The 59,506-nt window shown below is 35.0% G+C and overlaps 4 protein-coding genes and 1 pseudogene across 5 annotated transcripts; 2 read left to right on the top strand and 3 right to left on the bottom strand.

Annotated features, from left to right (window-relative positions):
- Positions 1 to 6,412: 6,412 nt before the first annotated feature.
- LOC120197135 (probable calcium-binding protein CML25) lies at positions 6,413 to 7,413 on the bottom strand. The gene is made up of 2 exons (XM_039198747.1): positions 7,366 to 7,413; positions 6,413 to 7,221 (listed from the first exon to the last, which is right to left on the bottom strand). Exon 2 carries the CDS (start codon positions 7,160 to 7,162, stop codon positions 6,548 to 6,550), a length of 615 nt encoding a protein of 204 aa, XP_039054678.1. The 5' UTR covers positions 7,163 to 7,221; positions 7,366 to 7,413; the 3' UTR covers positions 6,413 to 6,547.
- Positions 7,414 to 8,468: 1,055 nt separating this feature from the next.
- On the bottom strand, positions 8,469 to 15,367 carry LOC120197183 (annotated as a pseudogene).
- A 4,112-nt stretch (positions 15,368 to 19,479) lies between these two features.
- Positions 19,480 to 21,746, bottom strand: LOC120197199 (pentatricopeptide repeat-containing protein At2g01740-like). The gene is made up of 2 exons (XM_039198802.1): positions 19,693 to 21,746; positions 19,480 to 19,606 (listed from the first exon to the last, which is right to left on the bottom strand). The coding sequence occupies exon 1, from the start codon at positions 21,704 to 21,706 to the stop codon at positions 19,949 to 19,951; it is 1,758 nt and encodes a 585-aa protein (XP_039054733.1). The 5' UTR covers positions 21,707 to 21,746; the 3' UTR covers positions 19,480 to 19,606; positions 19,693 to 19,948.
- Positions 21,747 to 36,790: 15,044 nt separating this feature from the next.
- Positions 36,791 to 42,310, top strand: LOC120197180 (microtubule-associated protein 70-2-like). Of its 2 annotated transcripts, XM_039198782.1 has the most exons (12): positions 36,791 to 37,311; positions 37,454 to 37,539; positions 38,727 to 38,792; positions 38,870 to 39,040; positions 39,154 to 39,324; positions 39,459 to 39,614; positions 39,716 to 39,862; positions 39,942 to 40,013; positions 40,104 to 40,619; positions 40,701 to 40,888; positions 41,804 to 41,889; positions 42,110 to 42,310. In XM_039198782.1, exons 1-11 carry the CDS (start codon positions 37,053 to 37,055, stop codon positions 41,841 to 41,843), a joined length of 1,872 nt encoding a protein of 623 aa, XP_039054713.1. In that variant the 5' UTR covers positions 36,791 to 37,052; the 3' UTR covers positions 41,844 to 41,889; positions 42,110 to 42,310. The 2 variants fall into 2 exon arrangements, with proteins under 2 accessions (XP_039054713.1, XP_039054712.1); XM_039198781.1 differs by having other exon boundaries at positions 36,792 to 37,311; positions 41,804 to 42,310.
- A 6,625-nt stretch (positions 42,311 to 48,935) lies between these two features.
- Positions 48,936 to 58,657, top strand: LOC120197226 (dynamin-related protein 1C). Its single transcript, XM_039198827.1, has 16 exons — positions 48,936 to 49,218; positions 49,313 to 49,376; positions 49,760 to 49,864; positions 50,910 to 51,011; positions 51,310 to 51,360; positions 51,473 to 51,534; positions 55,166 to 55,256; positions 55,375 to 55,439; positions 55,623 to 55,817; positions 55,912 to 56,031; positions 56,133 to 56,203; positions 56,540 to 56,765; positions 57,111 to 57,161; positions 57,433 to 57,673; positions 57,800 to 57,939; positions 58,370 to 58,657. Exons 1-16 carry the CDS (start codon positions 49,087 to 49,089, stop codon positions 58,493 to 58,495), a joined length of 1,842 nt encoding a protein of 613 aa, XP_039054758.1. The 5' UTR covers positions 48,936 to 49,086; the 3' UTR covers positions 58,496 to 58,657.
- Positions 58,658 to 59,506: the final 849 nt, after the last annotated feature.

Below are 59,506 nucleotides of genomic sequence, written 5' to 3'. Positions count from 1 at the left end.
GATTTATGTAAGTGACTAACCCAAACTCGTTTTTGAACACTAATAAATCTTGTTATTCGAATAACTTGAAATTTTTTATCCGATTGGTCAATATGAGCCACATGGCTATTCATTATATGGATGTTCCATTTGCTTGCAATCAACCCAACATTTCTGATTTATAAGATGAATGCAATACAACAACAAAACCCTATTTTCATATACAATAGGGTAAGGGGAGGTAGGGTAGTAGGCTTCCCCAACGCAAGGTTGAAAGCAGCTTCTGTGGAAGACCTCCGACAGTCATAAAATTAAAAATAAAAATAGAATGCAATGCATGTATAGTTAAATAAATAAATACATAGTTGAACAGTGTTAATAATGCAGTCTTCAATATGCGCGTCTGTAAATGAGAAGTAATCCCTGCATAAAAATCTCTATAATAAACAGAAATGTAAGACCCGACAAAATTTAAAAAATGAAACATGAAGAGAATGATACACAGAAGTCAACGATAGCAAGCTACGAGAATGAATAAATAAAATGGGTTAAAACCTAAACAAAGGCAACACTACTCCGTTACCCTAGTTCTAAGCCTCCATAATTTCCATTGACAGAAACGTATAAAAAGTAGAAGTCATATAAATTACTACAAAGACATTAAAAGAAGACATAGATGATACACTCTACGGATTTGACCTGCACTACTCGGCTACCATGGTCTTAAGTCTCCATAATTTCCTATCAGAGGTCATGTCCTCGGTAAGGGCTAAGTCCTTCAAATCAGATCTCAAGCAGTCTTCCCACTTCCGCCTTGGTCGTCCTCTCCTTCTGGCACCGTAGACTGTAATCGACTCTACCCTCCTTCTATAAGATGAATGCAATATAAGACAATAATCCGCACAAGATTTATCTTTCAATGTCAATAAGTTATTTGTTGATATCTATTTTTACATTTTTATTAGATTTTTAATCATTTTCTTGTATAATTCTATTTTATTCTCTAGGGGTTAATTTGTGAGTTTTTAGAGTTTCGAGGATTATATCTGTACAATTCCTTAATTTGAGTATTCTCTTGGAGTTTCTGAAGTCTCTAGAGACTCGTGTCTTTTGGATAACTATAGTCCGATGGTGAGACTGATGACCTGCTCATATGATCTTCAACCTTCTAGCTGTCGGCAGAGCCAACCATTATCGGAGCAGGGTGAGCGATTGCCCAGGGCCCCTATTTGTATTGGGTGCTTAATTTTTTAATTATACTTTTTTATTAATTAGAACTTTTATTTTTTTATTTTTTATAATTAAGGATCTTAATTATTGTAATCTCATTTTTACTTTTATAATTTAGACTCGTAATTTTGTTCAAGGGTAAATCATACCGTTCCTCATTGAATTTTACTTTCTCTCCTATTTTACTTATCATACTTTTAATTTTTTTAATTTGCTCACTGAACTTTATAGATTGAATCATTTTACTCACTCCTCTATTATCTCTCTAACGTTGTGATGGTGTGTATTTTTTATTATTATTTAATATAAAATAATTGAAAATATAAAGGGTAAATTACATCGTCCATCACACAACTTTACCCTCTCTCCTATTTTGCTCACCTAACTATAAAATAAAAAACAGAAGGTGATCAGATATCACTGCCGGCCACCGTCGACCACCGTAGATGGTGGTCGTTCGGTCCCAAATTTCATGGGTCGCTTCGCCTCGACACTTTGAGTCTGAATCCGACCTCCATTTTATTGGAACTTGCTCCGAAATCCATGAATTGAAGATTAAAAATGAAAAAGCCGAAACGTTTCAATCGAAATTCACAGATTTTTGGACATTTTGTGGTGAAACAACCACCATATTCAGACTCAAGAGATCGATACGAACCGACTCATGAATTTTGAGATCGAACAACCAACATTAATGACGATAGACAATGACCAAAATGAAAAATAACGTGATGGTGAGCGGCGGCAACCAATCACCTTATTTGCAAAGTAGAGAGAAAATGGGGAGAAGGAAGAGGATTCAAAACGACATCGTTTTGGTGTATATTTGAGTTTTTTAAAACGACGTCGTTTTTGGTATTCGTGTCATGTCAAAACATCGTTAAAAAGTTAAATGTGAAGTGAGTAAAATGATCCAATATATAAAGTTTAGGTAATAAATTTAAACGATATTAAATTAATTGCTATTTGAAGAAAAAAAGTATGTAACAAAGATAAATGCCAAAACTCCATGATGCAGTCATTCTCATCAAATATTGAGTGAAGGCCACCTGGAAGAGTAGTTGGCGTAGGCAACTTCGTAGGACAGGACAGCATTGTCGTGGCTCTGAAGATGGGGAAAATTCGTGTGTTAGTCCAAATTTATTCAATGATTAAGATGGAGACCCAATTACACACCCTTTGCCCAACAAGCTTCCGTTTCCTAAAGGGTGTTCATAACTAGGTCAAAACCGAATTAATCTTCCGAACCAAAATTTTGATCGGTTAATCATTCGGTTACTTTTTTAATTTAATCAATTAGAATTTAATAATTTTTTAAATTTTAATTATCAGTTAATTTGATTTAAAATTGATTAATTAATCGAATTAACCGAGGTAACCAGAATTATTGAATATTCAATATATTATATATATATTATTTAGCTTTAAGGGTGTTTAAACTTCGATTTTAACCATATTAACCGAATAAATAAAAAATAAAAAACATTTAATATATAAATAATATTATTTATAAATTTATGTTAATTCGATTAACCGACTAATTAATTGAACTTAATTTAATTCGGTTAATATTTTAAAAAAATAGTTTTATTAAAACTACGAACGTTTATCCTCGAATAATACCTCAAATCAATAAAATAAAAGTAAAATTAAGAAATTTTACACCGCATGGTGTTTGTGTGTATATATAAACCCTCCAAGCTCTAAAAAGAAGGCGGGTATACAAGGCTTAGGCGTGAAGCCATTTGCGTTCTGCCAAAGTGCGAATTAGGTATGCGAGTTGAGAGAAAATATGGAGCAAAAGAAGAAGAGGATGAGCAGCAGCCATGAAAACACCATCTTCAACAACAAAGCAGCAGCTAAAGCAGACGAAGATGGATGTATTAAAGGCGTCCCGATCCATAGCCAAGTGATGAAGATCAAACGGGAGTTCGAGAAGATCAAGCACCCATCGTTGCAGCAAGCCGATATGCATAGACGGGTTCTTCGAGAGATCACCAGGCACAGGTCTCGTTCGCCTCTGGGGTTAGCCGCCGAGAGACCCATTTCTGTTGGGAATTAATGGAAACAGTCCGCCATGGAAGAAGCTTGTTGAGAAAAAAGAAAGAAAGAGAAGACGGCTTATTTTCATGGCGAGGGACAGGTTTTTTAGGGTTAGAGTCTTTGTTTTGTTGTCTGGAACTTTGGTGTATCTGTTGTAGATATGTTTGTGGAGGAAAACAGTCTTCTTCCTTCTCTGTTTCTCTGTTAATAACTTAAACCAAGTTGTTCTCGCTTGGATTAAACATTGAACCCACCTGATCTCCCTCTGTTTATGGAAATGGAATGCAGTTGAGCCCAGGTTTTTAAATAGCGTTTTCGGTTGCGTCACTTTTATCACAGTTGCAGATATAACGATGTTATTACGATCATTGTAGATATCGCGATGTTGAATTTTTTCGAAAGAGTTGATTTTTTTTAATAAAAAAATAGCGAAATAATAGCAAAATACCTGTATGCTATTGCCGTGATTGGTCATGATCCGCTAAATTATGGTTGCGATCTGCCGCTATTGGTGTGATCTCGCTTCACACCGCTATTTTCAGTGATAGCGGTTTCGAACACCGCCACGACCACGATATAACGGTCAGGACACCGCTATTTGAAACCCTAGTTGAGCCCTCTGTGTATTATATATATTTAAGGGTAAACTATTCTTGTTTGCTTTAATTTATCATTTTTATCACTAAACTTTAAGTGGTTTTAATTTTAAGTATTGAGCCTTCTAGCTGTTATTAATTATCAATTGTCGTTCATCACTATTCATTATTTACTGCTACATCGGTATCAAAAAGTTTGTATTTTATCTATTTTACTTTTTAATTGATTTTTCACGAAATCTATTTAAATTGGCAAAATTATATATGCAAGTTCGGTGCGCTAATATTTCAATCTCTTTGAATTCATCTAATGAGATAAATTTTGGGGTATATCGTTCGTTGATGAAATCAATATGAATCTTAAAATTCAATGATATATAATGCAATTTAAAAAAAATATCCGTAGACGTGAAAAGTTCAAAATTATTTGAAGCACCAACAATCAGTCGATTTAATAGGATGAGGCACTAGATTTTTTGAGCAAAGTTATGAGTTCAAATCCCGAGATTTACGTATGGAGTAAACTGAGTTAGGAGGGTCACCTCTGTTATGGACCTCTATTATGTAAACTTTGTATGGACGTATGGGTGTGTGGGGGGCTGAATTTACGAGATAATGTTGTGAGAAAAAAAATTCACGAGATAACACGTTCCAACAATTAATTGTTGAGATAGGGTGTTTGCTACAGTTCAAATGAAGGTCGCCGGGTGTTCTGGGCGACCAATGAAGGTCGCCAGGTGATCCATTGGAGAAACAATCAAACAATAATTGTTTGGGTTAAATGCAAATTTTGTCCTCACAACTTTACACTCTCATACGTGTGTTTTAATATTTAGGGGATAATAGCATTTTCGGTCCCCTATGCTTTGTAATCTATTTGTTTAATCATTTAGTGACATTTTTAATGTTTTGTTTCAGGCATGTATATTTTAATAATTATATTTTAGTCTCTAGTTGTTTATTCTGTCAAGTTTGTGTATGCTTCATTTTGATCATAATATTTTTAGTTATTTCATTTTAATCACTGATTTCATGTGTTTTATATATTTTCCTTAATTTTCGAAATTGGCCATGAAATTTGTAAACATGTTATTTTAGCCACTGTTTAGTATTTATGTTTAATTATAATTTAGTCATACATGTTTCTTGTTTATCCGACCGAAACCATCCGAAAGCATCCGAGGCCATCCGACCGAGGCCATCCGAACGAGCTATGCGAGGGCATCGATTAAAATGAAGTTTCCATACGACAAGAACTTGGGCTTAAAGCAGTGTTGGTCTCCTTATACAGCACAAACTTCAGCCTCTTCGTAAGAGTGTCTCTGGGCAACAATAATCAGTGCCATGGCCACGGCACCGATTCCATGTCGTTTGATGGTAGAAGACTCTTAAAGCACCCAGTAACCATCCTTCATAATGTTTGAGATAGAATGTTGAATCCGAATACTCCGAATAAAATTAAAAATCAAAGCTAATTAACTTCTACCAAGTTAGGACTTGGTAAGATTACCGAGCCGATTTCAGTTGCGCAGTCCATCTTTGTAATGGTTGCTGCGCAACGTTGTCGGCTTGCTGAGATTAGAGTTGATTACTCTGATCTCTCATTTTGTGGGAGAGTATTATAGTTCCTTGTTTTGTGCACGAGTGGTTGATGTTTTTTACTATAGTGGGGGATCCAATTTAGGGGGAATAAAATTCGATTCAACTTGAAAAATCGATTTTTTTCAATTCAATTCATCAAATTTTTCGACTCGATTTGAATTAACTTCGAAGTTATAATTTCATAAACTCGATTCAAAAAAATATCAAGTTCAAACCGAGTTGTAAAATACAACTCGAATAACTTGAAATTTTTAGTATTTAGTAGTTTGGTTTTCAAATTTGAGTCAAGTCCTTTGTCTATGTATGATATATGTATATCACATATGAAAAAAATATGAATAAATATATATGTATTGTATATGGTTATAAAAATTATTTAAATTGGAATCAAATAATATCATAGTATTATAAATATTTACAATTAATTTTAAATAGAAACTCGAAAATTCGACTCGACTTGACACGAATTTTATAAATTTGAATCGTCTCAAAAAAATTCCAAGTCAATTTCGAGTTGTAGAATATGACTCACCAATTCGAATAACTCAAAATTCTTTGACTCGGTCTGAACTTGGTCGAACGCTCACCCGTTTCACGGTGGACACAATCATTAAAATATGTAATTATCTAAAGAAAAAAAATCGAATTTCGGGATGGACACATGTCCACCGTGAATCCTTAATAGACCCACCATTGTTTGATTATAGGTTTCAAGGTGTTTGTGTTGAGATTAAAATGTACGATAAATAAGGCATATGATTGAAGCTATCATTAATCAATTAGAGGAACAATCATTGGGATATCATTGTGAGTTCCATCCGCAAGCTTTTCACCCATGCAAACCAGGACCGCCATTATTGAACTTACAGTTTAACTTCAAATTCAACTTCATAGTTGAATCGAATCTACAATAAACATACACACAAGAAGAATTTCTGGGCAAAAACGAATTTACCGTATGATGTTCATTAAATTCCATAGAAAGAGTTCAAAATATACACAATCTCTATAAGATTGTAACAAGTAACAAGCAATTAGCCAGTTAATCAGAGAAATCTAGGAAAATTACCAGAGGGAAAAACCAATGATGAATTGATTTAGACAGCAACCTTTCTCTTATCGGATTCAGTGGAACCGACAGTGGCCCCGGCCATCATCATCAACTTAAACTCCTCGAAATCAATCATCCCATTCCCGTCATTGTCCACCCCGCTTATCATCTTCCTACACTCGGCGATAGAGCACTCGTCCCCGAGGCTTTGAAGCACCTCGTGGAGTTCCTCGGCCGAAATCGAACCGTCCCCGTCGATGTCGTAGACCGAGAAAGCGTCCTTCAGGTTCTCCAAAACCTCTTCGTAGTCGATCCCTTTGGTGTTCAACTCGATGAACTCGTGGAAATCGATGAACCCGTCGCCGTCGCCGTCGAATTCCCTGATCATGTCGTCGAGTTCCTCGTCGGAGGGCCGCTGGCCTAGTGATTTCAAGATGGAGCCGAGCTCCGACGCCGAGATCTTGCCGTCGCCGTTGGGGTCGAACTTCTTGAACACCCCTTCGATTTCTTGCAGCTGGGTCTGGGTGAAATTCCCCAAGGGAGATCGCATCGGGGATTGAATGAACAACGATTCCTTCGATGGAACATCCGGTGAAGAAGAAGCAGCAGAATTCGTGGAACCTCGCTTCTTCTTCCGATTGAAAATCGACCCAAATCCCATCAGCTTGAAACCTCCCTGTGATCAAAACACTCAAGAAAATGGAACAAAAAGGGGGAAATTGGATCGTATATGGGATTAGGAGACGAAAGGAAAACTGGGATATTCGTTGTTACTGCAAATAATCATCGGTTGATTGCTATAAACAGTGGAAAGGAATGTTAATGGGTTTGTTAAAGAGAGAGTTCAGGCGGTGATTGCATTACAAAATTTGTGGAGAAAAAAACAACTTGGGAGCATCTTGTTGGGTGGTTGAATAATTGAATTTCCCTTTTGTCACTGATTAATTTTACCTTTTTTAATTCTATTTTTTTTTATAATAAAAGAAATCCACTATTATCTCTACAGAGAATATGTAACAATTTTTTTTGGGAGAATTAGAGAAATCTTAAGTTAATTTTAAGGGTAAACTACATAAATTTGTCACTAATGTTTGAGTAAAATTTTGTTTTTCACACTAAAGTTTTAAAAATAATAAATTGGTCACTAACATTATCGATTTATAACAAAATGATCACTCTACCGTTATTTTCGTTAAATTGATGATGGGGTAATGTTAACAAAAAGGTTAATATTTATGTTACTCCTAAATTATAGCTAAAACATCAAATATGTCCTTGAATAATGTTTTTGTATCTAATTTACCCCAAAAAGTTTTCTAATTTTCAATTTTTTTTCACATCCCATTACCTTCACTATATTCGAATCACGTTTCTTACAAAACAAAATAAACAAAACCGATAATTCTAAATTATCTTCAACTACAATGCAATCTTCGAAACTCAGCATTGCGTTGGAGTAAAATACTTATTAGTGTGTTCTATTCTCTCTTTAGCATTTGATTTTCGATTCCTAGGTTACCAGTTGTTTAAAATATACGATGAAACAGAAAAAAAAAATAACAAAAAAGTTCACTCTTTTTTTTGCAACAAAAAGAAGGCAATTTATTGTGTAAACACATATGTTTTGTTCAAGTGTGGTTGAAACAAATACCAAGAAAACTACCCTAATTCTTTAAATGTGTTTTTCATTTTGTAAAGAATGTGATGGAGTGTTCGGGAAAAAATGAGAATTAGATATAAATTCATTCTTCAAGGACCTAATTGTGTTTTAACAATAATTAAGGAATAAAATGAAATATTAATATTTTTGTTGTCACAAATCGATAACGTTAGTAACCGATTTACATGTATTACCTCGTTTTACGACCACGTTTCCGGGTTTTTCGCAGCGAATTGCAGAGTCGAATAAAAGCAAGGTATCCATATGAGTACTGTAAACGGTAAAAGAAAAGTATTCTCTAAATTCATTTTATCTCCCTCTAATCCACGTGGATTTCAATTAAAAAAAATAACAGAGCCACATGGGCATATCCTGTTTACAAAGGAGAAAAAAAATAGCCTGGAAAGGCCCCTCCAAGCTTATATATCCAAAACCTAATTTGGAATCATTCCCACCTCCATGAATTTAATGGAAACAAACTACCATAATATACAATTTTACATACTATGCTTTGGATCTCACCTCTGGCTCAACTCAACCATCATGAGATCATAGTACAAATGAAACTGAATAGGCACCGGCGAACAAATTAAAACCAGCCCGGGTTTCTTCTAGATGATGTTGGAGGTGGCACGTTTGAGTCTGATGTTGAAGGTCGCTGGGCCGCTTCTGCTTCTGCTTCTGCTTCTGGCCCTTCCTGCATAGAGAAGGGGAAAGATGATAAATTGGTTCTCTTCTAGGAAAACCATAAAAGACGGTGTGAACAGCCGAACAGAAAGATGTACATCATGAAGAAAGACCAGCAAACTGGACTTTCTTTTTCTGCCAATAGCAATATAAAGATAATCATAGAGTTTGAAACCAATTCTTCTTATGGAAAGCCTCGAAGCAAAGTTAATTCCATTACGTAAATTCTCATTATCTTGGCTTATGTCACCATCCTCCGTGACTTGGGATCCACTGTAATGTAAAATCTGGTTGTATGAGTTGCCTGATGATGCTCGTTTGAGTCGGTCACCATTGAAGGCGTACGATGGCACAGTTTTCAAATGAGTCCGCAAAATCTTGAATGCAGCACTTTGCTGTAGTTAAATCAGCTAGTCAATATATTAACAATGAAAATCCAACACGTGTTTTCGTGTACGTGTGTCAGTTTATGGCATGCACTAAGAAACTGTTTGACCTGTTAGACGAGTCAAGTTGTTTGCTGACAGCCATTTTTACGCTTGAGGCAGGGGTGCCAAGAAAAGTAAGAAACTGAGAAATTAGCACAGGCATACCTGTGGAAGCAACATCAAAAGACCATACAATGCTTTCAGCAATGATATATATCTTCCCGGTTCAAGAAGCTGGAAATCAGAAAAAGGATCAGCTACATGATAGACATTCTAAATTTAAAAGATGAAGAAGGAAAATAGGGGGAAAATACGTATAATAAAAATACAGACACAATATCGCAAGTCGTACAACTCAAGCATGTTAAAGATATTGAAAGGACAAGTGGCCCCAGTTAGCATTTATTTAGGCACCTGCAATCTAAGATAAGTAAAGACAGGAGTTTCCAGCAAGCGAATCAATTTATCAAGCTGAACCAAGAACTTGACATTAATATCTTCCTCGACCAAGGACTGAATCACAGAACTTGCATGCTGGTATGTCTATCAAGCAAATAAACTAGATTAACAACAATGAAAGCAGATGGTCCAAACGTGGCTGACCACATGAAAATAGAGGGAGGGATTGGTTGGCCATTAAAGGACTTTATAATTTATTACCTGTGCTAATAAACAAAGACTTATGATTGCCATGGGTGAATGGCACCATGAAGCATACAAAGAAACAAATAAATCTTTTCCAGCAGCATTACCAAGGGACTGTTTTAAAAGTAGCCTTAGCCCGGACAGCTCAGAAGTAAGTAGAATCAAATTCAAAGCCTGAAACACAAAGGAAAAGATTCAAAATCAGACACAAAGGAAATACCATTCTACTAAAGATAAGGATTATAAAAAAGCATATTAACTCTGATTATGTCACGACCATCATATTGTAATGTTATGAAGCAGCTTCATTTTATTATTTCAACAGACAAGCCTTATTGCATTAGTTTAATTCTTAAATACAATACAGAACCTGAACCATAATGCAGGCAAAATCCAGGTCTGCTTCTCCCTCTAGTATGGTGGATAGCTCACGATAGACCCGTTCAGCATCCAAGAGAACACAAAGTCTACGGATTATCAAAGCACCACGCCTGAGAGAATAAGGTGAATGATTTGCAAAAGAAAGCGATGAGACACATGTACAAAATTAGAAGACAAGTTGGCCGCATAACCTGCATGAGGGCTCAACTCAACAAAATAATTCAAAATTTACAACAAATTTCATTAAGAAATAGACAAAGTGCTCGAGGGACCTAGAATTACCTCTCCAGCAGAGAATGATCAACACGGAAATTATGCACCAGAAAAACAACAAGCTGGTGGAAATGTAGGGTGTCTCGTGCTATGCACGCGTGAATATCAAGAACCAGGAGCACAACCTAATGGCAATATCAAAATTGCATTATAAATTAGCATATACGATAACTATCCAAAAGCAAGCTATTTTCGACCTATTAGCTTGTTGGATAAATCCAGACTATTTATAGTTGATTTTGCTCATTTCCTGTGACAGTGTTTCGATTTCATTTTTAAAGTCATCGTTCAAAATATTTTGTTAGATTTTGAATTAAGGTCATATTTGTATATAAAAAAATTTCTAATCCGAGCCTACGTTTAGGAAAAAGAGCATTGTAATGAATCAAACTGAATAGCAAAGACACTCTGGTGCCATGGCATGATTTAAGCAGGAGAACAGTTAATTTTGCGATTTTTAAGCAAGGCAACATTTACATCAGATTAGGGAGTTAGCTGATTTACAGAATTTAGAAATGGATTGTCTCCAAGTTTAGTATTGAGAGGGATAAGGTTAACTAAGATGCATGAGAAACTGGGTTCTAGGAAGGGATTTCGGTGAGGATTTAGGTTCAGTTATCCTAGGAGAGTCAAATTAGGATGTGAGACTATCCATAACCTCTATGGGGAAGCTTAGGATATTGATAAGTCCTAGTTACCTTATAAATGGAGGGTCGTCAATATGTTCCTCCAACGATAAGATTATCCAAGTTGATCAATTATGATGGAAAGTCACTAATCAATCATACTTCCATACTAGTTTCCAAGTTAAGTCTACAATCTGATTTAGTTAATCATTAATTAAGTGTTCAGATAATTGTAGAAACTAGTTTCATTCATGTTTTTGTAATCTACTTTAGTGTGAGATAATAAGGTCAACTAAAAACTTTGGCAGCTGAAGCTTTAATTAATCAATTAGTCTCATTTTCAGGAAGTAAGTTCAAATTGTTGAAAATTGTAAATCTTCCTATGGGTTTGATCTTCAAAATACTATAGTTTACAAAGACAGAATGGAGAGTAGGAGAACCTCTAGCAAAAGCAAGACCTTTTTCAGGTTCTTGAAGAGACTATAAGGATATTGTGACCTGAGTTAGCTAGGGCCTAGGAGGTTTCAGTAGCAGTTCATCAATCTAAGAAACAAAATTATACATAGAGGGCACATCCTGTTGTAATTATAGTTCTACAAATATGCGAAACAATACTAAGAAAAATAATAAAACTCTTAATATAAAAGTTAAATATACACATAAGCAGAAGCAGAAATATACCTCGTCAGAAGAGTCAGATAGAGCTTTCAAAAGGGTGTCAAATATGTCGTTTAGAAAACACAACACCTGATTCAGGTAAAAAAAATTAACCACCACGCATATTTGGGAAACATTAGCATCAGAAACTGCAAATAAATATAACATGCGAATTACAAATTTTACATGAGATAATACACTTTTTATTTCAATTTATGATGAAATTATCATGCCTTTACACAGGCAATGTGGTATGTTTGATGCATGATAAGATTTCAGGTATGCAGCATCACATGTGTGTCTACGGAAAGAGCTAACAATAGTCCAAAGAAAGGACTAAAAACATCTTAAGCACCGATGCATAAAGCGATAGATACTCCTTGTTCAAAGGAAAAATAAAGATATAAAGTAACAACATGAAAAGCAGACACCTTTGATGTGTAATCTTAAGAGATTTGAGATTTATTGCAAAGAGTTTAAATGGTAAAACAGAAATCCAAACTTGGAATCCAAAGAAGCGTTTGGCAAGCAAGATCAATGAAAAGACAAAGTATGAACAAAAAGCACAACCAGATGTAAACAAGACAAAAATGCTTCCTCACCTCAGCACGATGTCTGTCTAAAAGGGTTGATATCCAGTGCAATGCTTCAATTCTAGTGGCTTCCCACTCACTATCCAGTTGCCTGATCAGTCAAAGAAATTATTAATTACCACAAAGAAACTGTACAGTGAAGTTATTTCAAGAGTAAAATATCACAAAGACACCATTAAAAGCACTTTTCAATAGCTCTTCAAAATACAGAAGGGTATATATGTTGACGGAGTGCAGACTACTAGTAAATTTTCAAAACTAGCATTTTTCTCAAGTAATAAAAACCACACCTCCTTGCAATGGAGAGAATAGACCCAACATCAAAACCCTCTGCTGGATCAGCCTTAATTGAACAAAGTTCCTCATTGGTTTCACGAGCAACCTTTGTAAAATATTAAAATAAAACACGTAAAGGAAAGAACTCAAATGAGCTTTTAAAAGACATTGCAAAAAAGTTATTTATGATTCATTACGGATACTATAAAAAAAGTTACCACTCTAATTTTTTCTTCTTTATCAGAAATGCAGGGGAGAATGGCTCCCAGTATGCCAGCAAAGTAAGGAACAAGTTGGTCTCCACCTAGTTTTACAAACTCGTTTATCTGTCCAAAGAGAATACAAATCTATGATGTGATGTGAAGGTAATGGAATAATTGATCTTAGAATAGCAAGGAAAAAGTTATAGTATGAACAAATAAGTTGACAAGGGGAAGAAAGAATCAATTATAAAGATTATTTTCCTCTTTTCTGCTATAACAATATTCCCCCATCTATGGCAAAATAAAGTCAAACACTACAAACCCAAGTGATAGCTGTTAACCGAGTGAATTCATCAGGAGAAGCTGCCCTTTGCACCAGTATCTCAGTCATGCAACCATAATCTACAGACTTCAAGAGTAGCACTGTTCGAGTCAGAAAATTACAAATGAACAAAACATTTCTTTTTAAGAGAAATACTTCGTAGTGGTATATAATAAATCCATAGCCCTTTTCAGTGAAAAAGCATTCAATCATGTTATTCCCATAAAGAATAGTAAAACAGAAAATCTTAGCATAAGAAACTTCAAGACAAGTGGCCATGCCATTAATCCAACAGTCAATGAACATGTTAGTAGAGATCTTACTGGGGAATTTTTAATCTCTTGGAGGAACTCTGAAAGGGCTGAATCAGCTTGTTGCCGTATTTCACGACTAGAATCACTCAACATATTAAACAAACCTGAGAGTAGTCAAGTACTGATTAATTAAAATAACTTCTCATAGGGAAGTAGTAATTGGTTTAAAATACTCGAGATTTTATTACCATCAAGAAAATCAGGGAGGAAGCCCAACATATCAATATCTGGAACACTATCCAGTACAGTTATCCATCCAACCAAAAACTGGCGGACATAGGGATTCAGGACATTCATACGCTCTCTTAGTAACGGTATAAATTCTTCAATACTGATAGCAAAGCAATCATACAAATAATATTATAAAAATAGAACCCAAAAAGTCCAAATGAGCTAAATAAAACAAGATTCTTGAGGTAAAAACTGTAGGGAACATTGCATACCTAAATTGGTCGCTTTCAGTAACAATGTCCTGTTTTACATAGTAAAAAATAGGACAATAAATTCCCATAATTCACATAGTTAGATTCCAATATTTAGATGAGGGAGCAATTATTAACCTTCACAAGCCTATCTAAAAGGTGAGCAGCGCTCTGTACATTGGGATCAGAATCAGCAGATAGCTTGCATAATGCATCAAATATCTGATTAAAGAATATGATAAAATCTCCTCGGACAACCTGTACAGAAGAAGACAGTATATCATGTCCACTATTAGTGAAGAAAACATGAAATTACAAGAAAAACATAGCTAAACCAATCTTCTTTCACCTTTGCAATGTTATATAGAGCTTCAGAGGCATAATAACGCACTCTGCTATCTTGGTCAGATAAAGAATTAAGCACCGGCGGCACAATATGCTGGCAGATTGCATCAAGAGCAAATTAATCACTAAATTTATTAATTCATAATGAAAAAACCCATAGCTTATTATCTCAGGTAATAACTAATAATTGCTTTCTAATTAGCAAACAAACATGTAAGATGTAACCTTCATTAACAACCCTAAAACATTACACTCGTAAAGCAAAAGTCTTTAAACCTTGTGAGATACTTCTTGGCTCGTGAATAACAATAATATGTTTGTAAAAGATTTAAACATGTTAACAGACAGCTACTGAAGGCAAACTAGTGCTTACCTCAAGATGTTGGGCGGATTCGGAACTCAACCCAACAGTGGCAGCAGCTAAACCAATCAATCCTCCCTACATACACACAACACCAGAATTTAACAAGAGTAAGCAAAAATCCAAGTTAGATGGATAGAAATACTCGTAAAAGTTTAAAAAAATTCACAAGATTACCCATCATCCACTAACCTTACGGTGATTGGATTGTGAAGAGTAAGTAAATTCCTTGGCCAACAATTTGATCACCGCCGTATCTTATCATGATCTCCCGCCGACGCCAGCTGTTTCACGATTCCTTCAATCTACACAGTTATCATAACAAAAAAAAAGTTAAGCAAATCAATCATTGCAAGAAAACGAAGACCTGGAAATTAAATCCCACTGAAATGCAAAACGAAAAGGAAAGAAAACCTCAAGAGCGGCATTCTTGCGCTTCTCGTACAGCTTGTCGGACAGATTACGGAGAACTGATGCGGGAATCACGGAGAGTGCGTCGGCCATAGCAGAAAATTAAGAAGAAAAAAAGGAGAAAAAATTCTTTCAACAAAATCAAACTCGGTTCCTTATCTTTTCAAGCTCGAATCTAAACATAGCTTTCTTTTAATTTCCCATTTCACTTCAAATTGGTTCTTTTAGGGTTTTCAGTTTGCTTTTTTGGGATCGGTAAACGGAAACCGAGGGAAAATTCAGATCTGGTGAAATTTTTCAGAAACGACTATAGTCTTTATTCAATAAATTTAATTGATATTTTACAATTTTAAAAAAAAATAATTAATATAATTATTTTTATATAATTAAGTAACTTTAATATATGTTATCTAATAAACTAATTAACTTAATATTTCCTTGGAATTTAGGATTATGTCGTTTTCAGTTTAGATAAACGGATAAAGGGTGTCGGAAAGTGACGTGATTAAAATGAAATGACTAAATTACGCTCCCACTCCTTGGTAATTATATTACGGGTAAACTTCACATTTAATACCTAAACTATTAGTTTTGATCCATTTTAGTACTTAAATGTTTAATATTTTCAAAACTACGCCTAAGGTTTAATTTTTATTTTGTTTTAGTACTCTATCGTTCAAAACTTAACACGATTAGTACTTAAATTATCTATTTTGATCGGTTTTAACACCTAAAATTTCAATTTTTTCAAAACTTTAATGTTAATTTTTGAAGAGGTACTAAAATGAAACAAAAAATAATTTTTTAACGACGGTGTACTAAAATGAAACAAAAACTAAACTTTAGGTATGATTTTTAAAGAATTAAAAGTTTAAATACTAAAACATACTAAAAACTGACAGTTTATATATTAAATGCGTAATTTACCCTTATATTATTAGTGTTTACAAGCCAAGCGTCTCGTAGTTAGATAAGGTGTGGGCAAAAAGGTAAAATTCAAATTTCATAATGATAATACTCATCTTTTAAATTAGCTTAATCCGCTTTGTCTTAATTGATGGACTAATCCACTTCAACATTTTCAATGATGCTTTGTTCAGTCCATTAAATTTTGGGTAAAGTACAAAAAGGTGTTGTTGATTATTAAAAGATATAAAATAGTCATTCGACTATAGAATGATGCTTTGTTAAGTCTCTCGACTATTAAAAATTATAAAATTATCACTTGATTATTCATTATGTTCTAATCTTGTCCTTTTTCGTTAAAATATTAACAGTTGTCTAAGTTGGACGTTAACATGATGACTAAAATATGATAGTCGTTTGAGATTCTAACATCAAATGTTATAATATCATAGTTAGCGGATTAACATTCAACTCAAAATATTGTAATTTTTTTAAACGGAAAAAGACGAGTTTGGAACCTAATAAATAGTCGAATGACCATTTTGTAACTTTTAATAGTCGAGAAACTTAATAAAACAATACCATATGATCTGGGACCATTTGTGTACTTTACCCTTAAACTTTTCATTGCACCAATAATGAAGCAAAATACAAGAGACAACATTTGAAGCAAAATATTTATTTTATATTTTATTTTAATATCATATTATTAAAAACTTAATAGAAGAGATGGTTGAGCATAACTCCGGTGGACGGATGACCAATATATATAATGGATCGAGAAAGAACAACGAATCAACCAACATAGTTCAGTCTCAGGCCCATCGGACGATTGATGTTGGAGATCGAAGAATGAAGAAGTCGAAGAGTCCATTGTTAATTTGGGGAAATTGAGGTATTTTTGGTGAAACGGAGGTCAAAATCACGTTCAGGTGGTCGAAAAGGTGTCGATTGGAAAGTTTGGGCTTCATCGACTAACAGATGTGATTATTGGTGACTGTAGACACAACAGCTAACGAGCTTGTCTGTTAAATTTTTAATGATAGTGTATAAAAATGAAATAAAAATTAAACGTTGGATATAATTTTAGAAAAAAAATAATAAGGTATTAAAATAGACTAAAACTAATAATTTAATTACTAAACACATAGTTTATCATTTTCTACTTTTATCGGCTTCTTTTTATTTTAGTTTTTAATAAAAATCAATCCATATAATAATAAATGTTCAAAAGATTTTTTTTAACTTTTATACTTTAAATATTGAAGGTTTGTTTCGATATTATTTTAACGGTTAACAAATATAAAAGAATTAACTTCATTTCTTTAAAAATTAAAAATTTTAATTTTCTAAACTCTTACGAACTAATGTGACAGAGTTTTTGAAAATTAACTTTTAAAAGTATAATAGATAAAAAAATCTATAAATATTGTTTAGAAGTGTAATTTAAAATTTAATTGTTTGAGATTATAATTTGAGTGTAGTTCATGCATTAATAAGAGTAAAATTATAATTTGCTCTTAAATACAAATTTAAAAATGAAAAATCTATAAATCCTGACTTTTGCAATTAGTTTAAAACCATCGTTCCTACCATAGTTTTTTTTATTTGTTTGGTGTTACTTTAGGGTTCAAAACGAATTTTTTAATTAAAAATATGTTTGATTGAAAAGCCACGTCGAACTAGACCTAAATCTTTAACTTTTCAAAATTCCATAAAATCCTTAAATTTATAAGTTTCCCTAAATTTTTAATTTCTTAATGTTAATGAATAGTCCACTAACTATATGTGAATAGAGATAGAGATAGGAAGGCAACTCAACCCGAATCCGACGGATTCCGACCTGATCGAGTCTGATTTTTTTTAAAAAAATCGGGTTCAGGTCGAGTTTTTTTATGCACTGTTCGGGTCGGGTCGAGGTTAGGGTGGAAAAAATTCGATCCGACTCGACCCGAAAAAAAAAATATTTTTACCCTATATATTTAGAGATAATTACAATAATACCCCTATATATCTATTTTTTTTCAATTAAATCACTATTTTTATTGAATAAAAATATATTTTTTATTATTTCGGGTCGGATCGGGTTTCTAAGTCATATATTCGGATTGGGTCGGGTGAAACCTTAATTTTGTCGGATCGGGTCACGGGTGGAGCACCCTTTCTTCTCGGGTCGAGTGGCCCAAAAACCCGACCCGACCCATTGCCATCCCTAAATAAAAATGGTAACTAGTTGAATCAACCAAACTTTTAACTCGTCCAAATTTAAATTCAATCTGATTTTTTAGGTTAAAATTCACACCCGATTTGACCTAAATATATATACATATAAATTAATTTTAATTATATAAAATATAAATCTAATTAAAATTATTAAAATTATTATTATAATTATAATTATCTATAAATATATAAATAATAATTATAATATTATATCAGATCAAAAAAATTTAGGATTGATTTATTATATAAAAATAAAAATCTAATTAAAAATTATTATTATAATTATCCTTAAATATATAAATTATAATTATAATATTATATCAGATCAAAAAAATTCATCCTTAAATATATAAATAATAACAATAAACGACTAAATCATATCGCAAGTTCGTCCAACATAAACTCTTTGTCTCAATCTCTGCAAGAAAGCAACACTGATTCATAGTCATTCTGGAAGATTATCAAATATATTCTACCAAGGCCATTGTTTTTTCTCCAAATATTCGTAATCGATGGATCAAAGCACGTTTGTCGGGAATGCAGAGAGAATTACCAGGGATGGCATGTCCGAACCACGTGCTGGTTTTCACCCGACATGATGCACAAGCTCATCCTGGTGTGAGCCGTCTTCTTCTCCTCTTCCATTGCTTGCCTGCAGAGCCATTGAAAACAGCCTTCGAGCTGCTCGAACCCATAAAAGATTTTATCCACTGAACTAGAACTAGAAATTTGTAAAGAATGGTCATTGCTCGAACCCAGTCGCCGTGTACAAATATCGGATGCTCGGGGAAGAGGAATTTGGCATCTGTACAAAGACTGAAAGATTGCTCGTGAATCTGCAATTCAGAACCGATGTTTACGGAAACTATAAAGCGGAATCTATTAGATGCAAATGCAATAGGTATTCGAGAAAAGATGTCCACAAGGATTCTAATTTGTAAACATATCCACCGGAATATAGCATAAATGGAATTGTCTGAAGGTGTCAAGACATGAAAATGAGCTGTAAAGAAACCCACCCGACACCCATAATTTTAAAAGAAAAATGAGCACAGTGAATCTTCCGGTGAATACCAAAATAGATACTGTGAGGGACCTATTGTGTAATCATAAAACTTCCAGCAAGCAGGCCCACTAGAAAGTTCAAGGAAGCCACATACATGTGATGTGCTCACCGGATAGAACACATCTCCCAATTTCAAGAAGCAAGATAAATTGGTAACACGATAGATTCGTTACCAATATTTTTTCCTCGTCGCATGCGATGATTCCCAAAGACATGCATCTAAGTTCCTTCTATAGTTGGGTTCAGTATTGAAGTTTGAAACATCAAGACAAGATGGTGGCATGTGTTCTGCAAAGCTAAGATCCACTGCAAAAGGCCAAAACCCCGAATTAGGACATCAGGAGACTACAAAGGCTGTACTACTCGGTGACAAAAATTATCAGATCTGTCACCTACTTTTTGTTCATCAGTGTCACAGAAAACAGCAAGGCAGTCAATGATCTTCCCCTTCTGTTGCAATCCCAAATGAACTATATTCACTTAAAGTCTCCACTTGGCAAAAATCCTGAAATGGGGTATGGATACCTACTATGAAGGCATCTCGTGTTCCATTATCCAGTAAGCAACCCGAATTGGAAGGGGTTCTTTTTCAATTTCAGATAATAGACAAGTTTGACTGAACTAATAAATCGAAGGCATTTAGTGTTGTCAAAATTCATTTTTTCCCCCTACTTTGCATGATGCTGTTGAGAAACCCCTCTTTTCCATTTCCTCAACCAAACCAGCAACAGCAACTTCATTATTCTGCTGTAGATATCCTCTGATCATAATTTCATAAACTGCAGCATCAGGCGTAATTTGCCTTTTCAACATATCCTCGAATATTTGCTTTGCTTCAATCATTAAACCCTTCTTCGCTAAACCAAAAATAAGGGAGCTATAAGTCAAAAGATCAAGCTGAAAACCCTCTTGAACCATTCTATTTTTTACTCTAAAGGCCCCTATCAAATCTCCATGCTCACATAGCCCCGCAATCCAAGAAGTATATACATATTTGTCCGGAGTGAATCCTGCCTCCAACATATCCCTAAAAAGCCTATTCAGTTCTGTAAAATCCCCTTTCTTGGCCAACCCGTCAATAAGCACGGTATAAGATATTTCATTGGCCTTTTCTCTGCAAAAATAACTTTCAGCTTCATTCAGACGGCCATGCTTGCAGAGGCCATCCATTAAGCTCGTAAGAACTATAACATCAGGGACAAAACCACGGGCCAATAGTTCACCATAGACATTCAGTGCTTCTTTTACATCCCCAGCCTTGAAATGGGCATCCATTATTGTGGTTAACAACAACTTATCAGGCTGCAATCCGCTCTTGACCATATTTTCCATAAATATTGATGCTTTATCAAACCTACCATTATTACATAGGCCGGTAATTATTACCCCATTTGCTGCCATATCAAACTCGACTCCATGAATATACATCTTACCTAAATATTTAAAGGCATCAGTTACATTACTCTTTTTGAAATGTCCGTCAATGATTGAAGTATAAACAATGGAATTAGGCTTAACTTTATCTTTCAACATCTTGAAAAACAAGCACTCAGCCCTTTCCAGCATCCCCTTCTTGCAAAGACCATCAATGAGAGCGGTGTAAGTAACCACATTCAATGCAAGCTCGCTCCGTTTCATTTCCTTACACAATTCGAATGCGGCTTCGAATTCACCAACCTTACAACAGCCGTCGATCAAACAGGTAAACAAGATGGAATTCACCACCACCTTATCCTTCTTCATGTCCCTAAACATCTTAAACCCCATATCCAAATCCCCCACCTTACATAACATATCCATCCACGTACTATAAGTAACCACGTTCGGCAAACAGCTTTTCCACATCAAGCCCATATAAACAAAAGCCTCCTTCATCATCCTCATCTTACAGAACCCATTAAACAACACATTGAAGGTAACCAAATCAGGCTTGCAATTACCAACCCTAATTTCATTCGCAACCAAACAAGCCTTAACAACATCACCACATTTAAAATACCCATCAATCAAAGAATTATAAGTTGCAATATCCGGCTCACACCCATGCAAAGGCATCAAATTCACAAGCTCTTGAGCATAGCCGGAATGTCCTAACTTAAATAAAAAGGATATGCTTGAATTGAAAGAAGAAGGGTGAGGGGTGTACCCTTTGGAGAGGAGGAAGGACAGTAGCTTGAGAGAGAGTGCGCCACAGTCGGAAGCTGTCAGCCTGTGGAGAAGCTTGTTGAAGGAATAAGGGTCTGGGTAATTTGAAGTTTTCTTCAAATGAGAGAAGAATTTGAGGGGACAACCGAAGTTGGAATCCGAAAATGTTCTGTAAGAAATGGGGTCTGGGAAAATTTTTGGGGCTTTCTGCTTCTTCTTCTTCTTCAGGTGAGAGAAGAATTTGAAGCTGTTTTTTATCATTCATGGGGACTTGGGGATTGAATAGGTTTCTCTTTTTTTTCTTCTTAATCAGCTCTTAAACCCTTGAAATAAATCTTAAACCCTAAACGAAAGAGGGAGAAGAGGCAAACGATGACGTTTTGAGATACGTTTAGTATTTAAAGTAAACTACCTGTTTAATACTCAATTATCACTTTTATTTCGTTTTGACCACTTAACGTTTTTTTTCTTTCAAAATTATAGTTAACATTACGTATTAGTCGTTTCATCATTAAAAAATTAACGATAAAAATTATGTATCATCATAAAATAATGTCATGTCGATAATTTTATTACTTTAATCCATTACTTTTAATTATACAATAATTCTTGCTTACTTTTATTTGAACTATATATAATTAGGACATACTTACACTATGTAAATTTTTTTAGTTTTACATAGTTTTAAAACCATTGCACGAGTGAAAAAAGATGCCTGAGATTGATTCATTATTTTTTTTACTACTGTTAATCTCAGCCATCTATTTTCACTCATCCAACAGTCCCAAATTTATGTAAAACTAAAAAAAATTTACATTGTGTAACAAGATCATATATTATATATATAAAATATGTATCGAGACTCATTTAGAGATGATCATGAGTTAGATCAACCTACTTTCAGTCCATCTAAGCTTGACTTTAGTACAACACTTCTTGATCCATCGTTCAACTCAGATTTAGAGAATGGAGACTTGCACATGATCTCATCTTTTAGAAAACTTGACCTTATCCGAATTTAATTTTTTTTTAAATATGAAATTGGATCGAATCAAAATCTATTAGACTCATATCAAATCTCATCTATAATCTTGTGTATCTTGTCAATTAAATTTTTTTATCTGTTTATGGTACTTACAAGTGATAGTATTAAGGATGTAAATTTAACATAATTCAATAGGTTCTAACATGATAGAGTCATATTTTTTCTTAAAAAAATTATGGGGCCAGGTCATGTCGAATCAGATTTTTTAAGGGTAAGGTTGAAAAACTCTTACCTGACCCGAGAATAATAATGTAATTTCCTTATATATATATATATATATATATATATATATATATATTAAAATAAATCTTTAATTTATACTAGGTAGAGACATGTAGGATTTATACTCTAAAAAATCGGGACGGGTCTGAATCAAGTGGAGGATAGATATTTTTTGGGTTGGATTGAATAGGATATAATTTTTTTCGGGTCGGGTTGATCAAAAACTCGACCCTAACCCAATTCGTTGTCATCCCTAGATAGTATATGTTCTAAAGAGTCAATCATTTGATAATGAAGGCTCAAATATCGAACAATCTCTGGTGTTCGAATCTAAATCCTTTAAAAATAACAATCATTTTTTTAACTACTGAGATATATTGGTTCGTGATTCATCAATTAATTTTGATAAAAAAAATAATGATTGCTTAAACGAGTTGAGCATGTTTAATATCTCATAATAGGGTTTAATGATTAGCTTAAACCTCACTTTCAATGACTGCCACCATCTTTGCTCGTTCAAACTACAAAAAAAAAGCCCATGCTTTCGGACCAATCGAATACCCTTTTTAGACTAATAAAACAATATTGGTGCCAAGTTAAGCTTTAAAAAAAATTGACCCTATTCCTCATATGTAATGGAGTAAGAGGAGGTAGGATAGTAGGTCGCCCCCAACGACAGGTTGAGAGCAGTTTCCGTGGGAGACCATCGGCAGTCAGAATTTAGAAATTACCTTTTAATTATGTTAGATTCATAAATATTAGGTCATAATAATTGATTTTTTATTAAAAAAACCTCAAATTCAATAGTAAATTAAAAATACTAATTTATAAAAAATTAAAATTTTAAAGTCAAACTTTAAAGGCAAAAAGGGGTAAGAAGTATTTGTACTCTAACCCCCTAGACCCGGCCTATGCGTTTCGACTAAATCTAGTGGATCACATTATGATTCTTTAAGACATTTTTCCGAAACCGTTATTCAATCGATGTAAAATCACATTATAAATGACATGAAATTATAATAAATCATACTATCAAAACCCAACTTGTAAATATAATACCAATAAGTAATAATTTAATTTAAAACATATCTTAAAAATCAAATCACGATAAACCGAATAGTAATAGCAAAAATGTCATCATATTAAAATCTCATACTTTAAAATAAGGTCCATGTTAAAAAAATAAAGTCAACTTGCAAAGTAAAAACATTACATTAAATCGATGCATCAACAATACGGTAACCAAAGAATTCAGTGTACCACATATTAAAACAAATAAATCAGTTCAGTAATAAATAGGAAACACACCTCGATAATAGTTTCAAATAGTAGATCTACTGATTGTTGGTTTCACCACGCTCTGCTATAGTTTTCGAACCTATTTTGTAGTAACACTATATTACTTATGGGTAACATAAATAAATCTCTAAAATCATAAAATTTACGGGTCTTATAGGTGAATATTGGCATACGTGGTTTAGCTGATCTAGAAGAGCTTGGTCGAGCTGTCGAACGATCCGGAGAGTCTCGTGTACCTTCAAATAATAATAATTTATCAGCCCCAAATCTGACTTAATTGTTCAAAGCTAAAATTCTTAAGTATATAAGCATTTTATGGGTTTGACTATCAATTTGGAGAATTTAGAGTCTGAATTTGGCCAAACGGATTATGGAATCGGAATCAGGACGTCGAAAAACATAAAGTATGACTTTTCAAAAATTCAAATTATTGGTCAAAGTCAAAGTCAACCAATTTGATCGTCAATTTGGAGACCTTCGGGTTCTAATTTGGCAAAACGGACTGCGGAAATGGATTCGGCACGTCGAAAACTATCAGGATAGGTATATTCGGAAAAGATTTACGGTCGTTTAAGGGCCGGTCAAAGCCATTTTAAGTTTTGGTCAAAGAAAGTCAACGGTCAACGGTCACAGTCAACGGTCAACGGTCGGGTCGGGTCAATAGTCGGGTCGGGTCAACCCGGTTCAGACCGGTCAAACCGGTTCAAAACTGGTCAAACCGGTTTTCCAGCAGCTCACTCTCACTGCGGCGGCGCGTAAACAGTGATACGGTGTCGAAAAAATTCCTAAAAATTATTTTGAGCGATTTCGAGATACTTACAACAATCGGTTCAAATTTTTGAACGGCGAAGAGCTCGATTTCAACTCGGCCGAAACTTTGATTGCTCCACCTCCTCACGCGCCACCGTTTACGGTGAACAAGGTTGACACTGGTGGACTCGAAACAGCACAAGGAACACGATGGTGCAGGAGGTGTCGTAAACGGAGCAACGATCGGCGGTGAATTTAAGATTTTCCCGGCGATAGAGCTAAAAAAAACGTCAATACTTTGACTGGAAATTCCCGACGTTTGGCCGCGTTTCGCTTCAATTAAATTGAAGGGTTTGTTCCTCGCTCGATGATGAACACAACGGTGGTTTCAAAACGACGATAAGAATTCGAACGACGTCTGGATCTGGGTCGGAAACGAACGTAGGGGAAAGGAAATTTGGGGTGGTGGTTTTCTGTTTTGAATCAGAAAACCACCCACGCATATAACATATATAACCAAAATTCAACTAATTTTATTGGGTAAATTCAGGGCTTAGTCCCTGAATTTTCTTTAACTCTAACACAAGCTCTAAATTTTAAAATCTTTCAATTTAGTCCCCAATTTTCGCCAATTTTTACAATTAACCTTCAATTTCAATTAAATATTTTTTTTGTAAAAAATTCGGGTTGTTACAATTCTCCCCCTCTACAAGAAATTTCGTCCTCGAAATTTACCTTATGAGAATAGTTGAGGAAACTGAGCCTCCATTGACTCCAATGTCTCCCAAGTAGCTTCTGAGGGGCCTCGATTACTCCATTGAACTTTGACCATTGGAATGCGCCTATTCCGAATAACTCTCTCATCTCTTTCTAAGATATGAATGGGCTCTTCCTCATATGACAAATTAGGTCTCAGCTCTACTTCCTCAACCTGAATGATGTGACTTGGATCTGGACGGTATCGCCTTAACATAGACACATGAAAAACATCATGAATACGACTAAGATGGGAAGGCAACTCGAGCTGATAAGCAACAGATCCAACTTTCTTTAAAATACGGTACGGCCCAATAAATCGCGGACTCAGTTTACCCTTACGTCCAAATCTCAATACTTTCTTCCAGGGTGAAACTTTTAAAAAGACCTTATCTCTAACCTCAAACTGTATATCCTTCATCTTTTGATCTGCATAAGATTTCTGCCTATCAAATGCCTCTTTCAGACGGTCACGGATTAATCTGACTGTGTCCTCCGTCTCACGCACTAACTCAGGTCCCAACGTTTTCCTATCATGTAACTCAGTCCAACAGATCGGAGTGCGACATTTACGCCCATAGAGTGCTTCATAGGGTGCCATACGAATGCTGGTCTGATAACTGTTATTGTAAGCAAATTCAGCCAAAGGCAAAAAGTTCTCCCAACTACCATGAAAATCGATTACACAACCCCGCAACATATCCTCCAGAATCTGAATTACTCTCTCAGATTGACCATCAGTTTGTGGATGAAAGGATGTACTATAATCCAATCTTGTTCCCAAAGTCGTATGTAACGCCTTCCAAAATCTCGAAGTAAATCTCGGATCTCGATCAGAAATAATAGACAATGGAACACCATGCAATCTGACAATCTCTGAAATATACAATCTTGCCAGCTTGTCCAAAGTATAATTTACTCGCACAGGAATGAAGTGAGCTGCCTTTGTAAGTCTGTCAACAATCACCCAAACTGAATCTTTTTTTGAAGGAGTCATAGGCAAGCCAGTAACAAAATCCATAGTAATACGCTCCCATTTCCATTCAGGAATCTTGATAGGCTGTAACAAACCTGATGGATTTTGATGTTCTGCCTTAACTTGTTGACAAGTCAAACACCTAGCCACAAAATCAGATATGTCTTTCTTCATCCCAATCCAATGATACCTCTCTCTCAAATTCCGGTACATCTTATCTCCTCCGGGGTGCATAGCATATGGACTACTATGAGCCTCAGTAAGGATAGTCTGCCTCAACTCAGCATCATCAGGCACACAATATCTACCTTTAAAGCATAAAACTTCATCCTGATCAATTGCGTAATCTGAGTTTGTCCCCTGCTCTACTTGCTCAAAGATGGAAAGCAAGAAGCTATCAAGGGGCTGCTTAGCCTTGATCTCTTCAACCAAGGTCGGCTTAACTTGCAGTTCTGCTAACAAAGTGCCATCGTCATATAAATTCATCCTGGCCATTAAAGATCTCAACTCCGATACCGCCTTTCGACTCAAAGCATCCGCTATAATGTTAGCTTTACCAGGGTGATAATCATTCACGCAATCATAATCCTTTAGAAGCTCTAGCTAGCGACGCTGTCTCAAATTAAGCTCTTTCTGGGTCAAAAGATACTTTAAACTCTTATGATCCGTGAAAATGTAACACTTCTCTCCATAAAGATAGTGTCTCCAAATCTTCAAGGCAAAAATCATTGCTGCTAACTCCAAATCGTGAGTAGGATAATTACACTCATGCGGTCGCAACTGACGGGATGCATAAGCCACCACCTTACTTTCCTGCATTAAAACACAACCAAGTCCTGAATGTGAAGCATCACTATACACTGTAAAATCCTTCCCAGACTGTGGTTGAATCAACACCGGTGCTTGAGTCAAAACCGTCTTTAATTTCTCAAAGCTCTCTTGTTGTGCCTCGCCCCAGTCAAACGACACATTCTTCCTTAACAACTTTGTCAAATAAGAAGCAATGATCGAGAAGCCCTCAACAAAACGTCGATAATAACCAGCCAAGCCCAAGAAACTGCGGATCTCAGATATGTTCTTAGGTCGTTTCCAATTCATAATAGCCTCTATCTTGCTGGGATCGACCTGAACACCTCGCGTAGAAATAATATGCCCCAGAAACAACACTTCTTGAAGCTAAAACTCACACTTGCTTAGTTTGGCATATAGACGATGCTCTCTCAAAGTCCGCAGAACGATCTTCAAATGCTCGTCATGCTCTGCCTCAGTACGAGAATATATCAGAATATCGTCAATGAAGACCACCACAAATTGATCCAAATATGGTCGGAACACCCGATTCATCAAATCCATGAAAGATGCAGGAGCGTTCGCCAAACCAAAAGGCATCACTAAAAATTCATAATGACCATATCTAGTGCGAATGTCCGTTTTTGCAACATCAGATCCTTTAACTTTCAATTGATAATACCCCGAACGAAGATCAATCTTAGAGAATACAGTAGCTCATCGCAATTGATCAAATAAGTCATCAATCCTGGGTAGTGGGTATTTATTCTTGACCGTCACCTTGTTCAATTTCCGATAGTCAATACATAATCTTAGCGACCCATCATTCTTTTTCACGAACAGTACTGGAGCTCCCCATGGTGAAGTACTATGTCGGATAAATCCTCGATCGAATAATTCTTGTAATTGGACTTTCAACTCCTTAAGTTCCTTTGGAGCCATAAGATAAGGTGCCATAAAAATAGGTGAAGATCCCGGATAAGTCTCAATCTCGAACTCTACCTCTCTATCAGGAGGTAACCCAGGCAACTCCTCAGGAAAAACATCAGGAAACTCGCTAACTGTACGAATCTCCTCGATTGTGGACAATGCACCTTTAGTGTTCAAAATACAGGCAATGAAAGTCTCATATCCCTTTCGGATCATATGATCAATTTCCATCGCTGAAACTATATTGGAGAGATAGCCACGCCGTTCACCAATTAACACAACAGTCCGACCATCTGAAGTCTTCAGGGTAGCCCGCTTGTACTCGCAATCCAGATTTACCTTGTGTTTATTCAACCAATCCATCCCAAAATTAGATCAAACTCCTCTAGAGCAAGCTCCATAAGATCAGCGAGAAATATTTCTCCCTGCACCTCCAAAGGACAACGCCGAAATACTTTATTCACTAATACCGCTTGTCCTACTGGACTTGTAACTGTAACAGTATTTTCAGTGTTCTCGATCGGAATATGAAGGTTTCGAGATACTGAGCTCGATACATAGGAGTGGGTGGAGCCATTGTCCAATAGTGCAAAGTATGGAATGGAATAAATAGTAAATGTACCTGCAATAACCTCAGGCTCATCTCTGTCATCACGACGTCTAGTGGCATAAACCAAGGCTGGTTGTCTAGCCTCAGAAACTGTTGGCCCTCTATTTTGCTGAGGTCGGGCTCTACTGTCTGTCCTGGACGTTGAACCACGAGCCTTTACTTGGCTACGATCTCTATTTGGAGTCTGTACTGTAGTCTGAGAATGCACAGGAGTATGGGTAGCGGTCCGCTCAGACGAAGCTAGCTGAGGACAATCCCTCCGAAAATGTCCACTAGATCCACAATGAAAACATGCTCCGGTCTTCCTATAACACTCTCCTCTGTGTCGTTTCCCACAAAAGTCACACTGAGGCACTAGAACCGGAACCGAAGAACCACCTCTACTAACAGCTGAAGGTGATGATGCTGTAGGTCTGAAGCGTGTATTGCTCCTCTGAGGGGCTGAAGTACGAGTCCTCTTATCGGACTGTGCGGATGATTCAATAGGGCCAAAAGATTTCCTAGATCGCTCCTGATCAACACGCTCTTTACCAGAAGCTAACGCCTCCATCTCCTTAGCATCCTTGGCTCTGCTTACCAGCACATCAAAAATCTCATCTTGAAGGGCTACCACCTGCCTACGTAGCTCGTATCTGATTCCGAGGGCAAATTTACGGCATCGATCTCTCTCGGTAGGCACCAGACTGATTCCATACTTTAACAATTTCAAGAACTCTATCTCATACTCTGAAACAGTCATGTCACCTTGAACCAAGTCCTGAAACTGCTGTCGTCTCTGGACTAAGTAGCGCTCACCCAAGAATCGGCTCCGAAAGCGCTCCTTGAAGAAATCCCATGTCAAACAATCGGTAGGAACACTACCGGTCACTGACTCCCACCATGTGTGGGCATTGCCATCTAACATCGCTACTGCCCCCAAATATCTCTTAGTTGAGTCCAAACCCAACTGATCCATGCGTCTTTCTGTATCCTGTAGCCAATCTTCTACTTCAGTAGGAATTCCTCCAAGCTGTCCTCCAAAAGTCCTGACCCCATTAGCAATTAGAGTCTACGAAATAGGAACCTCAGATACAACACCAGCAGCTCTGATTGCTCCCTGTATCAACTGCATAAACTGTCTACCAAAAGTCTCATCCAAAGCAACTCCGGTAGATTCTGACTCAATATCAGTCGCTCCTATGATCGGTGTAGTCATGCCAATACCATCGGTAAGAGGCAGATTCGTTGGGGTCGAAGGAGCAGGATCACCTATCGGAGGTGGGGGATCTACTCGTATCTCATCGATCGGATCTGCAAATCTAGCCACTCTACCTCGTCCACGGCTAGTTCAACGACCACGTCTAGCACTCATTTTTGGTGGATCTCAAGTTTACTACAGAAGATAAAACTTATGGTTAGACAAGCACTTGAAGTCTCTAAACACAATTAAAATCTTAATAACTTTGTGCCATGGCCTTAGTAACTTGTTTTGTAAATATTTCAAAAGCGTATTTTCAATGTGGACTCATACACAGTCCGAGGTTTAAAAACCAAAAGCTCTGATACCAATTAATGTAACCCCCTAGACCCGGCCTATGCGTTTCGACTAAGTCTAGTGGATCACATTATGATTCTTTAAGACATTTTTCCGAAACCGTTATTCAATCGATGTAAAATCACATTATAAATGACATGAAATTATAATAAATCATACTATCAAAACCCAACTTGTAAATATAATACCAATAAGTAATAAATTAATTTAAAACATATCTTAAAAATCAAATCACGATAAACCGAATAGTAATAGCAAAAGTGTCATCATATTAAAATCTCATACTTTAAAATAAGGTTCATGTTAACAAAATAAAGTCAACTTGCAAAGTAAAAACATTACATTAAATCGGTGCATCAACAATACGGTAACCAAAGAATTCAGTGTACCACATATTAAAACAAATAAATCAGTTCAGTAATAAATAGAGAACACATCTCGATAATAGTTTCAAATAGTAGATCTACTGATTGCTGGTTTCACCACGCTCTGCTATAGTTTTCAAACCTATTTTGTAATAACACTATATTACTTATGGGTAACATAAATAAATCTCTAAAATCATAAACTTTACGGGTCTTACGGGTGAATACTGGCATACGTGGTTTAGCTGATCTAGAAGAGATGGGTTAAGCTGTCGAACGATCCGGAGATTCTCGTGTACCTTCAAATAATAATAATTTATCAGCCCCAAATCTTACTTAATTGTTCAAAGCTAAAATTCTTAAGTATATAAGCCCCAAATCTTACTTAATTGTTCAAAGCTAAAATTTTTAAGTATATAAGCATTTTCCAGGTTTGACTATCAATTTGGAGGATTTAGAGTCTGAATTTGGCCAAACGGATTGCGGAATCGGAATCAGGACGTCGAAAAACATAAAGTATGACTTTTCAAAAATTCAAATTATTGGTCAAAGTCAAAGTCAACCACTTTGACCGTCAATTTGGAGACCTTCGGGTTCGAATTTGGCGAAACGGACTGCGGAATGGATTCGGCACGTCGAAAACTATCAGGATAGGTATACTCGGAAAAGATTTACGGTCGTTTAAGGGTCGATCAAAGCCATTTTAAGTTATGGTCAAAGAAAGTCAATGGTCAACGGTCACAGTCAACGGTCACAGTCAACGGTCAACAGTCAACGGTCGGGTCGGGTCAACGGTCGGTCGGGTCAACAGTCGGGTCGGGTCAACCCGGTTCAGACCGGTCAAACCGGTTTTCCAGCAGCTCACTCTCCATGTGGCGGCGCGTGAACAGTGATACGGTGTCGGAAAATTCTCGGAAAATTTCCTAAAAATTATTTTGAGCGATTTCGAGATACTTACAACAATCGGTTCAAATTTTTGAACGGCGGAGAGCTCGATTTCAACTCGGTCGAAACTTTGACTGCTTCACCTCCTCACGTGCCGCCGTCTACGGCGAACAAGGTTGACATCGGTGGACTCGAAACTGCACAAGGAACACGATGGTGCAGGAGGTGTCGTAAACGGAGCAACGATCGGCGATGAATTTAAGATTTTCCGGCGATAAAGCTAAAAAAAACGTCGATACTTTGACTGGAAATTCCCGACGTTTGGCCGCCTTTCGCTTCAATTAAATTGAAGGGTTTGTTCCTCGCTCGATGATGAACACAACGGTGGTTTCAAAACGACGATCGGAATTCGGACGACGTCTGGATCTGGGTCGGAAACGAACGTAGGGGAAAGGAAATTTGGGGTGGTGGTTTTCTGTTTTGAATCAGAAAACCACCCACGCATATAATATATATAACCAAAATTCACCTAATTTTATTGGGTAAATTCAGGGCTTAGTCCCTGAATTTTCTTTAACTCTAACACAAGCTCCAAATTTTAAAATCTTTCAATTTAGTCCCCAATTTTCGCCAAGTTTTACAATTAACCTTTAATTTCAATTAAATATTATTTTTGTAAAAAATTCTGGTTGTTACATGTACCTTTCAAAAAAAAAAACCAGCGTGACCCTCGTATTATTTTTCCTATCAATATGACTCTCCAACTCAGAAAATGAATCCAATATGGCCCTCTAACCAACATTTTCATCATTTGACTGATATGTTGCTGATGTGATAGTTCACGGTGCTGACATGCAATCCACGATGCTGATGTAGCAGTCTATGGTGGTTGATAATAGGAATGGGAATAGAACCCGAACTCGACTCGATCAGGTCAGATTTCTTAAAAAAATACGGGTTTGGGTCAGGTTCTGGTTTAGGGTGAAAAATATTCAACCTGAAAAATTATAATTTTACCTTATATATTGAGGGATAATTGCAATAATACCCCTCTATATATTATTTTCTTTCAATTAGATCTTATTTTTATTGAATAAAAATAATATTTTTAAAATATATTATTTCGGGTCAAGTCAGGCCGGGTTTGGATTTTATCTCAAAAAATCGGGTCGGGTTCGGGGAAGATATATATTTTTCAAGTCGGGTTCGGGTATTTGTAATTTTCGGGTCGCGTCGGGTGGGTTGAAAATCTGACCTGACTCATGTCCATCCCTAGTTGATAACGTGAAAGATAACATGACAGATGGGTTAAATTGACAACTCAAAAATGACAGATAGACTGTCACGTCAATACCGTGGCCTGTAACGTAAGTACTGTGAACTATCACGTCAGCACCGTATGGGTCAAACGACGAAAACCTTGGCCAAAGGGTGACATTGGATTTATTGTCTGAGTTAGAGGATCACATTGAGAAGGAAAAAACAATACAAAGGTCACGGTGATTTTTCTCAAAAGTATAGGGCCTCTTATGTCTTTATGCCAACTTTAAAATGTAAATAATTGTGTTGTGCTTTTATAAATGTTATAAAAACAAAATGACTAATTAAAATTTTATCTTATTTTAAAAATAAAACAAATCTCGAATATAAATTATACAAATTAAGAAAAATCCCATTTTAAAGAATGAGTTGATACAGTGTCAATATCATTATGTTGTTCGAATACCAAACAACAGTTTGTGTACATGTCTGCATGCTTTTGTACGTATCTTAGATACACTTTATCATCCGAATTATGATATAAAAATATCAATAGTTTATAGTTGGTAAATGGTTAATTTTTGTCATGTAGCGGATTTAATTTATCACTTTCGTCTATATCGTATTTTCACATTAATTTAACTCTCGATGTTACTCAATTGCATCATTTTATGCTCTATCCCTAACTTAAAACCCTAGATTATAAACCCTAAACTATAATCTCATAACCTTTAAACCATAAACATTAAACCTTAAATCATAACTTAGGATTTATAATTTAGGGGCATAGAATGACGAGATTAAACAACTTTGAGGGATAAATTGATACGAAAATATAATAAAGACGAAGATGATAAATTGAGTCAACTTAAGTGGCGAAGGTGTCTCTTAAAGTTTTTATAGTTTTATATTGTGTAATAAAATACGAAACAGTAAATACAAATTCGTTCAAATATAAAAAAAATAATATAAATTTATTAACATTAAAAACTATATAAATATACCAATTATAATATTAGGTCCTTTTTTTTTGCCCTCTAGGAAGCATGGCTCGAATATGTCCACTTCCAGGTTGATTCTTTGTGGGATAGAAAAGTTTTCGATAAAGCTAAGAGTGCAGCTTTATTTTCACTTCTTCTTTCTTTCAATTATTCTCTATTTATCCTTTAAAAAAATACATAATTTTTGATATGATTGTTAAAATTATCAATACACAATGACGGGATTGAGAGGATTATCTCTGTGATAAATCTCTACATAATTTAATCTGAATTAATCGACCGATAGATCATATACTAGTGTATTAGCTTGGCGGCAAAAATTTATTCTCCCCATTGCGTTCACATGTATTTGATTTTCACAATAGATTAACTTTTGAAATTTCTAATTTATATTCAATCAAATGATGTCTCGTATCATCATCTGGTTGGTTGTAATTTATATAATAAAATTTAATTTTTTTTAAAAAAATTACTGACATAATAACTTGTCATGTCATCATTATAATTCACGTTGACATTGAGGGTGTTCAAATTCGGGTGCTCGATTTCGAGTACCCAGGATTGTTGGATCACAAAAATTCGTCCCATGGCCCGTTTCTTAAGAGGTGGGTATTCGTAAGTCAAATATCCATAAAACTCGAATGCCTGCATTTTCAAGTCATGGGCACCAATTTTCATTTTTAAGCTACAAATGACCTTTTATTGAGAAAATGGACATTGCTGCCAGTGACGTTGCCTGCATTTTTTTTTCACGTTGACAGTTTGAGAGTATTTTTCTAACTAATGTTGTTTGGGTATTATTCTAATAAATAAATTGGGGGGTTTAAACTAATAATGCCAACTTTAATGACCCAACGTTGTAGTTTACCCTAAAAAAACGACCCCTCAATTGAGACGTGACTTTATATTAATTCCAACAACAATGAACTTGGTGTTGTAAACATCCCTCCATCTAATTAAGTCATGGCTTCAATTTTCATTTTTAAGCTACAAATGACCTTTTATTGATAAAATGTACATTGCTGCCAGTGACATGTTTGCCACATATACCCACAAGTTAAGGATACATTGACATTTGCTTCACTTGTTCCACAATTTGTAATAAAAAAAATTGAAACCATAGGGTCGATTCCCTTTTTTGTTCTTATAAAGTGAGAAATTAGAGGGTATATTTAAAATATTAAAAAAATTAGATGTCTAATAACTTTTTTAAAAGATTTAATTAAATTATTTAGAAAATTAGGGCCTAAAGTTTTAAATCTGTAAGATTTAAGGACTACTTAAAATTTTATGGGGAGTGACTAAATTTATAATATTTGAAAATTTGGAAGTATTTCCTAAAATTTTAAGGGTTAAATAGTAATATTTCAAAATTTTAGGGGTCATATCCGCTCTGGCCTCTTACCATCCGTCATTTATATAACCGCGTTGAAAGTCATTAGTCGAGCTAATTTGGACCTCAAAGAATGAACTTTAAGTTAGTTCTGATATTAAATACTCAATAAAAATATTAGTATTTAATAAATAAAATAAAAAGTAACTAAAAATATAAATTTTAACTTGAATCCAATAAGTTTGGATTTGATAGCATATTTTTAAAGGATAAATTACGCATTTAATACTTAAACTATTAGTTTGGGTTGTTTAGTATCTAAACTTTTAATTTTTTCAAAATCATACTTAAAATTTAGTTTTTGTTTCATTTTAGTATCTATCGGTAAAAGCTCAACGACATTGTATTTTTATGGGTAAATTACATCATTCATCACTAAACTATATTCTCAGTCCTATTTTGGTACTAAAGTTAAAAAAATTTCAATTTAATTACTCAACTTTCAAATTACTCCTATTTTAATAACTCTAATTTATTTTATTAATAATTTTTGTGATATGACATTTTTTATTTTATTAATATATAATTAAAAATAAAAGAGTAAATTTGAAAGTTAGAGTGATTAAATTAGAAGTAATTTGAAAGTTAAGTAATCAAATTAAAAATATTTAAACTTTAGTGACCCAAATAGGAGTGAGAATATAATTGAATGATGAATGATGTAATTTACCCATAAAAAGGTGTCACGTGCAAAGTTCCCGTTAAGTTTTTAATAACCCTATACTAAAACAGAACAAAAATTAAACATTAAATATGATTTTGAAAAAATTAAAAATCTAATTATTAAAACGGATCAAAACTAATAATATAGATACTAAACACATAATTTACCCAAAATAACCTCTCAAATCAAGTCAAATTTTTAACCGATCCGATCAAACAATTACCAGCCATAATCACAAACCCTTACTTGTTTTAGCAACCCCTATGCGCATACGGAAGCCTAATAAGTTCAAAAATGCGGAGAAAAAACTAGGACTAGAAAGGGACGTAATCGAGTGAAGTTAAGTTCGAGTATTATTAAATTTGATTTAACTCAAAAACTCAAAAATAGAATTTAATTTAAATGAAAAAACTCACGAGATTAAACTTTTTAAGATCAACTCGAACTCGAAATCATGAATTGGAACTCGTAAAAGCTTTAAATGAAAAAAATCTTAAATTTAACTGGATTGAGCTCAAACTCAAATATGAATCTAAAATACATGAAAATCTTATATTGTACTTAAAAAAACATAAATATCAATATTATTAATAATTTGTTTTAAAATAATAAATTTTTAATATATTATATCTTCGAGTAGTTGGAGCTTTCCAAATTGAGTATCAAGTAATTCGTTTCAGCTCGTTAATAACTGAGCTCGAATCGAGTCTATTTAAATCGAGTATTTATTAAACTTTGATAAATCAATCTAGAATAACTAATGATTAATTTAATCTCTATTGCTAATTACTCTCTTCCTCTCTCTTCACTCTGTCAGTCACTGTTACCAGGTCCAGATTTAAATACACAATCTACAGGGAGAGAAATAAAAAAAAGGAGCAAAACATTATTTTCTTTATCTTCATTCTCTCTCTCTTTTTTTTCTTCTTATTTTTCTGTTCTTCTATATCTGAGAATCTGTTCAACAGTTGTATTTTAACTGATTTGGAACCCTAGCATTTGGATCCACTTGAAGTATTAGATGTGAAGCAAGCTTCTCTGTTTGGAAATAGTTTTTTTCGGTTGGTTTTGGTTGCATTCTGGGCGTGAGATTGGTGAGAGGGAGTGTTTGAATCGGAGATATCAGAGATGTCGGAGACTGACGGCGAAGCGGTGGATGTAGGAAGCAATGCTGGGAGTGAGTCGCGGGTGAGGATGACGTCGACCTCGGCGGGAGCTCCTCCGTCGTTGACGGTGTCGGCGTCGTTTAAGGAGAGCGGGGGGAAAGGTTCGTCGAGGAGGAGACCTGTTAGGTCTAGCTTCGATGCGGATAATGAGTTCATTACGTTGCTTCATGGGTCGGATCCGGTGAAAGTAGAGCTAAATCGGTTGGAGAATGAAGTTAGAGGTGAAGAATGTTGCTCGATCTAGTTGTTTTTCTCATCGATTCGGCTCAATCAGCTGCTTTTTACTTAATATTAACCGTTTTTTATTTTAATTTTCTTGTTATAGTTTTGAATTTTGATTATTATTTTTTGATTGGGTTACAGATAAAGATAGAGAATTAGGAGAAGCACAAGCGGAAATTAAGGCATTAAGGATGTCTGAAAGGCTTAGAGAAAAGGCTGTCGAAGAGGTTTATTTTTTTTGGAAAAAAATAAAAATTATTGGTTCTTATTTTTATTGAAGAAATTATTTTAACTAATTGGTGGAAACACTTAAGTAATGATGGTAATATAAGTAGTAAGTTTTTTTTATGAAAAATTTGGAAATTTCTTAATTTCCCCCTCCCCCTTGTGTGATCTTAGTATGGAAGTGATGAAGTCCATTGTTTTTTCCCCTCCACATAAAGGATATTTTATTTTATTTTGGGAAGATTACGGTTTATAGATGATAATAACTGGTAAAAAAATGATAAAGGATGAGACTGTTTATGTTTCAGATTTTCAGTGCATATTGTTATTTTACTGAAGAAAAGTAGATCCTGCAAAATTTTTGCTTGTACGTTTTGTGTCTGCTTGTGTTTCCATTGGTGATAGCAAATCTGTAACTTCTGATGATTGGAAAGTTAGTTTGTTGGTCTCTAGGGACGTAATTTGCTGAAATACGTACTATTCTGTCAAATTCATGTTGGTTGGAAGTTTCATCATTGATAATTGTTGCTCAGTAGTTTTAGGGAGTCATTGATGGGCTGTCTCATCTAACTCCATTTATGATGCTTTATCCAACTTCATTTTCAGGTTGCCTTGTATTACCTGTATGATCTGATTTTAAAATTGTAGATAATTTTAATGTTTTCATCTCTTAAGTTGCTTTGGTTCTGTCTGTTAATTTCATTTGGCCTGTAAAATTTGTCATAAGATTTCTTTCTTGCATGTAGTATAGAACTTATGTCGTAGATTCCTGTTAGATTAAATGTTATTCTTCCATTTATGTTTTCTACTTCCTATATTTAAATCTGTAACGTGTTTAGCAATCCCGACCTCATGTTTTAATGAGTTTTTTGTTGTTTAGGGATTCAGATGATTAATTCCTGTTTTATCTTCTTACTATTTCTGGATTGCGTAAGATCCCTTTTATTGTTCAGGAAAAATCATCACCTTTATGTAATTTATTGCTCTTCTACATACTTGCCAATGCTCTTTCATCGAAGACTTTGTTTATCAACATTTTTTTAGTAATTGAATATACCATATAAGTATGGCTGTTTGCAATGCTGGACACATCTGAAATGTGGGTTAACATGGATTATCTGACTTGGCATTCTTGTAATATTTGTTTGATTGAGATGGATACTAACTTTGCTTCTCTTTTGATCAATAGCTCACTGATGAGGTCTCGAGGATGGAAGAGAAGCTTAAGTTGACTGAATCTCTTCTGGAAAGCAAGGTATTGCATGGGAAATGTTTTCAAGCTTACCTTATATTGGTATGTTGCTATAATTAGTTAATAAACATGTTTTGCAGAACCTTGAAATCAAGAAAATAAATGATGAGAAGAAGGCATCGATGGCTGCTCAGTTTGCAGCCGAGGCCACTCTAAGGAGGGTCCATGCTGCTCAAAAGGACGATGATATGCCTCCTATTGAAGCAATTCTTGCACCCTTGGAAGCGGAACTGAAGCTTGCTCGGCAAGAGGTTTTGTTGCGACTTTTGAACTATTGTTTGTCTCACAAAAATAATTGAGATGTTTTATAAATTATATGTGATTGATTATTCTCTCATTGATTAGTTCTTTTGGTTCCTTGCAGATTGCAAAGCTTCAAGATGACAATAAAGCCCTTGATCGTCTAACTAAATCAAAAGAAGCAGCTTTACTTGAAGCTGAAAGGACTGTACAGGTTGCACTAGCCAAAGCGTCCATGGTGGATGATCTCCAAAATAAAAACCAGGAGTTGATGAAGCAGATAGAAATTTGCCAGGTATGGTAGTTGTTCTCGGTGTTTCCTTTTGTCAGGTGCATCAAATTTAGGACTTATGAGTTTAGCCTAATATTTTGTGCTCAGTCTATATTTTATATAGTGAATAAAGTCGCATGTTTGACTTGTCTACGTAGGAAGAAAACAAAATTTTGGACAAAATGCATCGCCAAAAGGTTGCAGAGGTTGAAAAGCTTACACAAACAGTAAGAGAGCTGGAGGAGGCTGTTCTTGCTGGTGGTGCTGCTGCAAATGCAGTTAGGGATTACCAGCGGAAAGTTCAGGAGATGAATGTAATCTTGTTTAGCATTTAAGTGTCCAAGTTTTCCGTATCCTTTTATGTTGAAATACTCTTAGAGCTCTTCTTGAATAAATGATTGTTTTTGTTCCTTAGGAGGAAAGAAAAACTCTTGACCGGGAGTTGGCACGTGCAAAAGTAACAGCAAATAGAGTGGCAACGGTTGTAGCAAATGAGTGGAAAGATTCTAATGACAAAGTGATGCCTGTAAAACAATGGCTCGAAGAGCGGCGATTCTTGCAGGTTTTATTGGTTTCTCCCGTTCAGTATTAATATAGGCCCTTTAAGTCTTTTTATTCATTGTGGATTTTATTTCTTAAAGGGAGAAATGCAGCAACTACGTGACAAGCTTGCTATAACCGAACGAACTGCTAAATCGGAGGCACAATTGAAAGTAAGATTCTGATTGTGATACTTACCATTGTGTTCTATATGTTGATGCTGCTGCTGCTTTGAAATAAGGGCTTTTATTTTGATTTTCCAGGAGAAATATCAAATGCGGCTTAAAGTTCTTGAAGAGAGCTTGAGAGGAACTCCTAACGGTCTTAGTCGCTGTTCATCGGATTTAAGAAACATGAGCAACGGGCCTTCTAGGCGTCAGTCTTTGGGTGGAGTTGATAACTGCTCAAAACTTACACCCAATGGATTTTTATCCAAGAGATCACCAAGCTCTCAATCGAGATCCTCTTTGTCATCTAGCACAGTTTTGAAGCATGCTAAAGGAACATCCAAGTCTTTTGATGGAGGCACAAGATCATTAGAGAGAGCTAGATCAGTTTTAAATGGAAATGGCTCAAATAGTTCATTCAAGCAGCCTTCCGATGGAACCAAGGTGGGTGAGGTACCAAATGATGAAAAACCCACTGATTTTCAGCCTGTTGACACAGAGGATCATGTTCCAGCAATATTGTACGATTTGCTGCAAAAAGAGGTCATAGCTTTGAGGAAAGCTGGTCACGAGAAAGATCAAAGCCTCAAAGATAAAGATGATGCAATTGAGGTTTATGCTTTATTCTTTAAGTTCAATACCATTGGAAGTTATCCTTCAGGGTATATGCTCAAGTAATCCTTGTCTTTTCAGATGCTTGCTAAGAAGGTGGAAACCTTGACAAAGGCAATGGAAATTGAAGCTAAAAAGATGAGAAGAGAAGTGGCTGCAATGGAGAAAGAGGTTGCTGCCATGCGTGTGGAGAAAGAACACGAGAACAGGGCCAAGCGGTTTGGTAACTCCAACTCTAAGGGTTCTGCTGCCCAGCTGCTTGCTGGAAGGTGCTTTTATTCTTTACTTCGTTATTTAGGTTTAAATATTCCTTCTTTCTCTATATTGCTTTTGTTGCATTTCCCATTATTTTGTGGGGTAAGCAGCCGTGGTGCCAACCTGCACATTCTAGCTTTAGCATGTTTGCATCTTCTTTTTCTTTTTCATTTGAATTTTCTTACTTCGTTTCTTTTTTATGTTTTAATTTATACTGTCATGCTAACTTGAATTTTATATGCGAATAAAAATGACCTAGGTTTCTAATAGACAGAATTCTTATCCCGTGTCTGCTTAGGACCGCATTGAAGTAGTAGCATAGACTGTCATCTTGCTGATCAAATTAATGCCTTTTGAAAAATGGAGCATCATAATTACTTTATCAAGCTTTTTCAAAATCTTTTGATACCTAAAACTATTCTCATCTTTTAGTTCCTTGATTTCACAGCAATATTCGTTTCCATTCCAAGTCTGGATTTTTTTTTACATGGGAGTCATCTGATGAAATTGTCTTTTTCTCTATTATTTTGGTAGCATCTTTGAGAACCTATAGGTAGCTGGCTAAGAAGAAAAAGGTATCTGAGCAATAAAATGAGAGAGAGAGAGAGAGAGCGTGTGCAAATTAGCTGAGCTATAATTATACTCTTGTACATGCCAATAGAAAACATACTAACCATTCTAAAGTAGGGGCTAGTGATCAGATTTTTTTTGGTTGGTTCGGTCGGTTTTTCTAATACTCTTCTGGACACAGTATATAAAGACCGTCAATGAATCTAGTTGTTAATTCCTTTTTATTAGCTGCCAAATTGATTTTGTATGACTTGTTGAAGTCAAAGGCCTGGAATAGATAGATGTTCACATATTAGTTTAGCTTTCATTGATTACATTGGTAGTATATTCTGAACATTGAAGTTCTCGATTTTACGCAGGAATTTATCCCGAAGTGGGTTGACACGCAGCACTCAATGACGACGTATTTTAATTGCAGCAGCGTCAGGGAGCAAAATTTGCATAGGTCTCCTGTGTCCTTTGTTTTATTTTTCTTTATAATATATCTATATATTTACCTCTACTTTGGTGATTGGTTATAACATTATAAAACTTGCATGCCGATGAACCTATGTTCACTGATATTGATCTTTGAAGAAATCTGGGAAAAAGATTTAATCAGAAGAATTTGCCGAATCGGTATGCAACCTTTCTGACATAGATTGCTATTATTTTCCTCTGCTTAGATACGAACTAAAAGGAAAAGAGGGGAAGAAAAGGAACTATTGACTGTTGGGTGTATAGGTAGAAGCTGGTTTTCGTTTATTGCTGGGTTTTGCAGTCGATATTTGTAATCTGCAGTGCAGGTAGTGTGATTTGTCTCTTTAAAAAAATGAAGTTTGTTAATATTCTTGTAATCAAATCCTATTCTGCTGTTGGGTTGTGTTATCCTCGTTAATATCTATGATTTGCTTGTAAATCTTGACGAGTTTGTTTTCGATGTTTATGTTCGATACGGCCGTGGTAAAGCGATCGAACATCGAATGTGGGAAAAACAAAAAGCTTAGCCCTAAGCTTTTGCTATAGGAATGTGCAAAGGACTGATTGATTCTTTGTCGTGGAAAGGAAGCGAAGGTTAAGAAATACTTGTCGAATATGAGAGTGTGAACCACTTCTCATATCAATTTAGTGGTTTCAAATATGGTAAGGAATGGTTTCTAAATAAAGCTTAGGGTTCAAGTAATGTGAACGAAAAATATAGTCATTTTGCTTCTTGCGTAAGGGTCAGAAGAATGAGTCCTTTCTTACAAAATATTTTAGGGTAAATTATGTATTTAGCACCGAAACTATTAGTTTAGGTATGTTTTAGCATCTAAACTTTTAATTTTTTTTTATTCAAAATTATACTTAACGTTTAGTTTTTATTTCATTTTGGTACATTGTCGTTAAAAATTTAATGCATTTAGTAATTGTCAGAAAAAATAACATTTTTAGTACTTAAACTATCAATTTTTTGCCATTTTAGCATCTAAACTTTAAATTTTTTCAAAATTTAATGTTAAATTTTGAATGAAATTTTAAAACAAAACAAAACCTTTAACGGTGGGGGCATTAAAATAAAACAAAAATTAAACTTTAGGTATTGTTTTGAAAAGATTGAATTTTAGGTATTAAAATAAATCAAAATTGATAGTTTATGTACTAAATATGATCATCTCAAGCAGTGGGGATGTACATTGGCCCACTTGAAATTTTTGAGAATTCGAACCTTTTAGAATTAAATTCAAAGTTTTATCTTTTAATATATGTATATGTTCACTTTGAAATTTTATTGTGCTTACTTTAAAATTTTATAGTATCTATTTAGATATAAAAATTTTATATTATTAATATATTTGTGTTCACTCTAAAAATTTTCTTTAGATCCGTCACTAAAAATTAAGTCAAAAAAGAAGAAAAACGACTCAAATTAGATTTTAATTTATATATTTTAATTAATTTAAGTTTATTTATTTTCTTAATTTTATAGTCCAAATAATATATGAATAATATTATTAAATTAACTTTAATTTAATTTATTTTTTAGATCTAAAATATGATATACTGATTTCTCAAATCCATATAATAATATGAAACAAGCACGAATTTAAATGAATCGTTGTTGTTCTTATAGATAACGAATTCAACTACAAAAAAACGACTAATGTGATTAAACGTTTATTATAAAATAACTAAGAATACTCCAAATTTATAATTACCTTAATTTAATAAAAGAAAATGAAACAAAAAATCAGCCCTAGATCGATAGCTTGCATGCGCCATCTTTGTAGTCACCAACATAAATATCTAGTCATTTCCTCAGCACTGAGATCTATAAAAAGTTTGTTCAAGACCCAATTAAAATCCAGCACAAATATTGTAAAGAGAATAAATAAAAAATAAATGAAAATTGAAGAGAGAAAAATGGAAAATAAGAGAAAATAGTAGAACAAAATCATCTTAGATTTAGAAAAGATAAGAGAATAAAAATGATTTGGAATATATAGAAGACATAATATCAATTCAGATCAATTTGTTATGATATTTTTTATTGAATAATAAGAGGAATCGACGATTACAACTGTCACACACCTAAATCGATGTGAGTGAGCCACAGTAAAAATTCAAGAGAAATTATTTTTTTTAAAACATCTAAAATTATAAAACAATTTATAAATAAAATACAAGTTCAGAAAACTATTCATATATTACAAACATAATTAAAATCATACAAGTTCCAGACTCGGTATAAAAATCAAAAGTGACCTACATGCCCCCTTATTTGTACCGGTATCGTACTCTACAAGCCAAACCGAAGGAACTCATAAACTAAAGTCGTTAGCTGCACTGGATCAAATCTTTAAACCTGAAATGGTGAGTAAAATAGTGAGATTTGGGAAGCTCAATAATACAGAACTAACAGATGATGCTGAAGAACAAGCAGATAAATAACAAGCATAAAAATTTTCTTATTGATTTCGGTATCTACATGTTTTCGAGATGAACTGAGGTTCCATTGATATTTCTTCAGGTAACAGACAAGAAGCTTATAATTAAGAGGAAACGTTTAGAAGACCAAGTTCAAGAGATTGAAACAGACATTTAATGTGTTACCTCAAAACCAGAATAAAATGAAATAATAATTTATAAACAATAGTAATATATTTTAGTAAAACAAGTTTCTAAAATCATTGTAGTATCCTCAATCCGAATACTCTATGTGAAATTTTCTCAGGACATTATCCATAAGGACTTACCCTAGACCCCTAGTATCTAGGAGTCCAATATGAATGATCAGAACATAAAGGATTTACCAGCTAGCTGAACCTCAGAGATTCTAAAATCCTACCTAATCGATACCCTAATAAAATAGTTTCAAATAGAACCAGTAATATCAAAAAACAAAAATCAAAATCTGGATTTTTATTTAAAATACATAGTTTTCCTACAACCGTACACCAAAGGCAGTACCCAAAACAGACATCCATAAGGACTTACCCAGACCCTATAGGTTCTAAGAATCCAATATAGAAGATCAAAACAGAAAAGATTTACCAGCTAGCTGAACCTCAGAGTCTCCAGACACCTACCCAGACAGTATCCCAGTAAAACAGATTAGACAACGAACAATAATATCAGAAATCATGAGCCAATCGTATATTGTGTCAGAAATCAAAATTCAGAAACTAGAGATAAAAAAACTAGTAATCAGATATCAGAAATCGTACTTTATATAAACCAGAGAAAATGTTTTTGTCCATAGGAAACAAACTAGAGGATCCAAATATTTTTTGAAGACACTTGAAAATTATCAGGAATAAAAATATGAACTTACACAGAAATTGATCGGTTTTCACGAGCATCAGATAGTTATTCAAGAACCTTTGTATCATAATTGTTCAAAATCCAGATTTACTGAGAGTGATTCCATTATTCAGAACCATATGGACATTTTAGATATTATGATTCCTGAAGAATTCTCAATAACTTTATCCAATAATTAGTAAGACGATGATTTATAGTATCCATGATTTATATTGAATTATCCAAATTTCTAGTTAGATCAGACTAATCAGATCCCAACATCGCGATGTTTGCTAATAATTTATACTGAGACCCTTCACGAATAACTCTTCTCAATATTGACTGAACTAGCTGAACTGATCACATCAAGAATCATCATTAAATAGATATTAGAGAGAGAAATAGGTATTCCAATGGTATTAATTTTATTTCTGAATTGAAATGATATCAAGAATGGTCAATATGCTTGATTTGTGATTCATAACCTTTAAGGACGATACAACATATATGTTCATCGGTGTTTCCAAAGTGATCTAATTCATCCACTTAATTCTAGATCAAAAGGGTATTTAGGTTATTTAATACTCGATGTTACTTTGATCATTTCAGAATCAATGTAGTTTGGTCCTTTTATGGTTTAAGGGCATTTTAGTCATTTGAATAATGGAGGTTATCTTAGTTATTTCATAGTTCAAGAATATTTCGGTAATTCAATTCAATCCAAACATTTATGGTAATTTGATTATGTATGTCCTTTCAGGGTCATTTTTCATTGTCAGGCGTAATCTTGGTCTTTTTGCAGTGTAAGGGCATTTTCATAATTTCACTCAATAGGGTTATTTTTGTAAATTCTTATCCAAATATTCCGACATCTAACCTTTAAAGAATTTAATCAGAATTTTCTATTCCTGAGTTTAATTATTTTACTGATGATTCACTGAGCTTGGATTTATTTCTTATCGATCTTTCAATTCTTTATACGAGTCATCTGAGTCTTATATAATGTTATGCTTTTCCTCTATATTCAGTTCAAGTCCAACAATAATTAAATACACTTAATTGACCAATCATTTCCATTCATGAATTTACCAATTATCAATGAGTTTTGAAAAGCATATAAAAGACAATAGAGTATTACCTCAATATTCGTGCCACATCGATCGATCAATTAAACTCCATTTGAATGCTCTCACACTTGATTTCACCGTCCTATAAAATCTCGATCACATGACAAAATATTTTACATCAAAAACGAAACTTAAACGAGAAAACTATTTGAATCAGAAGATAAAACACTGAAAAACAGCTTAACGGGTTCTAATTTGACAAAACGAACTTCAAATTTTGACTCAGGAAGTCGAAAAACATATAATATGATTTTTTTCAAAAAGTTAACTTTTTGGTCAAAGTCAACAATCAATAGGTCAAAGTCAAAGTCAATGATATGGTCAACGATTTAGGTAAAATGTCAGAGGCTAGACTTAGTTAGAGTTGACTCAGTTGACTAGACTGACTCATTCGAGTTGACTCGCTCAACTCAGTCCGAGTTGACTCAGATTCCAAAAGACTCGACTAGAACGAAGCCCACGTGCACTGGTGGCTCATGGCGACGCATACAGCGGAAGATAGAGACAGGTCCTATTACTCCTCATTGATTCACTTGCCAAAAACAACCAATAAAATATCATATATTAAGGCGAAACAAGCTGAAATGATCAGCAAAGAATCGAAAGCTTACCCTTCATGGCGGACGATGAAACCGGCGGGATGAAACGATGCTAGTTGGATTTTGCTCATAAAGGGACGAGGAGCACGACACCATAGGCGATGTGGTTAATCGGTGATAGGATCGGACGAGAAACACCAAAACAACATGCGACCTCTTTTATTTTCTGATGGTTTTTCGAACGACGATTTATGGTGAACGGTAATGCTTTATAGAATGAGGTTAGCTGGTGTTTGATTGGATGAGAGAGGTGTTTCCGAAGGACAAATATGTGTTTCTTGCAACTTCTTTCACCAATTTATGGTCGAAAAAGATCATTTTGGATACTCTGAAGGTCGGAGCTTGATCAAGTAACCACGAGGAGCATCATGGTGGTAGCGGTGCAAGCCATCGCTAGTTGGAGATCGACGAACGGAGGTACAGGGTTAGGGGAAAGAGGGACATAATTTGAGTTTCATATGAGTAAAATTTCCATATACACCCTTTTAGAAAAAAAAATGGGTTTTAAGACCTATAAAATTAGTTTAAAAATAAATTATTACTTCAATTTAATAAGCTACAGAAGCATGACTCAATGGTTAAGGTGAGGGAGAAGGTTATGGAGTATATGGGTTCAAATCTCATCACTACATTTTTTTTGCTGAACAACAATGGATAAATCTGAGAAAAAGTCCCTAAAATTTTAGGGAAACCCAAAAATTAACCTAAAACTTTGAAAACTCATAAATTAATCCCTAAAATTAATTAAATAAAATATAATTAAGATTATTAATGTTAACTAAAATTTTCGGGGTGCGACAACAACATTAAAAATGATAAATAAGAATAATTTATAAGTTATTTTTAATTTCATTGAAGTTTGAGACTTAAAAATAAAACAAGAACACTAAATTTATATATTGATTAAAATTTAAGGATCAAATTGAATTTTTTATTAGGGTAAATTATATCGTTCCTTACTGAATTTTACTAGCTCTCCTATTTTGTTCACCCTACTTTCAATTTTTTATTTTGTTCACTGAACTTTGCAGATTGAATCATTTAACTCGCTCTACCATTAACTTTTTAATGGTGTTATGACATGACACAAGCATCAAAACAACATCATTTTGAAAAACTCAAATATACACCAAAACAACGTCGTTTCTAATCTTATTCTTTCCCCCCATTGCCGCCATTGACCACCACGTCATTTTTCATTCTAATCACCGTCGACCATCGTTGATGGCAGCCGTTCGGTCCCAAAATTCATGGGTCGATTCGTCTCGACCCCATGAGTCTAAATATGGTGGGTGTTTCATCGGAAAATATCCCAAAATCAGTGAATATCGACTGAAATATTTCAGCTTCCTCACTTTCAATCTCATATTCATGGAATTCAGAGCAAGTATCGACAAATGGAGGTCAGATTTAGACTCAAGGTGTCGAGGCGAAGTGACCCATGAAATTTGGAATCGAACGATCACCATCTACGAAGGTGTCCAGTAGTGGCATTCAACCACCTTCTGTTTTTATTTTATAGTTGGGAGAGCAAAATAGGAGAGAGAGTAAAGTTTAATGAGGAACGATGTAATTTACATTTTATATTTTCAATTATTTTATATTAAATAATAATAAAAATTGACACGTTATCACACCGTTAGATAATTAACGGTAGAGTGAGCAAAATAATTCAATCTGTAAAGTTTAGTGAGCAAAATAAAAAAATTGAAAGTATGGTGAGCAAAATAAAAGAGTAAAGTTTTTTGAGAAACAATGTAATTTACCCTTTTTAATGATAAATATTTTAATAATTATATTGTAGTGAAATACTATTTTTAAAAATCTGGTAATCAAAATCCAAAAAAAATCAAATAAAGTTGACCTCTGTTTCAGTTTACCTTAAATTAATTTTTTTTAAATTTATGAAAATATTGAATTTATAAGACGAAAAACATATTTTTTTTATAGTTTAGTATACAAAAGCAAAACACTATTTGATTCATGCAAAAAAAAAATTTTGGTCAAACCTTTCTTTTGTTTGTTTATTTGTCTATTTCTTTCTCTGCATCCAACTTCCATTCCCATTTTTTCTGTTCCGATATCCGAGCGGCCCAGTTCCGGCCCGGATTTCTCGTGTCAGATCCAAATCCCCTCCATTTTCGCTTTGAGAAAATGGCGACAATGAAGAGCTTGATCGGTCTCGTTAACAAAATCCAAAGAGCCTGCACTGTCCTCGGCGATCATGGCGGTCAAGGAATGTCACTGTGGGAAGCTCTTCCTTCTGTTGCTGTTGTCGGTGGCCAGGTCGAATTCCTAATAAACCCATTCATTTATTAATTCTCTTTTTTTGCTTTTTTTTTTTTTTAAATTTGTTGCTTTTTTTTTCATTGGAAAATAGAGCTCTGGGAAATCTTCGGTTTTGGAGAGCATTGTCGGGAGGGATTTCTTACCTCGTGGATCTGGTAATTTTCATCTATGTTCTTGGAATCTGGATAAGATAACGAATAATAGGAAAACGAAGCACTTAAATGTCGGATCTTGCTGATTGGAAGGTGATATAATTAGAAATAAACATATTAATTCAATGTTACTAATTTTAGCCTAATAAATCATTTGAGCATAGTTTTAGATCAGCTAGCACTATAGTGAATGTGATTCCCCGCGATCTCTGTTCCAAAATTTAAATTAAATAGTTCACTTACTTTGTAATTATGGTTTAAAACGACATATACCCGAACTCAAAAATGAAAAGAAAAGACACATACCCATATGAGTTGTGAAGGTAGTTATGATGAAGAACATGTTCCTTCCAAAATCTAATTTTTGTTTTTTCTTGCGTTTTAAGGGATTGTTACACGGAGACCATTGGTGTTGCAGCTTCATAAGACAGAATCAGGAGCTGAATATGCAGAGTTTCTTCATGCTCCAAAGAAGAGATTCACTGATTTTGGTAATGCCTCTATTAGGATACTTGAATATCTAAAAAGTTGAATATGTTACCTACTTGTGTTCTAAAAATTTCTAGCTTATTTTCTGAAGTTTTACCATTTATGTTTCCTTTTTTCTTTGGTAATATGTGCATGAGATTCAGTTTCTTCTTCCTTTTGGGAATTGAAGAGGTTATAGGTACTAGCTGAGACTTGAAAGTATACAGGTTTTATGAGGAGGGCATATTGCGTAATCTGAAATAATAGTATTTCTTTGATACATTAGTGCTCTAGCTTTGTTTTATGTGTCAAATAATTTCATTATGGTACAGCATATTTTTTTTGCTCACTTCATTGTGGTGCAACTTGATAGCATCTTTTCCCATCCCTTTTTACAGTAAGAGAAGTGCTGGTGTATGAAATTGACATTCTTGTTTACATCTAGCTATTTGATGAAGGGAAAAGGAAACAAAAACCCTTGCCTTCCATGTTCGATCTATAACTTGCAAAAGGAAAAAAAAAACTATTTCATTAAGGTAAGAAGCTTCGTGCTAGCTTCCGTTAATATTAGATTAGATTGTTCCAAACTGTGATAAGTGTTGGTTTGGTAACTTTAACTTTTGAGATACACAAAGCACCATACTCATGGTATTAGACTATTAGGAGCTATCATTCAGTGCAATGAAGGAACATAAGAGGATACTTTTACTTCTAATACTTTACTCTGGGTAAAAAGTCTCAGTTCGATTGTCATCCCTTGGACAAATGCACTCAACAAGATTTCTTAACAACTATGCAAGTGGCCGTCAAATGGTAAATTCAACTTGCACTAGCTAAGCTAGAAAAAATTCCTTTTGAGATGAAATTGGGTTTATTCACCTCCTTGCTGGCATTGCACTTTCCACTTTCCAGTTCCTTATTTTTCTTAATGATTTTTTTTAATTTAAATATGACTGCTGCTTCACCATTAGCCATTTTTCTCAGCATCTGTTTACTTTTCATGTTCTTCTGTATCAAAATTCAGGTGATTTATATTATTAACAAGTGATAGGAATACTGTTTTTGCAGCTGCTGTTCGTAAGGAGATTTCAGATGAAACAGATCGAATAACTGGGAAGACAAAGCAAATCTCTAATATTCCAATTCACTTGAGCATATATTCTCCAAATGGTCTGCCCTTATACCTCCATCTTGATTATATACCGATGCACGTTATTCATTGGACAACAATAAAGACAAATAATGAAAGATACATGCTGCTCTGATGCTTTTGCTAATATTATGATTATGAATGCACTCTTGATATATATGTGTGTGTATTCTCACCATAATTATAATGAAGGATTAGTAATTCTCATATGTGCTTCATTTGTAAACTCTTACCCTACAGTCCATTGTACATGAAGCACAGAGCAATTAGATTGTGCTTTTGATATATTATTGTAATACATTTGCTTTTATTTGGCAGTTGTCAACTTGACACTAATAGATCTTCCTGGGTTGACAAAGGTTGCTGTAGGTAAAAATAAATATTTTATTTTGGAAAACTAAAGTGGTTTGGATTTGATCTCCTTTGTAAGCATACAATACAGAATCCTTAATCATGTAGATTTTAACTGTGGCTTTTGCAGAAGGACAGTCGGATAGTATAGTCGAAGACATTGAAAATATGGTCCGTTCTTATGTTGAAAAGGTGAGTTACATGACACTTGCTGACTGGTAAATGATTTTCAATGCTAAAATATATATGACTCATGCAAAAGCTATTCTTGCAACAAAAAAATAGAACACAATCAAGTAAGAGCATATAAATCCAGGAAACTAGTAATAATCGTAGTTCATATATATCCCATTTGGAGAGGAAAAAATGGTTGTGTCTAACACACAATAAAAGATAGATGGTAATGGAATTAATTTGTAACCAATTAACCAAGGATAGACTAAGCTGATATGTGTTAATTAGGAAATTGTGATCAATGATGGAATAGATGATTATTAGATGGGACCAAGGATTTGCATTAAATATACAATGTGCAATTACCAGGTTTCACTAGTGAAATGGTCAGTGTCATGTTTGTCTCCCGTGTGTGCAATCATTAAACACCTTAAAAATTTACACTACAACTGTTAAAAACCCCTTTCATATCTTTTTAGGCGTTAGTGAGAGAAGCTCCTCCTTCTCTCTAAAAATAAGGCATTTTCAAATATTTTCTTTCTTTTCCCTTTTTTATCTCTTTGATGTCGAGTAAGGTGAGAAGATCGGTTGGGAAAAATTGCTTTACAGTGATCATTTTCAATATCCCAAAGTATCTTCATCATCAAGGTCTTAGGTTATTTTTCGATAAATATGGCGATGTGGTTGATTCTTTCATCCCTTTTAAAAGAAGCATGGGAGGAAGTAGGTTTGGCTTTGTTCGCTTCACCAGAGTGGAGGACGCGAGGAAGGCTATCAACTGTGCTGATAGATCTTGGTTTCAAGGTTTTAAAATTAGAGTTTTCATGGCGAGATTTCAACCTCATGAAAAATTATGGAGAAAGAAGTTTTCTGGTCCAAAACCAGCCGAGGTCAAGAGCAAAGTGGAGGTTGATACTCATTCAAAGGCTCCCATAGTCGGTGTTGTTGATGAGGATAAGCTCTTAGCTCTCAAAAATAGCTTGGTAGGTTGGTGCAGAAAATTTTTAAAAATGAAAGAGTTGGCTACTCTTTTGCGTAAGGAAGGCGTGTTTGGTCCCAAAATTATGAGGTTAAGTGGTTTAGCAATTTTAATCATTTTTGAAGATGAAGAGAGTAGGGATTTTGCTCTTAATAATCAAATTGGGGTGTTGAGAAACTGCTTCGACAAAGTGGAAGTGTGGTCGGAAAGTTTCAGTGCAACAACCGTCGGGCATGGCTTTTGTGCAAAGGAATCCCTTCGTTTGTATGGAGCCATTCCACCTTCAAAAACATTGCTGGCAAATGGGGAGAACTTATCTCCATTGAGGAAGGGACCTTCAACCCCAGCTCGTTTGATAGAGCATTGTTGCAGATAACCACGAACTGCCAAGCTCGAGTGGAAGATTACTTAGATTTGAAAGTCGGAGATCAGATCTATACAGTTTATGTTTCTGAGTTTGAAGAGTTTGAACCTTGTTTCAAACCAGAATCTGTCTGGGTAGATTCGCCCATGATGGAAAAGGTAGTTGCCTACCCGTTATCCATGGTGGGGGAACTCGATGGTGATTCGCCAGTGAAGATTTCCTAGGTGAAGGAATGTGCTGAGGAAGCAGGAAGAGGCATGGACTCTTCGGAGGTCAATAATTCCAAGCGGTGTTCTGAGGAAGAAGATAATCTATTATGTTGTATAGGGAACATAACTAGAGGCAACATCTTGTCGGGTGAGGTTGAAGAGGAAAGGAATATAGGGGAGGAATTATTATCGGGACTGAGGATTATTGTTGTTGGTCAGGTGATGGCTCAATCGAAAATTGAGGAAGTAGTGGAACACGAGGATGTGCTGGTTCACGCAGAGAAACAGACAGAAAATGACAAGAGGAAAAGTAGTGTCACTGCACGTGGTTTTGAGGGAATGAAGGATTATTCTATAGAATTCCCCATGTTGGATGGTAGGGTAGAGACAAAGGTAGTGGAGGAGGAGAATATTGTGGGCTTGACAAATAATTATGCATTCACTAGTTCCAAGGGCGTGGACAGGCAGAACCGGACAACAAAGGATGGGAATAATAATAATTTAAGCTCTCTTCATTCAGCTCTAGGAAAACATTCGGCTCAACACTGGAAATCTAGAGAATGCCGTAGAAAGATTAATCACAGTAAGGTGCAGTGTGTGGAAGGAATGTCTGAACTTGAAGGTAGAATCCTTTATGATTCTAACTTTCATGCAAGGTGGCAGAGGCATAAGAAGGATGCGAAAGATTCCCTTCAGATCTGGGAAGATTCGGATTTTGAATCTAAAAGCTCACGAGTGTTCTTGATTTCGGAACATTTTAGCGATGGACGTATTGAAAGATACAATATGTGGTGATTTGTTTTCGGGGAATCAAAGTTGATTTTGGATTTTGGAGCTGGAGTTTCGGTTGGTCACTGATGTCATGTCCAGTATTAGGTGCAGAATGGTTTTATTGTCCGAATTTGGCTTTTATGGTTTGTGTCAGCTGTTATGTGGCTTTTCTATAGTTGTTCTGTGTTGTGCTGTGTTTCGGGCCAAGTTCTGGTTGTCCTCTTGGAGTTGTTGGTGTAGCTGAGGTGATTAGGCAGTTAGTGTTGTTGTGAAGGGTTGTTTTTGGTTGTTTTCTGGTTCTTTGTTTTTGGTGGGGGTTCTATAAGTTTGTATCTTATGTAATTTCTTTTATTTAATGAAATCTTAAGGCACTCTTTTCCTCCTTCCTCTGATTAAGGAGCTTGTCTACAAGCTTCTTTAATCAAGAAGGGGTTTTTTAACGAGACCTTCAATTCCTATCAAAAAAAAAAATTTACACTACAACTATTTATTCACTATCTTCAATCTTCCTTTCATGCATCCTAAGGTGCCACTTTATAACTCCATTTATGGAGATTATGGCTGGTGTTATTCCCAATATTCTTGGATTACTTTGCTTTTATACCACCAATTTTCTTCGTTTAGGTCTATCTTAAATAGGTTTCAATTTGTATTATGGGTCCAATTTTGTTCTAAAGTCTCAGATATCTTGATTAGTATCACCGAAGCAAGTTCTTCAAAATTGATATCAAGGTGCTAACATCCTTGTTAGTTATCGTACCTAAAATCAATTGAGAATAGTTAGATAATTCAACAGTGGAGGATAATACCAGTTAGCACTTCCTCCCATGCATAGGACAAATATTAACAATTAAAAAAAATGGCATCATATGAACAAGAAATTTGGGCAACAAAAGAGAAATAACATTGAAAAAAGACAATCATATGCTTTGCTACCATGTAAACACTGACGCTGAAACCGATTAGCAATAGGTAGAGACTTGGAATGCACAACCTGGATTTAAGGTTGCAGTAAATCTCATACTTAATGAACGAGATGCAATTACACTTTTGCCACATTAGGCGTGATACAAACTACTAAAATAAATGGGCTTAGCACTTGGGGTAACAAATGCTAGAACACAAACAACAAAGAATGAATAAAATAAACCAACAAGGCAACAAAAATATTGTGCTTTGACAACATGTTATGCCTTCAACTTGAGACCAATTTATTTTAGATTTGTCTCCATTGTCTTCAACAAGCAAGATCTGAGTTTGCTTTTGGCCCAATGTTGCACCACTTGTGTTTTTGTCATGTTTCTGAGTTTGTTTTTGATTATGTAGCCTAACTGCATCATTTTGGCCATTACTCCTGCGAATCAAGACATTGCCACTTCAGATGCCATTAAACTTGCAAGAGAGGTGGATCCATCAGGTACTCTGAATGCCAGCTGTACGCTGAATTATTCCTCCTTATTCTGATGCATTGTTATTTGATTGGAATTTTGCTGATGAGCAAGGAGATTTACATTTGCATGATATTGTGTGTTCAGGTGAAAGAACTTTTGGGGTGCTAACAAAACTTGATCTGATGGATAAGGGAACAAATGCTACAGAAGTATGTATTTAATCATACTTACTGCATTGCTGCTTGGTCATGAAATGCTTGCATAATATATGCTGAAAGTTTTACATGTAGATGGGGCAATTCATACAAATCATCGTCATTGATATGGAACCCTACATGACAATGTCACAGTACATACATGAACATTATAGTTATCCAATATATATCTTTCAGGTTCTCGAAGGAAGGGCATATAGGCTGCAACATCCTTGGGTTGGAATTGTGAATCGATCTCAAGCTGACATCAACAAGAATGTTGATATGATTGTTGCTCGTCAAAAAGAGCGTGAATATTTTGAAACAAGCCCTGATTATGGACACTTGGCAAGTAGAATGGGATCAGAGTATCTTGCAAAACTTTTATCTCAGGTGTTTTTCATCTTTCTATTTTGTTTGCCTCAATTAATGAGTCCTTATATATACATATTACTTTAACTAACTTTTAATTTTTCTTCTATTTCAGCATTTAGAGCTTGTTATCAGGCAGCGCATACCAAGCATTGTTGCTATGATAAATAAGACAATTGATGAGCTCAATGCAGAGTTGGATCGCATTGGCAGGCCTATTGCAGCAGATGGAGGGGTAAAAATTTAGACCTTTCAGAATCAGTTTGCTTTACTTGTGAATGGAACACTTCCTTAACTGTTCAGTGTTCACTCCAACAATATTAAATGTATGTACAGGCCCAGTTGTACATGATTTTGGAACTTTGCCGTGCATTTGATCGTGTTTTCAAGGAGCACCTGGATGGAGGGTAAGTGCATAGTTTTTTTCTGCTTTGAAACTTCTATACGAGTTTGATTTAATGTTTTGGTCAGCTTACTTAATTCTTTTTAGAGTATTTCTACTTTCTGAGTTCAATTTCTTATGTTACGAGACTTGATTCACATATTGATATGCGTCTAGTGATTGTAAACTTGCAATTAAGGAAACGTACTTGTCAGTCTTGTCTGGATGGCTTGTATTTGGTGCTAGAAATAGTTGTAAAGTATGTTTTCTATGAATGTGGTCAGCTATGCCATTTCCTGTAGTATATTTTAGATTTGTCCCCTAAATTTTTATATAATTAAACAGTAAGTTGCTGCTTCAGGCGACCTGGCGGTGATCGGATTTATGGAGTTTTTGACCACCAATTGCCAGCTGCTTTGAAGAAGCTCCCCTTTGATCGTCATCTTTCATTTAAAAATGTCCAGAAAGTTGTCACTGAAGCCGATGGCTATCAGCCACATTTGATTGCTCCAGAACAAGGATACAGAAGGCTCATTGATGGTTCTATTACCTATTTCAAGGGACCAGCTGAAGCCTCTGTAGATGCTGTAATGTTCTTACCCGAGCTGTTCCTTTTACTTCGAGTACACACACACACAAATCCATACTGTAGCTTACTTTCAACTTTGTAAGATTTTTTTGACTATCGTGTATACATTATATGGTTCTGGTTCTTGTAGACCAGCAGGAAGATTTTAACAAGAAGCTTTTGTGTAGGCTATCTGTAGAACATTTATATGTTTGGTTCTCACAAGTCTAACATTCATACGAGGGTCATTGCAGCGTTTCTTTCTTTTAGTAGTTTGTTTTTTTTTATTGCAATTTCTACTTATTCCTTTCTATATAATTTTGTAAAATCGTGAAACTTCTATCTTTTATGCTTTGATCTTCAGGTTCATTTTGTTTTGAAAGAACTTGTGAGGAAGTCAATAGCTGAAACTGAGGTAAGTAGTTATTAGCTGGAAACATTCATTTTCATTTGCCTTTGGGAAATAATATGGCTTCAATGAATATTTTTCATGATTTGTCACTTGTAGTTGAAAACTTTCTTCGAAATATGAAAAGGAGAAGAAAAAGTGTGTGCGAGTGAATTTTTTTACATGCCACTTTTGTGGGGCCCTTGAAGTAGACCCAATATTACAACATTTTCTTTATGAGACTATTTGAACGACTAATAGAGCCCTACGGATAATTTGCTAATTCAATGCAACTCAGGAATTGAAGCGGTTCCCAACACTTCAAAATGACATTGCTACCTTTGCAAATGAAGCTTTGGAAAGATTTCGTGAAGAAGGTCGTAAAACTGTGATACGGTTAGTGGAGATGGAGTCCAGTTACTTGACTGTTGATTTTTTCCGGAAGCTTCATGCAGAACCAGAGAGGAAACCAGAGAAGAATGCAAATCCACCTGGCCCAAATAATGACCTTTACCACGATCATTCTCTCAGGAGGATTGGTATGTGAAGTTCTCTTTGTTGATTATGTTACTACACTTTGTTTAATAGGAGTGTTATTTTTTCAACATCAGTCTTGGAGGAGAATATATATATAAGTAATGAGAAATATGTGTTTGTTGGTACAGGATCAAATGTTAGTGCTTATATAGCCATGGTTTCTGATACATTGAAGAATACTATTCCTAAAGCTGTGGTTTATTGCCAAGTCAGAGAGGCCAAGAGGTCACTGCTGGCCAACTTTTATGCCCAAATAGGTAGAAGAGAGGTAAATTAATTAACTTTACTTTTTATATGCACAAATTCAAAGAAATTTGGTTGTGAGTTTGAAATGAATGTGAGGAGTACACCCGTTTTAGAGGTTTATCAGAAAGGAAAATTAGTAAACAGTGAGACGAATTAGACTCAACGTTGAATATGTTTTATGTTCCATGCATTTCATGAATGAAAAAAGACAATTTCTCTACTGTTATTAATAAGATAGGGTTATTCCAATATGGGAAAGTAGGCATGAAATGCCACATACATACATTACGCAATCCGCACTTTTCTCAGATATAGCAGCCCGTGAAATGGATAGAGTGACCGGGTTATGTTGCTGTTGTGTAAAGGAAACTAAATCATGTCTTGTTACTGCGTCTCGAGCCTTGCTATAAGCTTTTCCGTATTACGACTAAATCTTTGTGGTGGTTATGTAGAAGGAACGACTTAGTGCGATGTTGGACGAGGACCCCCAACTGATGGAGAGGAGAACCCAAATCGCCAAAAGACTCGAGCTTTACAAATCGGCTAGGGACGAGATTGATGCAGTCGCCTGGAAATGATGTCTATATACATATATTATTGAGAGAGAAATACCGATATTCACTTATCATTTTCTTATTTTATCTTTCTGACGTTCATTTCAGAGATCTATTCGTTCATGTATGAGCAGCATATTGTTCCAACGATTGTGTCCCATTATAAAATGCTCAACTTTTAGTGTCCATTGTCTTGATTCATGAATGAAGTATACATTAACCCTTGACTAAACAAACGATCGACAAGCAGAGCATTATTAGTGATTACAAAGATCTGTCCCTACACAACAATTATTGTCATTTGGCCGCAAAACACTGAAAATTTGCAAGTCCTGCATATGAATGCTCCAGTTTTCTTACCACAAGCAGTGCATGGCCCTTCCCAGTTGAACATCCGAGGCAACAATGTTTCCCCCGTCCACGCCATTTATAGGCAAAGTCATTGCCGATATGTGATGGGATCATAAATTATACTTGAAAATGCAGTTTGCATTAAGGATGAGTTCTACAGATATAAACTAATTTATATATCCCTAATATATACAAAAACAAGAATTCAGAAAAACTTTTGAAAAACATGCAACAAAGCATTACAAATAATAACAATACAAAGATCTGCCCGAAGACCACCATTATTATCGTTTTAGGGTTTAGGGACAACTATAGTTCTGACAAATCAGAAGGACAAATACATTGCCAGTGAACAATGTATTCACATCCAATTTCCACACACTCGAGAGCCAAATATTCACAAGGAGCATCACAACGCGAGCATTACGGATAATGGTACATTTTCTTCACAAATCTGAGAGGGTGTGGATGCTGTCTTCCTTTGTAGATTTTTCCAGATTTGATGGATGAACATTTTCCTCTTCCGCTAACACAACAGGGATGAACAGAAGTGTCACAACTTGTGCAGTAATAGAACCGATGGTTTGGGTTTCGATCTCCTTCGCAAATGTCACAAAAATGACTTTCTGAGTAAGTGTTGTCATCTTGATATGTAAGGACCAAAAGATGTTCATCACATTTGTA

The sequence above is a fragment of the Hibiscus syriacus genome, unplaced genomic scaffold (assembly GCF_006381635.1).
Source record: "Hibiscus syriacus cultivar Baekdansim isolate YM2019G1 unplaced genomic scaffold, ASM638163v2 tig00117047_pilon, whole genome shotgun sequence".
NCBI classification, from domain to species: domain Eukaryota; kingdom Viridiplantae; phylum Streptophyta; class Magnoliopsida; order Malvales; family Malvaceae; genus Hibiscus; species Hibiscus syriacus.
This window is presented reverse-complemented; position numbering and strand designations above follow the sequence as displayed.

Excerpts from the sequence above, each read along its gene's own strand:
- LOC120197135 (XM_039198747.1), bottom strand. The coding sequence starts at position 7,162 with ATGGGATTTGGGTCGATTTTCAATCGGAAGAAGAAGCGAGGTTCCACG.
- LOC120197199 (XM_039198802.1), bottom strand. The coding sequence starts at position 21,706 with ATGATAAAAAACAGCTTCAAATTCTTCTCTCACCTGAAGAAGAAGAAG.
- LOC120197180 (XM_039198782.1), top strand. The coding sequence starts at position 37,053 with ATGTCGGAGACTGACGGCGAAGCGGTGGATGTAGGAAGCAATGCTGGG. Across the intron at positions 38,793-38,869 it reads AATCTCTTCTGGAAAGCAAG|AACCTTGAAATCAAGAAAAT; the intron begins GTATTGCATGGG and ends CATGTTTTGCAG. Across the intron at positions 39,325-39,458 it reads AGCAGATAGAAATTTGCCAG|GAAGAAAACAAAATTTTGGA; the intron begins GTATGGTAGTTG and ends TTGTCTACGTAG.
- LOC120197226 (XM_039198827.1), top strand. The coding sequence starts at position 49,087 with ATGGCGACAATGAAGAGCTTGATCGGTCTCGTTAACAAAATCCAAAGA. Across the intron at positions 49,219-49,312 it reads TTGCTGTTGTCGGTGGCCAG|AGCTCTGGGAAATCTTCGGT; the intron begins GTCGAATTCCTA and ends ATTGGAAAATAG. Across the intron at positions 55,818-55,911 it reads TTGCAAAACTTTTATCTCAG|CATTTAGAGCTTGTTATCAG; the intron begins GTGTTTTTCATC and ends CTTCTATTTCAG.